At 41.3% G+C, this 72,089-nt stretch overlaps 3 protein-coding genes across 3 annotated transcripts; all 3 read left to right on the forward strand.

Annotated features, from left to right (window-relative positions):
• Positions 1–27,183: 27,183 nt before the first annotated feature.
• Positions 27,184–41,679, forward strand: LOC133815353 (late embryogenesis abundant protein D-34-like). Its single transcript, XM_062248205.1, has 3 exons — positions 27,184–27,462; positions 40,239–40,508; positions 40,635–41,679. The coding sequence occupies exons 1-3, from the start codon at positions 27,184–27,186 to the stop codon at positions 40,797–40,799; spliced, it is 714 nt and encodes a 237-aa protein (XP_062104189.1). The 3' UTR covers positions 40,800–41,679.
• On the forward strand, positions 41,305–41,793 carry LOC133815354 (uncharacterized). Its single transcript, XM_062248206.1, has one exon. It carries the CDS (start codon positions 41,305–41,307, stop codon positions 41,791–41,793), a length of 489 nt encoding a protein of 162 aa, XP_062104190.1.
• Positions 41,794–41,800: 7 nt separating this feature from the next.
• On the forward strand, positions 41,801–43,114 carry LOC133816637 (uncharacterized). Its single transcript, XM_062249017.1, has 2 exons — positions 41,801–42,532; positions 42,847–43,114. Exons 1-2 carry the CDS (start codon positions 41,833–41,835, stop codon positions 42,879–42,881), a joined length of 735 nt encoding a protein of 244 aa, XP_062105001.1. The 5' UTR covers positions 41,801–41,832; the 3' UTR covers positions 42,882–43,114.
• Positions 43,115–72,089: the final 28,975 nt, after the last annotated feature.

Consider the following 72,089-nt stretch of genomic DNA (forward strand, 5'->3'; position numbering starts at 1 on the left):
ACAAAGCATGCTAGAAAGACTTGTGTTGGTTTGTAAGGCCAGTCATCATTCCAGGAAGCAACCATAGTGACGTGGGGCATTAGAAATGGTATCAGAGCCTTGACCCAGCTAGAAGTGTGGCCGACAAAGACGTCGGACCCCTAAGGGATGGTGATTGTGATAGTCAGAATCCCATAATCCGAGGGGGGAAAGAGTGGGTAAAAAGCTGTGCAATCCCACATCGCCCGGGGAAGGTCAAGTGTGTTGATTCTAAGACTGCTTAGGTTTGAGACTACACAGTTGAAGATGGCTTAAATGGATTAGTGGGTACTGTCTATGCCAACAAGATGCATCTTCTTTTTAGTAGCCCATCACTTGAGAACTCCAAAGTTAAGCGTGCTTGACCTGGAGTAATCTCATTATGGGTGACCTCCTGGGAAGTTTTCCCAAGAAGCGTGCGAGTAAGGAAAAAGCACGCTAGAAAGACTCGTGTTGGTTTGTAGGGCCAGTCGTCATTCCAGGAAGCAGCCATAGTGACGTGGGGCATTACAAATGGTATCAGAGCCTTGACCCAACTAAAAGTGTGGTCGACAGGGACGTTGGACCTTTAAGGGGGTGATTATGATAGTCAGAATCTCTTGATCCACAGGGGGAAAAACCAGGTAAAAGCTATGCAATCCCACATCGCCCGAGGAAGGTCAAGTGTGATGATTCTAAGACTATGTAAGTATGGGGCTACACAGTTGAAGATGGCTAAAATGGATTGATTTCTACTGCCTATGCCAACAAGATGCATCTTTATTTCGGTTTCCCATCATTTGAGAACTCCAAAATTAAGCGTGCTTGACCTGGAGTAATTTCATGATGTGTGACCTCTTGTGAAGTTTTCTAGGGAAACGTGTGAGTGAGGACAAAGCATGCTAGAAAGACTCGTGTTGGTTTGTAGGGCCAGTCGTCATTCCAGGAAGCAGCCATAGTGACGTGGGTTGTTACAGTCCACTAGTATTATGTGACCTAGATCCGAGGTACTAGTGTAGTAGGACACTTTAGTGGAGGTACTTTACATGCTGAGAGTATGTAGAACTGGACCAGATGTGATTTAATAATACTTGTTTTAAAAAAAATTATGTAGTATTATATAACACATCAACTTATGATCATATACAAATTGATATTAATCCTGAAGTTACTATGAACTCCTATATATGTCATTTTGTAACGCCCTACTACCCAGAGACCATTACGGTGTGCATTTTAAACAGTGCTAAACTTGCTAGTCGAGTCATTTTTTCATAATTGTGAAACTAAGTATGATTAACGGTTTAGGGTTAATTTTTTTTGTGAAGATACAACATTTCACTAAAACGTTTACTGTATACATTGTGATCCCAAAATATAATTTAAAGGTTAGTTACAATAAAATATTTATAACCAGCCGACCTAAGAGGCAAAATAGGGTTTAACCATAGTTCCTCTTTAAACCCTCGACCATGGCAGTCGAGCTGCCGCATATGTACACATCGTCACCTAAGCTCTCCAACTCAAAGATGGTCTAGCTTTCTTTTTCCTTTACCTGCACCACATAGCACCTGTGAGCCGAAGCTCAGCAAGAAAACTCAATATGCTCATGAATAGTAATAACATATTACTAAATCATAACAGGCATGCCTAGCAATAATAGCCCTATTCGTGCATGCAAGCACATCCAAGTAAATGATTGTGCTAATAAGATGAGTGACTATGGAGTCACAAACTTGGATTTTTGTACCCTGATCAGATGAGTGGATAACACTTTATGATTTTATAATTATACTGGGGCTTGTAGCCCAAATCAGATGAGTTATTAACATTTTGAGATTCTGGTAATCATGCTGGGGCTTGTATCCCTAATCAGATGAGTGAAAAACACTTTATGATTTTGATAATCATACTGGAGCTTGTAGCCCAAATCAGATGAGTAATTAACACTTTGAGATTCTGGTAATCATGCTGGGGCTTGTAGCCCTAATTAGATGAGTGACTGATGAGTGAGTCACGAACTTAGCTCAACATCCATAGCCATGTTACATTGCAGTCACCTCAGCCTTTTGGCCCTAGCTCTAATTAACTAGGGTTTAGACTAGACAAGCGCTTTTAATTTTCATCGAACTTGAGGTCGGTCAAGCAATAATGTTCATGATGATTCGTTCAATGTTTATGTCGATTAGATCTAATCTTTTTGGCTTGCGTTAAACACGCTAATACCATTCTTGACTCATAGGTCAATTCCATACGACCAGTGCTCAGCACTACTATTGAACTTGACTAATAAGTCTCAGCTTCACAGGCAATACTGACACCATTGCCGATTCTGACTATGGAGTCAGTTCCACTCACAAGTAAACAATGCACTCAGGCATACATCATATGTCAAATATCCAAATATAGGGCATTCAGTATGCTTACTTAATAAACACTAGCATAATTATGTTCATGCACATTTACAGAGACTCAAGCTCTGATCAATCTCATATTCAATATTCATGTCATGCCCTAATCACATGTATCTTATGCATCACATGCATCACATACTGGGTGAAGTTTTCTTACCTTTGGTCCAAGCACAGGTTACCAATAAACGAGCCACAAGCACGATCATGATTCCAAGCCCCTAGCGAAAACCTAGTCACAACCATATAAGTTCAAGTTCTAAAACCTAATCCCGAGACCAAACCCCCGCTCTCGAGACCTCCAATCCCATCAAACAAGGTGGTGAAATCATCCCCCGATCCCTCGGGTCAAAACCCCAAAAAGTACCAAAAAAACCCCATTCTGAAGACTGTGTAGTGCTACAACTCTACCTTTGGGCGCTAGAACGCTACAGGCAGAATCAAAACCCCCAAAATAGACTGCCTAGTGTTGTAGCTCTACCACCCTAGCACTACAGCGCCCAACCAAGAAATTTGGGTTCTCAGTTTCGTGTTCTTCGAGCTTCAAAGCTCCAAATCCGACCCCAGCCTATCCAAATCTCAAAATTAAAGTTCCCAAACATCCTACTCTCCCAAAACCAATAAAACCAAGCTTCATTTCATCCAAAAACTCATCAAAACACAAAATCCAAACCAAGCTTAAAAACTTTAAAAATTAATAACTTAAAACTTGAATTACCCCTGATTAAGTTGTTTCCCCACTAAATCCTTTGGTTAATAAGCTTTTAATCTTCCCTAGAATCGATATGCCTTGATCCTCGCTTGAATCCGAGTCCTAGAACTCAAGTTTCCTTCGAAAATGTGACCGGGTGTTGAAAAGGGAACGAGAGGAAGAGAGAATGTTCTGAACGTTCTTTTATAATTCTAACATGTTACTTCAAGCTTAAGTAGCCTCAAGCAAATCCTAATGCTCGGGGTCCCGAAAATGCCCCCGGGGGTAAAATAGTCAAAAGTTCCAGAATTTCCCCATGATCTTACTAACTCCCAATTTATCATCAAATATTTATTCCCATTACCCAATGACCCGGTAATGTGTTAAATACCCCTTAACTCATTCTGAGTCAAGTATAAATCATGTTGTGACTTTCCCACTAGCTTGCTTCCTAGGATCGTCTCATGCTGAGTAACCCTAGCATAACCAAATAATAATGAATCACCACACACATGCCACATATATGCCAAATATACCCGAAATGGCCAAAATATGAAAATCACCCAATTAATAAGAAATGGGTTCACATGCATATTTCATACACCTAACACATGCATATAATCATTTAATTGCATAATAAATCAATTATGGCCCTCCCGGCCTCCTAATCAAGGCCCTAAGCCTTATTAGGAAATTTGGGTCATTACACATTTGATCATTTGATTCATGCGTTACAGTCTATCAGAATGACCAAGTTAAGAACTATTGTTTTGGGGACTCAGTAATGTATATGGCTAAGGACATAGCTTAACAAACATGGAATCTATACCTTCTTATAGATTGAATGATGATTCCCTATTAGGTGATATTGACGTCAAATTCATGATCAGAATTTGAATTAACCTTCACTAGTAAAGTCGATGGTAAACTAGGAATCAAGATATAATTAAAAGGGTAAAACTGTAATTTTATTCCCACTTAATTATGAATCATCATTAGAGGATTAATTTGTATGTATTGCTTATATCAACGGACACTTATTGTTACAATAAAGTACTCAGTAAATATATGTCTTTAATTCTTAAAATTTCAGTCTCATACTTACAATGGAGTAAACATGAGATTCATAAATATGATTATTGAATCAAAGAGTTTTGGTTAATAATCTTTTATTTATTGGAGCTTGGAATTATTGGTCCATAGGTCCCCAGGGCAGCTCTATCAACACTAATCAAGGTAAGAGTTGATACAAGGGTTAAACTGTGAATGAGCTATTTGAGAGAATATTTATTCTTCGGGATAAATGTGCAATTATGTGATAATTGAAGTTGCACAATTTATTATTGCATTTGTGCAATTTTCGAAATTGTGTAGAAATAGAATAAATTGATTTTAATCAATTATTTTATTTAAGTGTGAATAGATAAATATGGATAGTCAAAATTGGTTTTGATTATTATATTTATTTAATTAATAATGAGATGATAATGGAAATTCAAATTTTAAATTTTGAATTTTGAAATTTAAGTTGTTATCTTTTCCTTGAAAAGATGATACCTTATTTGGATTTCTTATTATTAATTAATTAAAATAAAAAACACATGAAAAATCAAATCTCATTTTTAGGGATATGCCACACACATAGGGCTTGGACTGCTCTATGCGTGTGGCACTTTTGATGTAGTAGTAGTAGTAGCAGCAGCAGCAGCAGTAGTAGCTAGTAGTAGTTATAGTATAATGGTTACTGTGGATTTTGGTTCAAGCCGGGACTTAGTTGAACACTCGTAGCAACACTTATAGATTTTACAGATTTAACCTATAGTTTATGAATATTAATTTTAACATAAGGTTTGATTAATATAGCTTATTATAAAGATGTCATTTATTATACTATAAGGTTTAGATAGAATTAATAAGATAATGACACTTGTCGTGTGCATGTTTATTTAAGGATTTAATTATAGTTTAAATAAAAGAAAGTTCAAGAAAGCTCTAGAATCTTCCAAGACCATTAAGAGCATGACATTTGTCACAATCTTATTTATTTGAGGATTTAAGCATTTTAAGTGGATAATTCAAAAATAGAAGTTTCTAGAAGCTCTAGACTCTTCCAGAACTTGTTGGAATCTCGTATTACTCAGTCAAACTTGATTAATCAATTCAAATTATGCATAAAAAGTGAAATTATGTGTTTAATATATTCACGTATGCCGATATATCGCAGCATAGGAGCTGATGTATCGCCACACGGGGAATATGAAAAACACGTCAAATTCGCACAAACGAAACGAGGAGCACTCGGGACATAGGGCCAGGCAATATATTGCCTATGAAGGGCGATATATCGGCCCTAGGGCCATATTTTCAATCGATGTTGAAACCGAGCTTGATTCATTCCCTAACCTCTTGACTAGCCTCTGAACATTTTGACCGAGTCTTCAGCACCTGTTGAACAATATTCAAATATTTTTCAATTAATACGCATTATTTTTATTCAAGCTAAAAGGAGATAGTTCACTCCTTGAACTCTATAAATAGGACCTAGTACCCAGCCATTTCTCTCATTCTTCAAGCTGTGTTCAGATCCTTCAAGCTACTAGGGTTACTATAGAGTGATAAACACTTGGGTTGGGATAAAAGCTTTATCATCTTAAGCTTTATAAACACTTGGGAAGTGAGATTCATAGTGTGTTTTCAATATCAAGGTGTAGTTTGGTGCTAGTATATTCAAAGGTATTCCTAATCTTAAGTTCATTTCTGTATGGTTCCTTAGTTTCCTTCAGTTTTCTTTACTCAAATCCTAACTCGTTGTTTCCATTATTGGTTAGGTATTTAAGTTCCTTGAACTTAAGGTTTCTTTTCGGTAAGTTTCTTCTTGGTGGTTTAGTTCACTTCTTTATCATCTCTTTCTTTAAAAATACTCACGTTCTTATTGTTGGTTTTAGGAGTGTTCCAAATCCCATCCTTGTTCTCATAAATCCCGGTATTGGTAAGGAAAATAGGATAGACTTTGTATGCTTTTATGTTTTGATATATGTTTATGTTATGTGTATGATAAGTTTTTAGTTGTTTTAGTATATGAATTGTTTAGATAACAATCACATAATGTAACGCCCTGGATAGCCAAGACCGCTAGACTGTGTACTTATAAAGGTGCAAGACTTGCTAATCAAGTCATTAATTTAAAAACGTGTCTCTAAACATGTACGAGCTAGGGTTAAAAAGGTTTTGGTCTCAAAAGTTTCATTTTATATAATTAAGCAGTATATACATGGGATCCCAAAAGGAACAAAGTTTAAAAGTTGGATTACAGACTTCCAAAATAATACAAACAATTGTTAGCCATACTAAGGCAAAATGGACAATTTCTGGGTGTCGCGTCCCTGCCTAACCCTCAACCGTGGCAGCTGAGCAACTGGCCATGTACATTCCACTCGCCGAGCTCTACAAATCAAGGCTGATCAAGCTTGCCCATGCCTTTACCTTCACCACGTAGCACCCGTGAACCTAGGCCCAACAAGAAAACATGATATGTAACATAAACAATAATAACAGATAGTAAATTCACTAAGCATGAACTTTCACCAAATAATCCAGACTAATCATTTAGCATATATTCAGAATCATGGATGCAATCAATCACTTATAACATTCATATCACATAATAATCAGGGCCGACAACTTAGGCCGCACCCTCTGTTTATCCCACTGACTCCGGCCCGCTTAAACCAAGCTTAGTGCATATTAAGCTGTCCTCGGCTACCAGTGGCCAAGCCGCGCCCTGTGCGCTAGTGTAACCCTTGGCACCCTTAGGTCGTTGGTTCACTAATTAGCTTGCATGACATAATACCATCTTTTCAAGCATACACAATAGGGAACCCTTAGTCCCGTTACAGATATTCAACCAGGTGCAGTTTTCTTACCTTCGGCTTCTAAGTGAACTAGTTATGAGCGATGCTCCTTGAGCGCGATCCGATCCCCGAACCCTAGCTTAGCACCTAATCACAACCAAGATAAAGGATACCATCAACAATCTTGAATGAGCTTCTAGACAAAGTTCTAGTCTCTTGAACATTGAACTTCATCGACCATGGTAAAAGATTCAATCCCGGGCACCCTAGGTTAAATTCCCAAGCCTAGAATCTCAAAATCCCAAAATCTCTTAAGGGCCGCGGCATTAGCCATCCGTGCCACGGCATGGACCTAACCAGAGGCCTCCCAAAGCACAAAAACAGGTAAGGGCCACGGCCCTACTTAGACCATGCCGCGGCCCGCCTTCCTTCCTCAGCACCCATCAGCTTCGAAGGGCCGCGGCTCACCAGGAACTATGCCGCGGCCCGGCCCCTTCAAACCTAGAAAAACCTCCATGTTTAACTCTCAAACCTCATGCAAACTCACTTACCCCAGATCCACAACTCAATTATCCAAAAACTTCCCACAAGATTCCAACAACACAACCTAGCTGAAACCTAGGCTAGAAACCCATCAAAAAACCCATTTCAATTACTGAAACTTTCTAACTTAAAAACATAAAACCCAGCCATGAAAACACTATAACTCAGCCATCAAACCTTATATTAGAGCTTACTTCAGCTGCAGAACCACTTCTCCAAGATTTCTCTGACCTAACTTCCAAGGTTCCAGCCTCAAATTCAACCTTTAATGCCAAAACCCATAAACACTTAGAACTCAGCTATATACACAGAGTTTAACCACCAAAAATAATACTCAGAACTTACCTTAACTCTTGATTAGATCCTTTAGCTAACCCTGAGCTAATCCCCAAAGCCTCAGCTCAATTTCTTTGAATTTCTCAGCCAATTTCCTCTTGCTTCTGTGGTTCCTTTGAGAGAGAAGGAAGAAGGCCGGTTCTAACTTTTGTTCCACCGAGTTCTATATTTTACTTAGTCTATCACTAATTAGTTAAGTCTATCCCAAGGCTCGGGGTGTTGGAAACATCCCCAAGGGCAAAACGGTAAAATTCCCCAATATTCCCGCCTAGACTTCCTAACCTCAAATATATCTCCATATATTTATTTTCATAACCCGATACCAAAAGTACCCTTGACTTATCCAAAGTCAACTGTTAAGCCCTATTGTGACTTTCCCTCGCTATCTAGCCTTAGGATCGCCTCGAGTCGTGCTCTGCAGACCTACCCACATAATAATGTGGTTCTCACAATACCATATATATTTCACATTAATACCAATATAATCATATAAGCATTTTAATCACACAATTATGTATTTAAGTCAATAAAGTCATTCAAATCACATTTAACTCAATAATGCCCTCCCGGCACACTAATCAAGGCCCTTAAGCCTCATTAGCGAATTTGTGGTCATTACAACTATCCCCTCCTAATGAGAATTTCGTCCTCAAAATTTACCTGAATAGCTCGGGATACTGATCCCGCATCGCTGTCTCTAACTCCCAGGTCGCTTCCTCGACCTTGTTGTTTCTCCACAATACTTTCACTAACAGAATTGTCTTATTCCGTAAGACTTTATCTTTTTGATCCAAAATCTGAACTGGTCGCTCTTCATAGGACAAGTCTGTCTGAACTCTAAGTTCTCGTACTTCAGCACATGTGTCGTATCTAAAACATACTTCCGCCATATGGAGACATGGAACACATCATGAACTCCTGACAACGACAGTGGCAAGGCCAACCTATAAGCCACCTTTCCAATCCTTTCTAGAATCTCGAAAGGTCCAACAAACCGAGGGCTTAGCTTGCCCTTCACTCCAAACCTCCTCACTCCTCTCAGTGGTGAAACTCGCAGAAACACGTGGTCCCTAACTTGAAACTCCACGTTTCTACGCTTAGGATCAGCGTAGCATTTCTGTCTACTATGCGAAGCAAGTATTCTAGCTCGAATATTCTTGATAGCCTCATTAGTCCTCTGAACCATATCTGGTTCTAAGTACCTCCTCTCACCCATTTCATCCCAGTGTATGGGTGACCTACACTTTCTCCCATATAACATCTCATAAGGGGCCACCCCAATCGTGGACTGATAATTGTTGTTATACGAGAATTCAATCAACGGCAAGTACTTACTCCAAGACCCCTCAAAATCAATCACACACGCCCTAAGCATGTCCTCTAACACCTTAATCGTCCTCTCAGACTGTCCATCAGTCTGAGGATGAAAAGTTGTGCCAAACTTCAACTGAATCCCCATAGCTCTCTACAGAGCTCCCCAAAACTTAGAGGTAAAGATAGGGTCTCGATCAGATACAATAGACTTTGGAACCCCATGGAGATGAACTATCTCCCTCACATACAACTCTGCATACTGTTCCACTATATACGTCGACCTCACTGGCAGAAAATGGGCTGACTTGGTGTATCTGTCTACTATTACGCACACCGAGTCACAAAGTCCCACTGTTCTGGGTAATCCTCCCACAAAATCAATGGTGATGTCCTCCCACTTCCATTCTGGGATACCCAAAGGCTGAAGAAATCTCGCTGGTCGCTGATGCTCAGCCTTTACCTGCTGACATGTCAAACATCTAGCCACATACTCTACCACATCATTCTTCATCCCGGGCCACCAATATAATGTCCGTAGATCCTGATACATCTTTGTGGTACCCGGATGAAGTGAGTATGGCATAGTGTGAGACTCATCCAGCATCTCTCGTCTGACCCCCTCATCTGCCGAAACACAAATCTGTCCCCGATATCGAAGTAAACCTGTCTCAGAAACAGTATAATCCTTAGTTGTCCCCACTAAGACATGCTGTCTAATCTCCTGCACTTGCGCATCCACTAACTGTCCCTCCTTGACCCGCTCTAACAGGGTTGACTACAAGGTAATATTAGCTAACTGGCCTACCACCAGTTCTATCTTCGCCCTGGCCATCTCATCAGCTAATGCTCTCGAGATCTGGGTGGAACTATACAACTATCCTGAGCCCCTCCTACTCAACGCATCTGCCACCACATTGGCCTTCCCAGGGTGATAAAGGATATCACAATCATAATCCTTAACCAGCTCCAACCAACGCCTCTGCCTCATGTTCAGATCCTTCTGAGTAAAGAAATACTTCAAACTCTTATGGTCAGTGTATATCTCGCACTTCTCCCCATACAAGTAATGACGCCACACCTTTAGTGCGAATACCACTGCTGCTAGTTCCAAATCATGAGTCAGATACCGCTGTTCATACTCCTTTAGCTGCCGAGATGCATAGGTTATAACTTTCTCATTCTACATCAGCACGCAGCCTAAACCCATCCTCGATGCATCACAATAGACCACAAACTTTCCTTCCTCCGAAGGGAGACTCAACACAGGTGCAGAAATAAGTCGTCGCTTCAACTCTTGAAAACTGTTCTCACACTTCTCTGACCAAACAAACTTCTGATTCTTTCTTGTCAACTCTGTCATCAATGAAGAAATCTTTGAGAACCCCTCTATGAACTATCTGTAATAGCTGGCCAATCCAAGGAAACTTCACACCTTCGAGGCATTCCTTGGCCTCGGCCAATCCCTTACTGCTTCTACCTTGGACGGATCCACCTTAATCCCTTCTGCACCAACTATATGCCCAAGAAAGGTCACCTCTGGCAACCAGAACTCACACTTCTTAAACTTAGCGTACAACTGATGCTCCCTTAACCTCTGTAAAACCTGTCGGAGATGCTGCTCATGCTCTGCCTCTGAACTGGAGTAAACCAAGATGTCATCGATGAAAAGAATGATGAACTAATCCAAGAAGTCCTTGAACACCCTATTCATCAGATCCATAAAAGTTGTCGGGGCATTGGTCAAACCAAAAGACATGACCAAGAACTCATAATGCCCATACCGTGTCCGAAAGGCCGTCTTCGGTATATCCTCATCTTTGATCCTCAGCTGGTGATAACCAGATCGAAGATCAATCTTTGAGAACACCGTATTTCCCTGTAGCTGATCGAACAAGTCATCAATCCTTGGTGGAGGGTACTTATTCTTAATAGTCAACTTGTTCAATTCTCTATAATCTATACACATCCTCAAAGTCCCATCCTTCTTCTTAACAAACAACACTGGAGCCCCCCATGGAGAATAACTAGGCCTGATGAATCCCAAATCCAGAAGTTCTTGCAACTATATCTTCAATTCCTTCAACTCTGCTTGTGCCATCCTATATGGTGTCCTTGATACTGGTTCTGTCCTCGGTGCTAACTCAATCTCAAAATGAATCTCCTTGCGCGGCGGCAACCCTGGTAAATCCTCAGGAAATACGTTTAAGAATTCACACACCAATCTGGTCTCTCCCGGACCTGCCGGCATAACCCTGGTAGTATCCACCACACTGGCCAGAAAACCTATGCATCCCCCCTGCAGCAAGTCTCTGGCTCTCAATGCTGAAATCATGGGTACGTGGGGTCCAGACACTGCACCCACAAAGACAAAAGGATCCTCGCCCTCAGGCTCAAAAGTCACCATCTTCTTCCTGCAGTCAATAGTAGCTCCATACCTGACTAACCAATCCATCCCTAAGATCATATCAAAATCCTCCATATCTAACTTAATCAGATCCATCGAAAGTTCCGTACTATCAACCATCACTGGCAATGCCCTAATCCATCTCCTAGAAACTACCAGTTCCCCGGTAGGCAATAAAGTCCCAAACCCTGCAGTCCGATACTCACTAGGTCTACACAATCTATCAATCACTCTACTAGAAACAATGGAATGTGTAGCACCAGAATCAATCAATATAGTAAAAGGAGTGCCAGCACTAGAAAGTTGACTTGTCACTACCGAGGGACTAGCCTCGGCCTCTGCCTGAGTCAAGGTGAATACTCGAGCTGGAGTCAAGCTGTCCATCTTCCCTGCTTCACCTTTCTTCACTGTTGAGCAGTCTTTCCTGAGATGCCCTACTGCTCCGCACACAAAGCACGCCTTGGCCCGACACTCGCCCAGGTGGCGTCTTCTACACCTCGGGCACTCCGAATAGGTCCGGCATGCCTCGCCGCTACCCTGACAGCCACCCCGACCTCTCCTATCAGGACCAGCAGCGGTCGAGGTGTCAGGAGACTTTCTCTTGAAGTCACTGGGGCCTCCACCCCTACCTGCCCCTAAATAAGGAGGCACCGCTCTGCGGCCCTCACGCCTCACCGCACTTTCCCTCCATATCTTATTCTCCGCTTCCTCAGCGGTAAGAGCCTTCTCAACGGCCTGTGCATAAGTTGTTCCTCTAGGTACCATTGTGATCCTGACATCCCGGGCTATCATAGCATTAAGCCCCTTGATAAATCGATCTTGCCTAGCAGCATCAGTAGGCACAAGATCTGGTGCAAACTTCATAAGCCTATCAAATTTTAGGGCATATTCAGTAATAGTCATATTGCCCTACACCAGACTCACGAACTCATTGACCTTTGCTGCCCTAACAACAATATTGTAGTACTTCTGACTGAACAAGTCTCTAAAACCTTCCCAACTCAAAGTAGTAACATCCCTGGTCTACGATGCCACTTCCCACCAGATGCAGGCATCTTCCCTCAACATATAAGTGGCACAGGCTACTCTATCATGCCCCTCTATCCTCTTGAAGTCCAGAATTGTAGTAATCATAGTTAGACATTGCTCGGCTTTCAATGGATCTGGTCCACCCTCAAAGATTGGGGGTTGCTGCTTCCTGAACCGCTCATACAACGGCACCCATCTGTTCCCAACCTTCCCTGACTGCACAACTGGTACCACTGCAGGTGGTACAATAGGGGCAGCACTCCCTGATGGAGCCTGCTGTCGCTGAATACAGATCTGCTCATCCTGACTCTATAATTGAGCCTGCATATCTGCCATTAACTGCTGCCAGTTCTCAGGGACTGGCGGGGGAATCTGGTCCTGGTCATCACCCCCGGTCCCGGACCTAGTGTCGGCTAGTCGAGTAGATTTTCTTGGACGCATAGCTATCCAAGTCAATCTGGAAATAACGACTCGACAGTCAGACCATGATGACAGGGTAAAAACTTCTCCAAGATCCACCAATAGAACATAACCAATCACAAGCAATCAACATATAAGCATCCATCCTCATGCACTAGCTGCTAATAAGCACGCCTCCTATCTCATTACACAATAACTATGAAACAGGCATTCATCCATACACAATATACAATTAATCATCCAAATATTAATAAACATGCCTCAATATTCTCACACAACAGTCAAGGGCCAGGCCCTATCAGTATCTCATGCTTCCTATTAATCCAACAAATAGCAACATTCATATTCGTTTCTAGCATATAAGCATATAAACACATATACACATTACCAAACCCTAATTTGAGCTTGTCTCTAGCAGCGAATGTACATGTCCAGCCTGCCTTCAGGAAGCCTTAAACCTAGGACGCTCTGATACCAAGTTGTAACGCCCTGGATAGCCAAGACCCCTACACTGTGTACTTATAAAGGTGCAAGACTTGCTAATCATGTCATTAATTTAAAAACGTGTCTCTAAACATGTACGAGCTAGGGTTAAAAAGGTTTTGGTTTCAAAAGTTTCAGTTTATATAATTAAGCAGTATATACATGGGATCCCAAAAGAAACAGAGTTTAAAAGTTGGATTACAGACTTCCAAAATAATACAAACAACTGTTAGCCATACTAAGGCAAAATGGACAATTTCTGGGTCTCGCATCCCTGCCTAACCCTCAACCATGGGCGCTGAGCAACTGGCCATGTACATTCCACTCGCCGAGCTCTCCAAATCAAGGCTGATCAAGCTTGCCCTTGCCTTTACTTGCACCACGTAGCACCCGTGAGCCTAGGCCCAGCAAGAAAACAGGATATGTAACACAAACAATAATAACAGATAGTAAATTCACTAAGCATGAACTTTCACCAAATAATCCACACTAATCTTTCAGCATATATTCAGAATCATGGATGCAATCAATCACTTTTAACATTCATATCACATAATAATTAGGACTGAAAACTTAGGCATAATACCATCTTTTCAAGCATACACAATTGGGAACCCTTAGTCCCGTTACAGATATTCAACCAGGTGCAGTTTTCTTACCTTCGGCTTCCAAGTGAACTAGTTATGAGCGATGCTCCTTGAGCGCGATCCGATCCCCGAACCCTAGCTTAGCACCTAATCACAACCAAGATAAAGGATACCATAAACAATCTTAAATGAGCTTCTAGACAAAGTTCTAGTCTCCTGAACATTGAACTTCATCAAACATGGTAAAAGATTCAATCCCGGGCACCCTAAGTTAAATTCCTAAGCCTAGAATCTCAATATCCCAAAATCTCTTAAGGGCCGCGGCATTAGCCATCCATGCCACGGCATGGCCCCAACCAGAGGCCTCCCAAAGCACAAAAATAGGTAAGGGCCGCGGCCCTACTTAGACCATGTCGTGGCCCACCCTTCTCCTCAGCACCCATCTGAAAACTTCCCACAAGATTCCAACAACACAACCCAGGTGAAACCTAGGCTAGAAACCCATCAAAAAACCCATTTCAATTATTGAAAATTTCTAACTTAAATACATAAAACCCATCCATGAAAACACTATAACTCAGCCATCAAACCTTAGATTAGAGCTTACCTTAGCTGCAGAACCACTTCTCCAAGAGTTCTCTGACCTAACTTCCAAGGTTCCAGCCTTAAATTCAACCTTTAATGCCAAAACCCATAAACACTTAGAACTCTGCTATATACATAGAATTTAACCACAAAAAATAAAACTTAGAACTTACCTTAACTCTTGATTAGATCCTTTAGCTTACCCTGAGATAATCCCCAAAGCCTCGGCTCAATTTCTCTGAATTTCCCAGCCAATTTCCTCTTGCTTCTGTGGTTCCTTTGAGAGAGAAAGAGAGAAAGAAGGAAGAAGGTCGGTTCTAACTTTTGTTTCACCGAGTTCTATATTTTACTTAGTCTATCACTAATTAGTTAAGTCAAGGCTCGGGGTGCCGGAAACGTCCCCGAGAGCAAAACGGTAAAATTCCCCAATATTCCCGCCTAGACTTCCTAACCTCAAATATATCTCCATATATTTATTTTCATAACGTGATACCTAAAATACCCCTGACTTATCCAAAGTCTAGCCCTAGGATCACCTCGAGTCGTGCTCTGCAGACCTACCCACATAATAATGTGGTTCTCACAATACCATATATATATCACATTAATACCAATATAATCATACAAGCTTTTTAATCACACAATTATGCATTTAAGTCAATAAAGTCATTCAAATCACATTTAACCCAATAATTCCCTCCCGTCACACTAATCAAGGCCCTTAAGCCTCATTAGCAAATTTGGGGTCGTTACATATAATTTGTTTAGATAACAAACATATAACTTGTTTAGATAACAAGTCCCAATAAATTATTCCTTGGGCATATGATTGTTTAGATAACGAGCCCCATAAATTTATATGACTTGTTTAGATAACTAAGCCCCGTAAATTTATGGGCATATGATTGCTTAGTTAGCAAGCCCCAAGAAGTATGATGGCCATTATAATGAATGTGTTTATAGTCATATATATTGTAGTCTCATGTTTATGTTTTATGATATATATGCTAGTAGATTTTCCTTGCTGGGCATTAGGCTCATTCCTTTATTCTTATGTATGCAGGAAAATAGTTTTGGCGGCGGAAGGATTCTTGGCAGCTTGGTTTGTGTATTAAGGATGAAGGGATTCGATGGACTGCGTGAACGATTCGAGGACGACATCATTTTTAGTCTCTTTAAATTATGTTTTTATGTATTTTCCGCATTTAGCTTTGTAAACAATTTTCTTTAGTTTAAAGTTATGTTTTATTTTAAAACAATGGGATCCCATACCCCGCATTTATGTATTTCAATATTTACTTTGGAGTTTTTAATAAAGTTGTGAAAATTTCTTATGTATGTTTTAAAAAAAATAGTAGCTAAGTCTAGTAGTTTTTAATGGTCCAAGCTCTTAGAATTAGTTGGGTCATTACAGTTGGTATTACAGAAGACGGTTCATTCGCATGAAGTTCTCCTTGATACACATGCTCAAGCTCTAAATCTAACCTCCAATGTAAGTATTTATGTTATAGTTATTATGTTTACATGTATAACTAACGTTTTAGCCTTATGTTTTCAGTTAAGAATGAATGGAGCATTAACTTATGAGGATATCCGAGCCATTAAGGCCTTGAAAAGAATTAGAGAGCCAAGAAACACCGTAGGAGTGCTAGGAAGAATTACTCGAAGAATACTCTTATTCCACAGAGAGATAGGTCACCTCCAAGAAACTAGGCAAATCTTGATGAGAGCTACGGAGCAATATGTTTTAGTGATTAGACTTTTTGAAGATTATCCTACTGTAATTGCAACCTTAGAAGATATATGGGAGACGATATATGATGAAGATGAATTGCCGGTAGCTATGAGATATTATTTTCTCATACTTAGGTTCACCTCTAAAATGGAATTCTATTTCACAAACGAGCAAAAACATAGAATCCTTACGAATCTTCCTCGAGGGCATTTTGAGGCTCAAGATAATGATGGCTATGAAGAGACAGACGATAAAGGATTAGATGTAGCAGATCCCGATTTTTAGAATAGATTAGTTTCTTTATTAATTTTATTTATTATTTTTTTCTTTTATGATTGTACTTAGTGAAAACTGTTTTTCCAAATAAATATCAATGTTATTTTGATGACATGAATGAGTTTGATTTTTTTCTTTTGCAATCATAATAAATTTAATAAATAATGACCAAGTTTGGTGAGGGTGGATACAAATCAATGGACCGGGTTCCATATTGAGAGTCAGGGGGCCATAGTAGTGGGAACAATTTTACTGATCCCAGCCCTCCCTCAATATGGTTAACTTTGGAACAACGATGAGTTTCGAGCCTGAGAATTAAGTCATATAGGATGATTAGAAACAAACTTAGAAAATAATAAAGATGGCTTATTTTTCTAAGTATAGAAACCCACTCTAATAATAAAGAAGGCTTATATAATTTTTCATACGAAATCATAATTAATAGGTCTGAGTTATGTTTGCTTAGATTAAGTTTTTGCCTTAGAACCTATTAGGGTAAGTTCTAACATGTTTTCTAAACTGTTAGAACTCCGCTAAAGATGTCGCTCAGAAGGTCTGCTCACACCAATTCCAATGCCTCCAACGCTGCTCCTGAGAGCAATGAAGCCCCTCCAATTTGCGGAAGGGGAGTGCGTGCTACTGCCAACCGAAATGCACTACCGCCACCACCGGTTGACAACACTGCGAAAATTGCCAGACTACGACAGCAAGTTGAGGAATTATTATAGCAACAGCGACAACAAGCTCAGCCTCAGACTCAGCCTCCGCCTCTGCCGCAACCACAGCCTCAACAAATGGCTCCAGCACCCCAACAAGTTGGTCCATATGGGGGATGGCCAATGGCGAACTATGCGCCATACCCAGCTCAGCACATGGAGCCAATTTATGAGCGGTTTCATAAGCAACACACTTCGAACTATGAAGGGACAACATACCCCTTTGAGGCAGAAGAATGACTCAGAAAAGTGGAGCCGATCCAAGCACACATGAACCTCGGCAATGCGGACCTCATATCTTGCGTTTCGTCTCTGCTCAAGAAAGATGCTAGAATATGGTGGGACTTAGTTCAGCAGACTCACGATGTTGCCATAATGACTTGGACTAGATTTGTGGAGCTGTTCCACAAAAAGTACTACAATTCGACAGTCATCGCTTCAAGGGTCGAGGAGTTCGCTGGTCTGAAGTAAGGGAGTTTATCAGTAGCAGAGTATGCTCGACAGTTTGACCGATTAGCCAAGTTTGCACCCGAAATGGTTCCAACTGACTTTCTGAGGGTGACCAAGTTCTTTAGAGGTCTTCGACCAAAGATTGAGCTAGGGTTAAGTTAGCAAACCCGGGAAATACTACCTATGCCAATGTTCTAGAAACAGTAATAGAAGTAGAAAGGCTTCAGGCGAATGTTAGTAAAGAGGAGGCCAGTAAGCCTGAACCTAAACAGCCAAGTCAACTTGAGAATGGTTGGAACAACCACAACAACAACAACAATCAGTCCAGCAACAATAATAGTCGGAAAAGAAAGCACCCTGACAACAAGCAGCCCGACAACGATAAAAGGGCACAGACGAACAATGGAGGTAATAGGCCGAGTTATGTAGAATACCCGCAATGTGCTAAGTGCCAAAAGAAACATCCTGGTGAGTGATGTGCAAACACCAAGGGATGCTTCAGCTGTGGCCAGAAAGGTCACCAAAAGAAGTAGTGTCCCCAGCTCAAGCCAAAGGGATAAAGGGAAGACAAGATGGTTCCTGCCAGGGTTTTTGACTTAACCCAAGGAGAAGCTAATGCTAGCAATAAAGTAGTTACAGGTCAGGTTTCTATCCTCAATAATGTATGTTCTGTATTATTTGATTCGAGAGCCACTCACTCGTATATCTCGTTAGGAATGATAGAGAAATTAGACAAACCTTGTGAAAGATTTAGAACTAGGTTTGTAACAGAGTTGCCTTCGAGCAAAGTAGTCCTATCATCACGGATAGTACTAGGCGTACCGATCAAGATTGAGGAAGTAGAAGTAGAAGGAGACCTGATAGAACTGGATACTGAATATATTTTATCGAGGATAGGAATCTGACCTGTGACTACTTTATTACTAGGTTCAACTTCTCCCTGGGTCAAGGTAAAGACTCTGGCTGGAACCATCTTTTTGTCCCTTTTCTCTTCTTGCTTGAGTTGTGGACATTCCCTCTTCCGATGACCTTCCTGGCCACAATTGTAACATCCTTTGGTGTTTGCACGACACTCACCATGATGCTTCTTTTGGCATTTGGAGCACTGCGGGTATTCTGCATAACCCGACCTATTGCTTCCATTGCTAGTCCATGCTCTTTTGTCATTTTTTGGATTGCTTACTATCAGGATGCTTTCTCTTCTGGCCATTATTGTTGCTATGCTGATGGTTGTTGTTGTGGTTCCGACCATTCTGAGGTTGATTCTACTATTTAGGTTCAGGCTTGTTGGCTTCCTCCTTACTAACATTTGCCTGAAGCCTTTCCACCTCTATAATCGTTTCCAGAGCATCGGCGTAAGAAGCGGTTCCAGGATTTGCTACTTGACTCGTAGCTCAATTTTGGGTCTGAGTTCCCTAATGAACTTGGTAACCCTCAGGAAATTGGTTGGGACCAACTCTGGTGCGAACTTGGCTAGTCGGTCGAACTGTCGAGCATACTCTACTACTGTTAAGTTTCCCTGCTTCAGACTGATGAACTCTTCTACCCTCGAAGTGATGACTGCTGAGTTGTAGTACTTCTTGTGAAAGAGCTCCACAAATCTAGTCCATGTCATGGTGGCGACGTCATGAGTCTGTTGTACTAAATCCCACCAAATTCTAGCACCCTTTTTTAAAAGAGATGAAATGCAAGATATGAGATTCACGTTGCTGAGGTTCATGTGTGCTAGTATCGACTCTACATTCCTGAGCCATTCTTCCGCCTCGAAGGGGTCGATTGTCCCTTCAAATTTTGGAGCGTGTTGTTTATGAAACCGCTCATAGACTGGCTCTATGTACTAAGCTGGGTAAGGCACATAGTTCTCCATTGGACATTCCCCATATGGACCTACTTGCTGGGGTGCTTAAACTGCTGACTGAGGCTGCATTTGTAGCTGACGCTGGGGCTGAGTCTGAGGCTGCGACTGAGTTTGTTGTCGTTGTAGCTGTAGAAAGTCTTCCACTTGTTGTCGTAGCCAAACAATCTCAGCGGTGTTGTCAACCAGAGGTGGTGCACTTATGTTAGAAGCAGCATTGGTAGCACGCGTTTCCCTTCTTCGGACTGAAGGGGCTTCATTAGTCTCGTTGGCGACGCTGAAGGCATTTCTGGCTGTGCGTGCAAACCTTCTGAGCGACATCTTCAGCAAAGTTCTAACAGTCGAGAAAAAACGTGTTAGAACTTACCCTAATAGGTTCTAAGGAAAAACTTCGTCTAAGCAAACATAACTCAGACCTATTAGTTATGATTTATTATGAAGAATTATGTAAGCCTTCTTTATAATTAGGGTGTGTTTCTATACTTAGAAAATTAGCCATCGTTATTATTTTCAATTCTGTTTCTAATGATCCTATATGACTTAATTCCTAGGCTTGAAACTCGTCGTTTTTCATAAGTTAACCATATTGAGGGAGGGCTAGGATCAGTAAAATCATTGCCACTATTATGGCCCCCTAAACTCTCAATACAGAACCCGGTCCATTGATTTGTATCCACCCTCACCGAACTTGGTCATCATTTATTGAATTTATTATTTATTATGATTGTAAAAAAAAAATCAAACTCATACATGTCAAAAAAATAACAATAATATTCATTTGGAAAAATATTTTCACTAAGTACAATAATAAATGCAAAAATAAATAAATAAATAAATTAACATAACTAGGGTAAATCTAAAAATCAGGATCTTCTACGCCTGACCCTTCATCTGGCATATCATCATCTATTTCTTCATAATCATCATTATCTTGAGCGTCAAAACTACATCGGGGAAGATTCATGAAGATGCTATGCTTTTGCTCATTAGTGAATTGAAATTCCAACTTGGAGGTGAACCTAAGTAAGAGAAAATAATATCACATGGCTACCGGTAAATCATCATCATCATCATCTATAGTCTCCCATGTTTCTTCTAATGTTGAAATTACAGAAGGAAAATCTTTTAAAAGCCTAATTACTAGGACATATTGTTTCGTAGCTCTCATCATAATTTGCTTAGTAGTCTGAAGGTGGACTATCTCCTTGTGGAATAAGATCAATCTTTAAGAGATTATTTCTAACACTCCTACTGTATTCCTTGGCTCTCTAATCCTTTTTAATGCCTTAATGGCTCGGATATTCTGATAGGTCAAGGCTCCATCCATTTTAACTGAAAACATAATGGCTAAAACGTTAGCTATAAACATAAACATAACATAATCATAACATAACCACTTACGTTGGTGGTTAGATCCAAAGCATGTTGTGTGTGTCAAGGAGAACTTCATGCATATGAACTGTTGCACTGATACCAACTGTAATGCCCTGACTATTTCTAAGACCTCGGACCATTAAACTACTATGATATAGCTACTAATTTGAAATACATACGTATGAAATAACATAACTTTATTTAAAACCCAAAATATTGTACCAAATACAAAACATGGTATGGGATCTGATCGTTATAAAACATAAACATTAAATCAATTGTTTAAAATACTAAGTGCGGAAATACATAAAAACATAAATCAAAAGACTTAAAAACAACGTCATCCTCGATCTTCCAGCAGTCCATTCAATCCATTCATCCTCAACACACATGCCAAGCTGCCATGAATCCTTCTCGCCTTCCATGCTCATTTTCCTGCACCATCTAAAAAGAAAGGAATGAGCCTAATGCCCAGCAAGGAAAATCTATTAAAATAATATATGTCATAAGTCATAAAACATAAAACTATATCATAAAGTATATACTATAAAACACATGACTATAAAAACATATATCATATAGGACTACACTATTAATGGCCATTAACTCATTAACGTGGTATGTGATAAAACTATCTAGGTCATCAGTCTACTAATCGAGGTAGGTTAGATCACAACTATAGTATATGATAACCCATCTAGGTCCTCTGTCTACTAATCGAGATAGGGTAAATCATAACTCTAAACCACGAAAATGATAAAAATTCTTGGGGCTTGCTATCTAAGCAAGTCATATGCCCAAGCGACTACAACATAAATTCTTGGGGCTTGCTATCTAAGCAAGGCATATGCCCAAGGACTACAACATATATCATAGCACATATCATATCATAACATAAAACATATCATAACACAAACATATAAACACATATAATCTAACCTATTTTCCTTACCAAAAACCGGCATATGGAGAGAAGAACGGGATTTGGAATACTCCTAAAATCAACAGTAAACCATGAGTTTCTAAAGAAAAGGAGATGAAAAAGAGAACTAAACCATCACGAGTTAGGATATGAATGAAATCAAAAGAAAACTAAAGAACTATGAAGAACTAAACTTAAGGATAAGAATACCTTGAATGAACTATGACTTTGATCTACACCTTGATACCAAAATAACACTCTATCTTACTTCCCAAGTGTTTACAAAATATTAGTTTGGAAAAGCTTTTAACCCAAAATCCAAGTGTTTCTCTCTATAGTAACCTTAGCAGCTTGGAGGCTCTGAACAAAGCTTGAATGATGAGTGAAATGGCTGAGTACTAGGTCCTATTTATAGAGTTCAAGGAGTGAAACTAACCCCTTTTAGAATGAATAAATAAATGAATATAAAATGAAAAAGATTTGAATTTTCTTTCAACAGATGCCCATAACTCAGTCAAAATCGTTCAAGAGCTTGTCCAAGTGGTTAAGGCTGTTTTTAAATTTAAATCCTCAAGATTCAAAAATTGACTCCCAGGGGCAATATATCGCCTAGACCTATATCCCAAGCCCTCGTGCTTTCGTTCGTGCGAAGTCAACGTGTTTTCCGTATCTCCCGTAGACGATATATCAGCCCCTATAGCTGCGATATATCGGCATACGTTGATATATCAAATAAGTATTTGCACTTTTTCAGCATATTTTGAATTGATTAAACAGCTTTGACTGAGTAAAAACGCGATCCTAACAGCTGTTGGAAGGTTCTAGAGCTTCTAGATATTTCTTTTAATTGAACTATTCATCAAAAATACTTAATTCCTTAATAAAAATGCTTGTGACAATTGTCATGCTGTTATTAATTCTATCTAAACCTTATGTTATAATAATATTTCTAAACTATAGGTTAAACTTATAAAATATATAACTGTTGCTATGAGTTTCCAACTAAGTTCGGCTTGAACCAAAATCCACGGAAACTAACATACTACAAGCTACTACTACTACTATCTAGCTAAGTAAAATTTCGAGACACTACAATCCGAGCAACCATCTTGTTAGAAATCTGGCTCTTTATGACCAAGGGAACATGGTGGGGGAAGTGGACTCTCCGAGCATCGTCCTTTGAGAAGGAGATGACTTGGTTTGTCATACGCAACATCTATTCATGCAATTGAGACAGTGCTAACACTTTGTTATCATGGTTCAGTGCTGCGTAACGATTTTGTAACCCTCTAGACGTGCCCTTAAGTAAGATCCTTCGGAGATGGTCCCCACCCGTCCATTAACAGGGAGCTTTCTTTGGGCAACTTGCTGTTGTTAGACACTTGGTACCGAGACTACAATCTGAGGGGTTACCGCCTGTTGTGGAGGTACTACTGCGGGAGCTTGTGCTGTACAAGCTCCATCTCTTGCTTAGTGGTGGAGGTGTTCTAACTTAATGATATTTTCTATCTCATCCTTATGTTGTTGACACTAGTTAGTGTGGTGCCCCACATCATTATGGTAACGACAGAATTTTGCCAAGTCTCTTCTTTCTCGATCTCTTCGAATCAGTTGGGGCCTTCAAAAATGAACCTCCTTCTCCGTGGCCAGAAATATATTCTCCCAAGTATTAACGAAGTCTCTATACTCGGAATACTGACGAGTATACTTCTCCTCGGAAAGCGTCACCGTTCTCTTGGGATTCTTTTCGTTTAGCTTTCCTCCATGCCTACTACCACTCGAGACTACACTCGGCGCGGTGGACTAGGTTGGAGTAGCCGTCCCAGTACCGAATGCAGGCTGGAATGCACTGTATTTGGTTGGAGCTGCTCCATATCCTGTCGGTACAGCGCTAAAGCCAACGGTGGACATGGCACTAATGCCAGCGAGTAGCGCAAATTGTTGGGGGCCTGTAAGGATCTCTGGTGGAGGAACATAAGGCGAATAGGAGTTTCCTAGGACCATAGAGTTAGAGTCCATCATAGCTGGGAAAAGGACCGATCCTCCAAATGCCCCGACCTAGAAGTCCTCCCAGTTGATATACTCATGGGCCCGACGAATAAAATCGTCGAGCCTATGGCATCCCCACCATTGGAGGTCATCCCACAGGGGAGAACCAGCTCAGATACTGACTTGTAGGGCCATTAGTTGTCAGCCATCGTCAACCCATTTGGTTCTCATCACTTCTTCTTTGAAATGTTTGATGTACGCCTAAAGGGTTTTGAGCGGGCCTTGCTTTATATTGGCCTGCGCATTGACCTCGAAGTATACCTTCCGAGCAGGTATGAACTGCCTTTGGAAAGATGAGGAATGTTGGTGCCAGGAATGGATGGACCCGGGCTTATGCTTCTTGAACCACTCGTCAGCTGGTCCCATAAAAGTTAATGGGAAAATGTGGCACTTGGCATCCTCAAAGACGCGATGGAATGACATCAAGCGGTTGAACTTTTAGAGATGGTCAGTGGGATCTATGATGCCATCATAAGACGTGATGGCAGGCATTTTAAATCCCCGTGGTAATGGGGCTTCCATGATGTGGGGGGCGCATGGATTCCATCTTCGTCCGACAAATCCGAGTCTTGGCCTTGTCTTCGAACCATCCTAAGCATAATTCGTTTTAGGCTTCCCACCTCGGATCGTAAGGGATTTGGGCTTTGGTTGGCACTTTGCATCGCTCGCTCCTTCCTACTAACATTAAGGAAATTACCCGTGTGAGCGGCCTTACCTCTGCGAGCATTAAAATTTTCTCGCAAATCGTTTGCGTCTGGTAGCGATTACGATCCTCGGGATATCCCACTTCAGTTTCTCCCTCTAAATCGTCATAGTCATTACTTATCGAGACATTTATCCCACGTCCTTGGTTGGTAGAAACGTTTCTATACGCTCCCAAGTAGGATTTCTCAGAGGGTATTATGGTGCGGATGGATTCGCACATCTTCGTTGGCTGTTATCAGTGGCGGTGCGCCTAGGCAGCCCTCCTCTGGCACTGGCAGCAAGGCGGGACCTCGACACAAAGCGTCCTCGATTCACTGGTGGCACGCCTACTGGCGGGTCTTCTGCCCTACCCGTGGGGTGCTCAGAAAGAACACCTTCGAGATTCACAGGCGGCACCAGCTGGATGCACGGGAGGCGCGCCAGCTGGCTACCTTGGGCTGCCAAAGTGGCCCTCATGGTGTTAACCATCTCCTGTAAGGAAATTATCTTCCCCTCTTGGGTATCAAGCTTCTGCTGTTGAGAGGCAATCTGACCTTTAAGAGCCACCACCTCTGGTGTCTTCTCTGTGTACATGGACTGGATGTAGTCATTGTCATCGTAATATCCATCTTCCTCGCCATCGTATTTGGCACCGTGCTCGCTGCCGTACTCAACATTGTACTTGACATTTTTAGGGTAATCTTCTTAGGCTACCTCTAGGTTTGCAGGCGGAGGTTGTCGACTATTTTCTCCTCTTTCAGCCACGTTGCGAGGAGCAGTGTCATCGATGGCGTTTCTTCTTGTTGGAACCATTGTTGAACTTTTCAACAGTTCCTTCTAGTTCTTAATGAAACCACCAAAATGTTGATTGATTTTTTCACTATCAACTTTAAATAAAGGGAACTTGAAAGAAAATGAAAATGACACAGAATTTTATGTGGTTCAGGTTATAATACAACCCTAGTCCATGAGTCTATTATATTGAGATGCTTGAAACTTGAGAGGTCAAGCTTCAATGGAGGTTTTTGGCAGTGTATATGTTGCTCAAATTACACAATAGTCGAACCCCTTACAATAGGGTATCCCTGCCCTATTTATAGTGGTTAGGGACAATTAAGTGAGAGTTTAATAATTATTATCCCTCATAATGACGGGACCTCCATCCCAATTATTACAATTCTTGTGATAATAAAGTGGAAGGCCTGTACAAATCACACGGGGCCCATTTACGAGGTATCAGCCCATCACTTTTTGGGAGGACATGTTGCAGACAGTGTCAGAGAGTCGCTGTACATCTTCCCGTGTCAGGTGGCACATTGGTACATGTTATTTGTCTCGATTACGGAAACGACACCATTACATGTGGGGCATGTCACATGTCAGGAAGCTATTGGTGGTCCCAAGATGTTGTGTTTGATAACCATCATGCTACAACTCTTCGGCTAAGAGGCTAAAGAATACCTGGTAGGATCTAAGGAAGCCTTCTTCGGAGCTGGAGCATGCTAAATAACCTCCCAAGAACCATGAATACTCGACGAGTGCCACGTGTCGTCTTGACGAAAACACGGACAACACAAACCAAATAAATCATTTAAAAGCACAATCTAAATAACCCAACGAAAATTGAAACTACCACATCTAATAATTGGGTGGGTTGGAAAATATTCAACCCACCCAAATAAGCCTAATAAACCAAATAAGAGTATTTTTTATACATATATAGTATATAATATTACATAAAATATCTTTTTAAAAAAATAAAAAGAACAATGACTTTAGAATATAATATTTTTAAGTTTGAAAGATGTATAATATATATTTAGTTTATTGAATTTGATTATTTAAAAACTAAAAAAACAAAAAACAAATATTGAAAATTGGTTTAAATAGGCTAACCTAATCAAGCCGTTAAAATCATAAGGTGGGTTAAACTTTTTTTTTTCTTATTTAGGTATAATTGGATATTTACAACCCAATATTTATATTGAGTTACTTAAAATATGCTATAACCAGTTCAAACATATCCACCCGACGTATACTTTTTTTTTTTTTTCTTCTAAAGTGCATATAAACTCAAATTTCCCATTCAATTCTATCCATTCTGATTATCGGAAACGTGTATGCATACTTATTTGCTCAAACAACATACAAACATATACTTTGGCAAATTACTAACGTGGGAAGATGTAGAAAATTGGCTAATTTGCCGCCATCTGTATCGCACGTCAATCTTATAAGCAGTGGATTTTTCTACTACATTACTCACTCACTACGTGTAAACCAAAGTTGTTCCCGTCTTCATTTGCCACGTATACGCCTCATCCCACGTATCAACACCTCACAATCAAATCTATATGTACCAATACACTCTTCATTTCAGAACAAGATATGCATGCATGCCTTTGCCTTATAATATTTTGTCCAATAGAATCCATATATACACTGAAAAACCAAATTAAGAGAAGAAGAAAATGAGTCAAGAACAGCCACAGAGGCCTCAAAGCGAGCAAGAACCAATCAAATACGGCGACGTTTTCAACGTCCCCGGTAAACTCGTAGAGAAACCTATTGTTTCCCTGGACATTTCAATGATAAAAGCTGCTGTATCGGCCATGTTGGGCCAGACCCAGAAGAGCGGTCCAGCTGGCGTTGTTGGCCACGTGGACGTCTCCGACTTGGCTGGAGCCGAAGGTGTCGCCGTAACGGAGGTGAAGACTGACGTGCCTGGATACCGCATAGCAACCAAATCAGTCGGTAGAAGAAGTACATAATGATCTTTTGTTGACGCCGTTTTTCGTCAAACAGTGAAAGAAGAGCACGTAAACAATGAATGACAATGGCTAAACGAAATAAAACAAATCAAACACGCTATTTTTACGTGGTTCAGCAATTAAATCTGCCTAGTCCACGAGTCTCTGTTATTAATCTCAAGATTATCTCTGAAAATTCTTAAGCATGAATTCTTCAGAGATTTCTCTCAAGGATCAGAATTTCGGTCCATTACAATGGTGCATGGCTTCTCTATTTATAGAGAAGGATGCAGAATACTATCCCACATATTTTGGGTAGTTACTCTTTTGTGAATAAAATAAATGGCTTTAAATACCTATAATCAGATATAAAAGGAAAGGTCCCTGAAGACCAGGAAACGCATAACTGACCAAATAATATCCCACGATTCTTGGGGATTTACATTAATAAATGAGGATTACATCTCATATTTATAATACTTGTAGGTATTCAAGGTGGTTATCGCGTATCTCTAAGGCTTTAGCATCACAGGTCCCACGTCATTGTGCGAGCTAATGACATCTCCTGAGATCACGTGTCTTTCGAGATCGTACGCACATCGAGCTCGAGACCCCCGATCCGAAGTCGTCCTCGAGGATGAGTGTGTTCTCGGAGCTACCCTTCGAGATCGAGATCGTTTCGAGGTCACCATATTCGAGATCATATATCGTACTTTGCAGGCTCGATATATAATCCTGGAACATACTCTAATCCTTACGAGACCATTCATTGCAAATCCAACTTTCGAGGTCACATTTACCATAGCTCGAAATCTGGGTATAACATCTTGCCCCCTCAAAAGTATTTGTTCGAATCCTAAGAGAAGGAAACTTTTGAACTACTTTCTTTGAGAACTGTACCGTCATACACTCTTGAAAATGGACACGAGTCAGCCGGGTATTGCTCACTTTAGGTACTTGAGTACCTTGGAAACACGCCCACGATTGTCCGTCTGACAACTTTTCGGCGCCTTCTTGTCATTGATCCCCATCCGTTCGATCTAGTGAGGACTTCATTCGACGCTCCTGATTAATTCCTTTTCCCCGCCTATATATATACAAAACCCCACTCTTCATCTTCTTCACTTTTATCTTCATTCGCCATAAGCAAGAAAAGAAAAACAAGCCCAGAAACCTCTTTGCAAAGTTCCTATTCCGTGCATGTTTTCTCGACCAAAGAAGCAAAGGAATCCTGGTCTGTTCGAGTCAGTGAGTTCTTTCCTGCAACCTCTTCTTCAATCGACAATCTCTCTGCAATCGCCATTACTGTGTAAGTATGCCATTTTTGTTTTCCATTTAAAATATTCTTGCTGTGTGTGCTAGTTTACATTCTTAGCATGATACGATAGGAGGTTTTGAACCGATAGGCTTTTATGCTTCCTAGATTTTCATTCTGGATATTCGTCTCTGGTTTATACCCAGTTTTGATGTTTGAGTGTGATTCCCATTTTCTGGGTTTTGAAACCCTTAGGCAGCGTTTCTTGTACATTAAGTTTTCGGATAAAAACATGGGCTTTGACAAATGCACGAAACCCAAAAACGCTTTTCCTGGCTAACCGCCACTCTTCTTTCCCTTGAATTTCGGGATTTTCAAAAAATTATCCACACTCCTTTTCTTTTTCGTGGAATACACGCCCCTGACTCTTCAATAAGGGTCTTAGTATTTAGTCTCGTTCCTAAACCTCCGAGCTCATTCCATCGAGCTCGTGACTCTTGCATGCATGGCCCTCACCATTTTTTCTTTCTCGCTAGATGTCACAGAATCTGGAAAGACGGTAGGGGTCATTGCTGGCAGTCCCTTACGAGCCGAAATCTCCGAGCCCGGAATCGCCTTTTGCCCGGAACCAACGTCGGATAAGAGAATACGAGCTTGCACGCGAGCAAGAAGACATTCGAGCTCACTATCGCCGCCAGATAGACGAAGTCATCAAAAGGAAGAGAAGAGTTCTTCGGGAGGCCATCTATCCGAAGCCCAATTCAGGACCTAGGCCTATTCCCCTCGACCCGGCGCTAAAATTCACTGTTGCGTATCACCCAGGGGAACTCCAGTTTTCATTAATGGGGGAAACTTCATCTTCGCAGCCGAGGAAGGAGATGTTCGAGGCCGAGCTCTACTGGAGCACGGTTACCACAACCAGCCAAATATCTGAAATATTGGCCTTCCATGGCCTTAGCTCGTCCGACGCCTTTAAGTGTCAAGTTCCGACCAGCCATGAATGGAGTTGTTTCGCTCCTGGCGGCCGCGACGCCACAGTGAGATACGCGGCATGGAGACAGGAGCACATGAGGGTAGGAGCTTTGCTGCCCTTGAAGTCTTTTTTCAAAGACTTTACTGATTTCGTTGGGTTGGCACCGTTCCAGCTCAACACCAATTCGTACAGGGTGCTGTCTGCCCTGAGGTCCTTGTATCACGAGCTGTAGTGGAAAGGACCCTCACCTCAAGAGATTTTATATCTCTTTTTTTTGAAAAGTAACCCCTCCCGAGCTCGGGGAGGGGATGGTTTTTACTACCTCTCGAGCTACCCCAAGGAGACGAAGGTTTTTGGGGATCTTCCCAACCACCCGCCTGATTTCAAAAAGGCCTTCTTCTGGACAGATGGTCTGTCCCCGTCTCGGCATTATTCGTTCAGGCGGATTCGTAAGTATTCTCGTTACTTTTATTCCTGAGCTCGAGACTTTAGTTCTTAAATCCATATTTAGTTGAAATATGTCTCGCCTTTCAGCTAATTTCCAGCGTCCCACCCCCGATGAGGCAATGAAAAGTCACAGAGAAGCCTTGCTCCGACTCCCTTATGGCAGGAGATCTCTTTCATATCTATTGCGTGAGGACAAGCTCCGAGCCTGCGGGTTGTTGGGAGAGGGCCAGTCAACCTCTGACTGGTCCAGTAAAAAATATGAACGCTGGGAGGAAGTGCCACTGCCCACAGGCGCCCTTCCTCCGAGGAGAGAAAGGAGACCATCACTCCCAGTTCGCCTGAGGAGTCCGCGATCGGGGAATGAGGCCAATGACGAAGCCTCAAGCTCGGATTCGGATGGAGGTAAAACCCTTCCTACTTCGCGAATGTGGTCCCCCACTTTACTAAAACACAGGCCCAATAGGTTAGTTTCGTGCCCACAGGATAGATACCACTTCTACATATGGAGTTGGGTAAATGACTGTGTCCATAGGTTTGATAGTGGGCTCGGGAAATACGATACCATGTACACCACGGACGAGGTGTGGAATGGGATAGCTGTGCAGTACGGGACCAATGATTATAGGAACCTCTCGAGGTTATCACCTACTTATAGGGAAGGCACTCCCCCCACCTCCTCTGAAGACGGGAGAATTTCATGGTCCCCAAGCTCGAGCTCGGGGGAGAGTTCCAGTTAGGTTTCTTCTATCATCACTCTATATGTCTGTGATACTGAAATAACTTGATGTACACTTTTCCTTTGCTGACTCACTGTGTTGTGACTTGTGCAGGCGAGATGGACTCCGACCTTGACACCCTTATCGACAATGCAGGCGCCAAGAGGAGCAAACGCCCTAGGGCGGGGTCACTAAAGACCGGCCAGCCGGGCATAGGCTCCAAGAGATCCAAGAAGACACCTCCCCTTGCCCCGCCGGCTTCGAGCTCTGTTGCTGCGTCGACTGTCCAGGCCAGCGCCTCCACGACAATGCCATCCTCGCAGGCCGTCGTCTCCGTGGTTGCACCAACTTCGCTGGTAGGTGCCCCTGCCATTGCTGAGTCCCAACCTCCTGTGGTGGGTGAAACGTCTTCTGCTCAACTTTCCAGAAGACCTTCTGCTTCTCGAGTTCAGAAGCTAACAATCTCCACCCATATGGACTCATATGTGGTGGACAATGCTGCTGGACCTCACGGATCTACTCTGATCTCAGATGTCATGTCCCGGATCGGCCAGAGCTTAGGCAGTTTTGAAGCTCCCCAGTGGCAGTGCTTAACCGGAACCCGAGACCACACTGTTCTTTACGAGAAGAGTATCGAGCACACTGCTGCGGTAAGTATTCTTCTATGTTCCTTTTGCTTACATTCATACTGACCCGAGGCTAATGGTGGTTTCTTCCTTTTTTCAGGCTCTTGCCTTCACTGCCCAGCTCAATTATGAGCTGAACAACGAGATCCATTCGAGCAGGACTCATGCTCAAGAGGCGAAGGACCTCCACCTTAGAGCGAACGACGATCTGAAGGCGGCGAATGCTAAGCTCGAGGCAGTGGTTAAGGAGCGTGAGGACATGGTCAAGGAGCTTGGAAACTGAGAGCTAAACTCGAGGAGCAAAAGAAAGATAACACCCAGCTTTGGGAGACCAATAAGAAGCTTGAAGAGGACAAGGCCGCCACCTTCGACGTCGTAGAGGATGCCAAAACTCGCCTGCTTGCCGAGTACAAAGAAAAGAAGGAAAAGGCGGTCGACTCAGCTATGTACCGGATGTGGGCTTATAACAAAGAGCTGGACACCAGCTTCTTAGGTCCCCACGAGGCGCCGCTTCTTGAACGATGGAATGCTCGGCTCGAGAAGGAAGAGGCTAAACGGCTTGAGAAGGAGAAGGCTGAGCAGCTCGAGAAGGAAAAGGCTGTTTCAGGCACCGTTTCGGAGGAAGCTCAGGAGGATAGTCATGTTATTCGTCCTGAGGGGTCCGGTGCCATTGATGCTGAGAAGGCCAAGGAGACTCCTCTTCCTTGAATCTGACCTCGGGGAGATCAGTTATCGGGGCTGCGTCCCCTTATTTCTGTAACTATTTTAATATATGCCCACGGGGCTGATACAATTTTTTTACCATTCTTTTATATGCTTTACATTTCTTGGCTCGAAATATTTTGCATATTTTTATATTGATGTACCGGTTATGTTTATTTATTCATACAAACATAGTTTGGATTTAGGCTCGAAATTCGATGCATTCATGCATAGTTTATTCGAATTATCCGCTTCCGACCTCGTTACTTATCAAGGTTGGATATTACTTTAACCATGAACTCAAAAGTACTTATATGGTATGTAATGTGAATGATCTGGTTATATCTTTTTTGTTTAGTCACTTTTCCTCATCCTCAGTTTTTGTTCCGAGGTTAAGAGTTTGAAACTATTTCTCTTAAGATATTCCAGCCTCGATCTCAACTTGTCTCGTTATAGGTTTAGGCTCCTACTTATCATCGATCAATTTTTTGGCTGGTTTGTTCCAGACCTGTTAAGTTTGCACATCTGGTTAACTCCAAACGTTTTAGGTTTTTGGTAGTTCGGTTTTCTCCGAACCATCTAGGCTCGCGTATTTGGTTATATCCAAATACTTCATATGTTTTTGATAACTCGGTTATCTAGGCTCGCGTATTTGGTTATCTCCAAATACTTTTATCTTTTTGATAAGTCGGTTATGTCCGAACTATCCAAGCTCGCGTACTTGGTTATATCCAAATACTTTATCTATGTATATATTTTTTTATTTTTTAATCTGATGGTATATATACCAATGATTCCCCCTTAATATCCTATGAGTGTGACCATAGGTTATTAAATTAAGAGAGGTTGCAAAAATAAAAAGAAATTACATATGGAACAAAATAGACCTTCATATTTGATGAAATTCAAAAACAAACAAACAAACTAGTACAGATAGAAATTCATGGTTACAGGCAACACTTCCTACACTGTTGATAGTAAGGTCTAAGGTGTTCGCCATTCCATGCTCGCGGTATTAGGCTCCCATCCAATCTCGCGAGTTTGTACACACCAGGTCGGATGACTGACTCTATCTGGTATGGTCCTTCCCAGTTCGGCCCGAGCACTCCGGCTGCTGGATCTCGGGTTGCCAAGAATACGCGTCTTAATACCAGATCTCCCATTCCAAACTTTCGATCTCGAACCCTCTTATTGAAATATCGTGTAGTTCGTTGCTGGTAAGCAGCATTTCTTAGCTGAGCCTCTTCTCTTTTTTCTTCGATCAAGTCTAGGGTTTCTTCGAGCTGAGTATGATTTGAATCCTGATCGTAAATTTGAGTTCAAATCGTCGGGATTTCGACCTCAATGGGCAACATTGCCTCGCAGCCGTACGCTAGAGAGAACGGAGTATGTCTTGTTGATGTCCGAGCTGTGGTCCTGTATCCCCAAAGGACTTGAGGCAATTCCTCGGGCCATCTTCCCTTTGCCTCCTCCAACTTTTTCTTTAGAGAGCTCTTGAGAGTTTTGTTAACGGCTTCGACCTGACCATTCGCTTGAGGGTGAGCCACTGATGAAAAACTCTTTATTATGCCGTTCTTTTCACAAAAGTTGGTGAATAAGTCGCAATCGAACTGGGTTCCGTTATCGGATACAATCTTTCTCGGTACTCCGTATCGGCATACGATGTTCTTTACCACGAAATCAAGGATCTTTTTCGAAGTTATAGTTGCCAATGGTTCAGCCTCCGTCCATTTCGTGAAGTAATCAACGGCGACTACAACGTATTTCACTCCGCCTTTTCCAGTTGGGAGAGAGCCTATGAGGTCGATGCCCCATACTACGAAAGGCCATGGGGATGTCAACATGGTCAGTTCGGATGGTGGAGCTCGGGGTATCGTGGCGAATCTCTGGCATTTGTCGCATTTCTTCACATACTCAAAAGAGTCTGTTCTAATGGTTGGCCAGAAATATCCTTGACATATGATCTTCTTGGACAGGCTATGCCCCCCGGTGTGGTCTCCGCAGAACCCTTCATGAATCTCTTCAATGATCTTCTTTGCTTCGGGAGGGGTTACACACCTAAGCAGTGGCATGGAATATCCTCTTCTATATAGCTTTCCGTCCAAAATGGTGTAACGAGGAAGTTGATACATCAACTTTTGAGCTTGATTTCGATCTTTTGGAAGAATTCCATTTTCGAGATAATCAACTATTGGACTCATCCAGGTTGGTTCTGTTTCAATCATACACACATCTTCCTCGTCTGGCTCAGTAATGCTGGGTGCTGATAGGTGTTCTACGGGTACAACATTCAGCTCTTCATTTTCGGTGGAAGTGGCGAGTCGAGCTAAGGCATCTGCATTTGAGTTTTGTTCTCGGGGAACCTGTTCGATTGCATAAAACTCGAAATACTCCAATGCGGATTTTGCCTTCTCCAGATAAGCTGCCATTCTTGTGCCACGAGCCTGGTACTCTCCCAAGATTTGATTAACCACGAGCTGGGAGTCGCTGTAGCAATGTATAGCTTTGGCCTTGAGCTCTTTTTCTATTCGTAGTCCCGCGAGTAGAGCCTCGTACTCAGCTTCATTATTATATGCTTTAAAGCCAAATCTTAAAGCAGAGTGAAATTTTCTCCCTGCAGGAGTGATCAGAATAACTCCTGCCCCCGCTCCATTTTCATTTGACGAGCCGTCGACGTAAAGTTTCCACAGCTCGTGGGCTGTGGTTATTACCTCGTCGTCGGCTATACCAGTGCACTCCACTATGAAGTCTGCCAAGGCTTGTGCCTTAATGGTCGTTCTTGGATGGTAAGTGATCTCGAACTGTCTGATCTCAACAGCCCATTTAAGAAGTCGACCTAACGCCTCTGGTTTAGACAGGACTTGCCTAAGTGGTTGATCTGTCAGTACATGGATGGGATGTGCCTGAAAGTAGGGGCGGAGCTTGCGAGATGAGTGGATTAAGCTGAGGGCGAGTTTCTCCATCAATGGATATCTTGACTTTGCCCCTAGTAATCTCTTACTGATGTAATAGACGGGTTTCTGCACCCTCTCTTCCTCTCGAACGAGCACCGCGCTTATCGCGTGTTCGGTGGTTGAGAGGTATAGGTACAATACTTCTCCCGTTTCGGGTATTGACAGGATGGGTGGTTCAGCGAGGTGTCTTTTGAGCTCCTGAAAGGCTAGCTCGCACTCTTCTGTCCATTCAAATTTCTTACTTCCTTTTAATAAGTTGAAGAATGGAAGGCCACGATCCGTTGACTTCGAGATGAATCTGCTCAGGGCGGCCATCCTGCCAGTCAAGCTTTGGACATCTTTATGCTTCCGAGGTGAAGGTATATCAATTAGGGCCTTTATTTTGTCGGGATTAGCCTCGATTCCATGAGAGTTGACAATGAAACCCAGAAATTTTCCCGAAGATACCCCAAAAGTGCACTTCTGAGGATTTAACTTCATGTTGTACTTTCTGAGCACGCCAAAGCACTCTTCGAGGTCATCAACATGGTTCTTGTTAAGTTGAGACTTTACAAGCATGTCATCAACATAAACTTCCATGTTGTTCCCTATTTGTTCTAAAAACATCATGTTTACGAGCCGCTGATATGTAGCTCCAGCGTTCTTGAGTCCAAACGGCATAACATTATAACAGTATAGCCCTTTATCTGTAATGAAGCTCGTATGTTCTTGGTCGGGGGCATGCATGGGAATCTGGTTATATCCAGAATATGCATCCATGAATGACATCAAGCCATGCCCCGCCGTGGCATCCACGAGCTGATCAATTCTCGGCAGCGGAAAACAGTCTTTTGGGCAAGCCTTGTTGAGGTCCGAGTAGTCAATACAGGTTCTCCACGTCCCATTGGGCTTTGGTACCAACACTGGATTGGCTACCCAGTCAGGGTAAAAGGCATCCCTAATGAAATGGTTTGCTTTTAATCTGTCAACTTCCTCCTTTAATGCTTTCTTTCTGTCCTCGTCCAGTTATCTTCGCTTTTGTTGCTTCGGGGGAAAGCTTTTGTCTATGTTTAATGCGTGGCTCACAACATTTGGGCTTATCCCCACCATGTCTGAGTGTGACCATGCGAAGACATCCTGGTTTTTCTTTAGAAAGCAAATTAATTGCTATTTTGCTTCGTCTTGGAGGTGTTTTCCGACCTTCACCTTCTTCGAGGGATCAGCTTCGTCGAACTGAACTTCTTCGAGCTCTTCCAATGGTTCGAGGTCAACTTTCTCCTCAATCCTTGGATCGATTTCCTCGTCAATTTCTAAAACTGTTCCATCTTTATTTTGTACGATAACGAGTGCTTGAGCGCTCGTTTGTTTCTTTCCCCTCAAAGAAATGCTATAGCACTCTCTTCCTGCCAATTGATCTCCTTTTAATGTCCCGATCCCGCTTGGGGTTGGGAACTTAAGGGCCATGTGCCTCACAGATGACACTGCCCCCAGCCCGACCAGGGCGGGTCTCCCGAGCAGTACATTGTAGGCAGACGGTAAATCTACCACCACGAACTCCATTATCTTGGTCACCGAGACTGGATAGTCTCCCAAGGTCACAGGGAGTTCAATGGATCCCATACAGGCAGTCCCTTCTCCTGAAAAGCCGTACAAAGTAGTTGCACATGCCTCAGGTCGCGAAGGGAGAGTCCCATTTTCTCGAGAGTCACTTTATAAAGAATGTTGACTGAGCTCCCATTGTCTATGAGAACTCGGCGGACTCTCTTGTTGGCAAGCTGAAGAGTAATAACCAATGGATCATGATGAGGGAACTGAACATGGGAAGCGTCCTCCTCAGTGAAGGTTATCGGTTGCGTTTCAACCTTTTGGCTTTTTGGTGCCCTAGGTTTGGGTTCATAAGGAGACCCGTCCCCTGTCTTCAGCTCGTTAACGTATTGCTTTTGAGCATTTATGCCCCCTCCTGCAAGATGAGGCCCTCCCGAGATGGTTATTACGTCCTCTCCATCTATCAGTGGGGGCCTGTCTTCTTCCCGAGATCAGGAGTTATTATTTTGTGCCGTCGAAGGCGCGGCTACTCTCTGGCTCGCAGTAGTCTGTCCAGTACTCTGGTTTTTGACATACTGCCGGAAATAACCTCTCGAGATCAACCCTTCGATCTCATCCTTCAGCTGTCGACATTCATCAGTTGTGTGTCCGGTGTCTCTATGGAACCGGCAATACTTACTGGAATCCCTCTTGGATTTTTGATTCCTCATTGGGTCCGGACGCCTGAAGGGGACCTGGTTTTCATTAGCCATGTATATGTTTTCCCGAGACTCGTTGAGCTCGGTGTGCACTTTATATACGGAGAAATACCTTTTTCCTTTCTTTTTCTTTCCTCCTTCAGCCTCGGGGTTATTTCCCTCGCTCTTTTTCCTCTTGGAGGGATTCTCTGAGGTTGGCTGTGGAGCTGCTGGGTCAGCCGAGGTTGATGCGGAGTTAATGTTTATCGTTGTAATCTCGGTTTGCGAGGTCGCCTTGAGCGTTGACCTCTCCTCCTCTACATTGACAAATCTCTGTGCCCGTCTGTTAAACTCGGTTATTGAACTCACCGGTTTCCCTTGCATGTCATCCCAAAGGGCACTTCCGGGTAAAACACCAGCTCGGATAGCCATCAGGTGCCCACTGTCATCCACATCTCGAGCTCGGGCGACCTCTAGATTAAATCTTGTCAGGTAGCTTTTCAGTGTTTCGCCCGGCTGTTGTCGGACGTTAGTCAAAGTGGATGCCTCTGGTCTGACTCCCATCATAGCTCGAAACTGCTTCTTGAAGTCTCTAGACAACTGATCCCATGAAGTTATCGAGTGTCTCTTGTACTTTTTGAACCAACTCTTGGCAGGTCCGGCCAATGATGTTGGAAACAACATGCATCTAAGCTCGTAACCTACGTTACTAGCTCTCATAATAGTGTTGAATGTACTTAGCTGACTGCATGGGTCGGTTTTTCCTTCAAACGCTGGGACGTGAGGAATCCGGAACCCTTGAGGAAACTGAGTGTTAGAAATATGTGGAGCAAACGGCTCGAGCTCCTCGTCAGAGTCCTCATATCGACCATTCCCTCGTTCATTCTTTAAAAGCCTAAAGGCTTTTTCGAGCTGGTCGATCCTTTCTTGGACTGGGTCCTTAGGTGGTGTCTGGAATTGACAGTCATTAATCATGATTCCAGGCTCGCGTCTCCGTGAGGGATCTCTACGCCCATTCAGGTGATTCCTTAGGTCCGGATTTATCTGATCTCCCTTCCCCCTGCTCTGATTCAGATGGTTTCGCAGGTCAGGACGATTCTTGCGGCTTCCAGTATTTTTACGACCTCGGTTGTGTTTACTGACGGACCTGGTCTCTCCGGACTCGTCACTGGTGAAACTCATCGATCGGTCATTTCACGATGGGTTCTTCCCATGTCGCCTTGTCTCCGCAGTGCGAGACCGGGACGTCTGACTTTTCTCAGATTGTGCGCCTCTCTGCTCCTGGAAAGTCTCCCTGTGTCCTTGTCTATCCCCCGTACGCCCTTGATCCTGATCTCGAACAGGTTGAGCATTTCTGCGGGGAGGTGAAGGATATCTTATGGGAGACGGAGGGAACCGTATAGGCGACGGTGGCTGCCGCCCTTGCCTCGACCTAGAGGGTCCAGAATTTGCCTGAGATGGGTCAGTCGCGTTCGGTGCACTACCAGGCACCTGAGTCCGAGCCTCGGTAGGAGCTCGGTTATTCTCAGTTCCTGTAGGCACTTCCACAGGTGGATTAGGTGGGACCCGAGCTCGGGTACTCCTCTGGGGCCTAGGAGGAGCAGATGGCTCTGCTGGTGCCGGAGGTTGAGTCGGCCTCCTTGTGGCAGCATCTTTTCGTGGACGTCCACGGGGCCTCCAGGGAGGAACATGCACGTCCCTAGGAGGAGGGGCTTGGTTTTCGCGCGGAGGCAGGGGCTGAGCCACCTGCGCCTCTGCGGCCATCCTAGTTAACTCCTCATTCCGTTTGTTGGCTTCTGCCAACAGCTGTTTCAATTGCCGGTTTTCCAATTCTACAATAGGAACGTAACGCTCAGGATTGTAGTACATATCCTCATCCCTTGGTGGAGGCGGTGGTCCCCGGGAATCGGAGGACCCACTTCTCTCCTTAGCATCCGAGTTCTCCATCGGTTGTTTTCCAGGACGCCTTGTGTAGCTTTCATCAGGGGTGTTCTGATTGTTTGTAGCCATGAATCTCTCAGGGATGAATGCTTAAGGCTCTCAATGAAAGCACCAAACTGTTGACGCCGTTTTTCGTCAAACAGTGAAAGAAGAGCACGTAAACAATGAATGGCAATGGCTAAATGAAATAAATCAAATCAAACACGCTATTTTTACGTGGTTCAGCAGTTAAATCTGCCTAGTCCACGAGTCTCTGTTATTAATCTCAAGATTATCTCTGAAAATTCTTAAGCATGAATTCTTCAGAGATTTCTCTCAAGGATCAGAATTTCGGTCCATTACAATGGTGCATGGCTTCTCTATTTATAGAGAAGGATGCAGAATACTATCCCACATATTTTGGGTAGTTACTCTTTTGTGAATAAAATAAATGGCTTTAAATACCTATAATCAGATATAAAAGGAAAGGTCCCTGAAGACCAGGAAACGCATAACTGACCAAATAATATCCCACGATTCTTGGGGATTTACATTAATAAATGAGGATTACATCTCATATTTATAATACTTGTAGGTATTCAAGGTGGTTATCGCGTATCTCTAAGGCTTTAGCATCACAGGTCCCACGTCATTGTGCGAGCTAATGACATCTCCTGAGATCACGTGTCTTTCGAGATCGTACGCACATCGAGCTCGAGACCCCCGATCCGAAGTCGTCCTCGAGGATGAGTGTGTTCTCGGAGCTACCCTTCGAGATCGAGATCGTTTCGAGGTCACCATATTCGAGATCATATATCGTACTTTGCAGGCTCGATATATAATCCTGGAACATACTCTAATCCTTACGAGACCATTCATTGCAAATCCAACTTTCGAGGTCACATTTACCATAGCTCGAAATCTGGGTATAACATCTTTAAAAAGGTTAAATCAATTAACTTTCAATTATTATTTTTATTAGGTGATTTGTCAGTATGATCAGCCGACAGCCACAGCTCATCAGGTGAGCGCCATAACAATAGGAGAAGTTCTAGAAACGACAGGCAAGACCATTGGGGATAAGGCGGTGGACCAGAATGACGCGGCAGCGATTCAAGCTGCAGAGGCTAGAGTGACCGGCAGTAAATTCATAATACCAGGTGGCCTCGCCGACATGGCTCAATCTGCGGCGTCCATTAATCGTTCTATTGATCTTGACAGGTGCAAGATTAAGCTCGGAGAGGTTCTCAAAGTACTCTTACTACATGCCTAATATCTTTACATATGTTTATTTATGTATGATATAAGGCCTAATATCTCACAGTATGATATAACATGCAACTATTTAAATATTTATTCGTGTGGATTCGTACGTTAGGACGCGACTACGAAGCTGCCGGTTGACAAAGCAGCTACACGACAGGACGCGGAAGGAGTAGTGAATGCAGAGTTGTGGAACAACCCGAATCAGATGACACAGCCTGGCGGAGTAGCGGCGTCTGTGAAAGCCGCTGCTAGGCTCAACGAAACTGCTTTTGAATGATGCTTTTTTTTTTTTTTTCATGCACGGAACTTCTTTTCTTTTGACTTCACCTGGTTGACATGGTTTTTTTTTGCTGGAAATTTGTAATAATGAAAACACACACATATATAGATTATTGGGTTTACTCTGTTAGGTTTCCATCATTGTATTTCAGTTGTATTTGTCTGTTATTTTTGTTTCTTTATTAGTTAGGAGAGTTTGTTATTTTTTGGTTGTATTTGCCTATATAAAGGCTTTCTGTAACTTTGTTTTATTTCACAACAGATCAATAATATTTTCATTCTTTTCTTTCTTTCTTCCATCCGCAATATGGTATCACAGCTGGAAGCTTAGAGCTTCCATACGATCCTTCTCCGGCGTCTTCTTCGGCATCCTCTGGTTTATACCTCTGACTGCTGCTCCAATTCCAGCAACCACCGACGTTTCTTCCACATCACCCGGTGTTCTTCTTTCCCAGTGATTGATGTGTTCTTCCACTCTTCTTCTGCAAATTTTTTTTTTCACCATGTCTACTGGTGGCACTCCTCCTTCCTCTGATTGTCCGATTGATGACTCCCCAAATACTACCCCATCACCCGATTCGTCTGCTGTTCATCCTTCTCCTCATTCCACATCCACCAATACTACTCCATCATCTCAGCTGCCCAATTCCAAACATCCACTTGAAGATCCAGCACATCCTTACTATCTTCATCATGGAGATAACCCCGACAATATCTTGGTCACACAACTTCTCACCGGCCAAGACAATTACCCTTTATGGAGTCGGGCAATGCGGCTTGCTATATCTATCAAAAACAAGATAGGCTTTCTTGATGGTTCTATCACTAAACCTTCTATATCTGATACTTTCTTATACAATGCTTGGTTTAGAAATAATAATATTGTGATTTCTTGGATACTTAACTCGGTTTCAAAAGAAATTTCAACAAGCATTTTATATGATGAATCCGCTTTTGAGATTTGGACAGATCTTTGGATTCGATTTCAGTGACGAAATGGTCCACATATTTTCAATCTTCGCAAGGAACTAATGAATCTTAATCAAGATATGATGTCAATTAGCATGTACTACACTCGGCTCAAAATGATTTGGGAGGAGCTCACCAATTATCGCCCAACATGTACATGTAACAATTGTACATGTGGAGGAGTCAAGAAATTGCAAGAACACTACCATATGGAGTATATCATGTCTTTTCTTATGGGACTCAAAGACTCATACTCTCAAGTTCGAGGTAACATTCTCCTTATGGATCCTTTGCCCGAGCTTAATCGTGTTTTTCATTTGGTCACTCAGGAAGAAAATCAACATGGCACTCCCGATCCTACTGCCCCTTCTATTGCCTTTGCTGTTAACAGTGACAAATCTATCTCTCAAAGATATAATTCTGCTGCACCAAGATCATCCAATCAAAGAAGAACCCGTCCCTTCTGTACTCATTGTAATAGCCTTGGTCATACAATTGAAAAATGTTATAAACTCCATGGGTATCCTCCAGGATTTACCACAACCAAACCACCTACTAGTACCATTCTTCCTCCACGGGTACCTAAGGAAGCTGCTGTGAATCAAGCCCAAACAGATGAGGATCTCTCTAAGTCATCCACTACCAATAGTACCATTCTCCCTCAACTTACTTCAACTCAATATCAGCAATTACTTAATCTTTTAGCCTCTCAAAATTCTGGTATGCACTCTTCAGCCATCTCTTCTTCTCATGGTATTGAAGGTATTGTTCTCTCCACTAATTCTCACTTACCTCTTCTTACTTCTTGGATTCTAGACTCAGGTGCTACTAGACACATATGCTCTAATATTAATTCTTTTCAATTTCTTTGTCCTATTCAGCCCACTAAACTTGTCCTTCCTAATAATCACACTTTATTAGTGCATTCTAGTGGATCTATTAATCTTTGTCAAAATCTTATTCTTAATGATGTTCTTTATGTACCTAGTTTTCATTATAATATCATTTCAGTTAGTGCTCTAACTTTTTCCAATTCTTTTTCGATTACTTTCAAGGCTGACCAATTCTTTATCCAGGACAACCTCAACAAGAGGATGATTGGCACGGGTAAAGCAATCAATGGACTCTACCTATTGGATTCTACTCCTACTGCACAAAGTGTTTTCTCTATTACAGCTGATACTTGGCATTCTCGATTGGGCCATTTATCCAATAAAAGATTATCTTTGCTTCGAAATGTCTTACATTGTAACACTTCTTTACTACATAAAAAGACACCTTGTTATATTTGTCCTCAAGCAAAGCAAAAGAAGTTACCTTTTCCAAATAATAATAAATTTTCATCTCATATTTTTTATCTTGTGCACTGTGATATATGGGGTCCTTATTATATACCATCTTATTCTAATCATAAATTTTTTCTTATACTTGTTGATGATTGTTCTAGATTTACTTGGATTTATTTGCTCAAGCACAAATCTGATGCTTTACTTGTCATTCCTGAGTTTCTTTCTTTTATTCAAACTCAATTTAATTGTTCCCTCAAGAGTTTTCGATCTGACAATGCTTCAGAACTTGCTTTTACTAATTTATTTGCTTCCAAAGGCATTGAGCATCAATTTTCTTGTGCTGAGACTCTTGAGCAGAACTCTATAGCCGAAAGAAAGCATCAACATCTTTTGAATGTTGCACGAGCTTTATTTTTTCAAGCTAAATTACCGATTAAATTTTGGACTGATTGTATTCTTACTGCAGCTTATATAATCAACCGGATTCCTACTCCTATTTTGCAACATAAAACTCCATTTGAGGTCCTTTACAACAAACCACCTGAATATGCCCATATGCGCACTTTTGGATGTTTGGTTTTTGCCTCCACTCTCACAGCTCATCGAACTAAGTTTGCTCCGCATGCAAAGCCATGTGTCTTTATGGGGTACCCCCGTGGTATTAAAGGATATCGTTTGTATGATTTAAACGATCATACATTTTTCATTTCTCAAAATGTTATCTTTCATGAACATATATTTCCATTTCATACACTTAATGAATCTATCACTGCTGACCCTTTTTCTAACATGGTTCTTCCTTCTCTTGAGCTATCTAACACACCTCTTGCAGAATATAATATGGACAACAGTACTGCTTCAGCTGATCCGGCTTCGTTTTCCACTTCTCCTTCCGCGAATCTTGATTCCAGCCGTGACGTCGAACCTCCAGTCATATCACCTACATTACCTCAGTCTGATTCTTCTACTACAATTGCTACTCCAGCCCCTATCTTGAGACGTTCCAGCCGTGTCTCCAAACCTCCAATTTATTTACAAGATTTTGAATGCAACTCCATCATTCAAACCAAATCAACTTCTCTATATCCTATTCAAAATTTTCTTTCTTTTTCAAAACTTTCAGCTCATCATAAATCTTTTATTAATGCAGTTTCTGTTCATTCCGAACCTCAGACATACCAGCAAGCCATTTTACAACCACAATGGATCCAAGCCATGCATAGTGAACTCGATGCCTTGCAACAAAATCACACCTGGACCATTGTTTCTCTTCCTCCTAGGAAGAAAGCTATTGGCTGCCGCTGGATATACAAACTGAAATTTAATAGTAATGGCTCTATTGAACGGTACAAAGCGCGTTTGGTGGCTCAAGGATTCTTGCAACAAGAAGGATTAGATTTTTTCGACACCTTTTCTCCAGTAGCTAAGATGGTCACATTCAGATTATTATTGGCTATCTCTACCATCAAATGATGGCCTATGCTTCAACTTGATATAAATAATGCATTCCTCAATGGCGATTTACATGAGGAAGTGTACATGACTCTTCCTAAAGGTCTTATTGTTCCTTCTTTTACATGTGCAGGACCTCTTGTTTGCAAATTGCACAAGTCCATCTACGGCCTCAAGCAATCCTCGCGCCAATGGTACAAAAAATTGTCAGATGCTCTCATTGCCGAAGGCTTCACCCAATCTCAAGCTGATTATACACTCTTCACTCGTGGCCACGATCAACATTTCATCTCCCTTTTGGTCTATGTTGATGATATTATCATCACTGGCCCAAATATTCAAAATCTCCAACCCCTTCAAGCCTCACTTCACAAACAATTCAGGCTGAAAGCTCTTGGTACATTGAAATACCACAGCTGGTCTGTTTCTATCACAGCGACAGTACACTCTACAACTTCTTGAAGATACTGGATACCTTGGAAGCAAGCCATCTTGCACACCAATGGATCCAAGATTAAAACTCTCTGCTGAAACCGGTGAGCTTCTTACCGATCCTACACAATATCGGAGACTCATTGGTAGGCTTCTCTATTTGACTCTATCAAGGCCGGATATCACATACTCCGTTCATTGTCTAAGTCAATTTATGTCAGCCCCCCCAACTCCTCATCTTCAAGCTGTTCATCACCTCCTTCGGTATCTCAAAGGTACTTCTGGCCAAGGACTTCTTTACTCACCAACTTCTTCTCTCCATCTTCGTGGGTTCTCCGATTCGGACTGGGCTTCCTGTCCCAATACCAAACGTTCTACTACTGGTTTTTGCATCTTCATTGGTGATTCCTTAGTTTCTTGGTGCACTAAAAAACAACCAACTATCTCTCGAAGTTCGGCTGAAGCAGAGTATCGGGCTCTTGCAGCCACTGCCAGTGAAATAACATGGCTTCAATACTTACTTCGTGACCTTCATGTTCTTAATAATACCCCGGCTTTCATCTACTGTGACAACTCCTCTGCTATTCACATCGCTAACAACCCCACATTTCATGAGCGAACCAAACACATCGAGCTCGACTGCCATTTTATTAGAGACAAAATCAGAGATTCTTCGATTCGTCTCATTCCTATTAGTAGTCACTTACAGCTGGTAGATGCATTCACTAAGGCTCTTCCTTCCACAGCTCTAAATTCTCACATAAGCAAGATGACTGTACATAATATATACAATCCATCTTGAAGGGGGTATTGGGTTTACTCTGTTTTGGGTTTCCCATCATTATATTTAGTGTATTTCAGTTGTATTTGTCTGTTATTTTTGTTTCTTTATTAGTTAGGAGAGTTTGTTATTTTTTGGTTCTATTTGCCTATATAAAGGCTTTCTGTAACTTTGTTTTATTTCACAACAGATCAATAATATTCTGATTCTTTTCTTTCTTTCTTTCATCCGCAACATATATATATATATATATATATATATTCAATCAACGTACTAAGCCACTATAAGTACTTTAAGTAAATTTGTATGATCATGCCATGATGACTTAGGCTATTTGTTTTTTAATCATTTTCTTTTAATTATATTATTATTTTATGACAGTTGACTGGTTGACCAAATTTTTTGCAAACACTAAAACATTTATTTTTGAGTATTGTTACGCAGTATGATATATCTTACCATGTTATTTTTTCATATTTAAATTAAAAATAGAATTCGTCTTCATTTTATTTATCCATGTTTTTAACTTTTCTCTTCCTTTATTCCATGGTAATGTACAGAAGACATTATGTGAATTAAATAAAGTCTATCAAGCTAAATATTTTATGAGCACTGAAATTTAAAGTTAATATGCCTAAAACTTAAACTAAAACTACAATCATTGAACTTCCTCGCCAACACAAATCTTTTTTTTTTTTTATTTTGGTTCCGAAAACCCCTCAAACAAAATATATAACTCAAATTTTGTTTAACATATATATCAATTTTGTTACATAATTGACAGGCTTACTTGTAAAGTTATTGTGGAATGCTCTTTTAAAAATAGATACTTTAATTTAAATATATTTTTAATTATTTTTATAATTTTCAAATATATTTGTAATTTAAAATCAGTTTAATTTTTTTTATTAGTTAGAGACCAATAAAAATATGACACGCAGTAGGATATTTGTCTAAATTAATTTTAATCACTTATTACATATAATTAAGTATTTCAAATTAATTTTCAATTTTTTCATATTGATAAATTAAATTTGTTATGAGTTAAGAATGTATTTTATCCATTTTTTTAAATTATAAAGTATCTGATAAATCAATATATATATATTCTTTTAATATCATAATAAACCATAGTTATATTTTTTATTTTATTGTTTAATTAATAATATTTTTAATAAAAATTTATAGATATATTCTAAATATAAGACAAATTTTATTAAATAAATTTAACCAATTTTGTTATAATAAAAATTATTTATACTAAAATTAGTGAAATCTATATGTAAGTTGAATTATTTTTATTTGAAATTAATTTACAGATGATCTTATTTATTTAAAATTGTTGTTTCAAATTTGAAAAAAATAAATGCCTTGGATGTGATGTGTCATTAGCTTATATATATATATATATATGGGAATTCTCTTACAGGGGCTTCACTTTAAGCCCTACCGGTAGGACTCTCAGTGTTTACAACCCGTGAACAGTTTTCAACGCGATTTTTTTTATGACCGTGTATATTGTAGCTATTTAGAGTATCCTGCAAATTTTCAGAAAATTCCGAATAGTTTACAGTACCGAAAACTAGGTTCAAACATGTTGTTGCACGCGTGACTAATTTTTTCTATGTGCGTGGAAAACATGTTTGAACCTCGATTTCGGTACTGTAAACTATTCGGAATTTTTTGAAAATTTGCAGGATGCTCTAAATATCTACAATATATACGGTCATAAAAAAAAGTCGCGCTGAAAACTGTTCACGGGTCGAGAAACACTGAAAGCCCTACCGGTCGGGCTTAAAGTGAAGCCCCTATAAAAGAATTATCCATATATATACATATATATATATAGTACTTTGCCATTAGCATATATATATATATAATTTGCTAATATACTCGTGTATTCAAGAATTGACCTTTATTATTTATACCCCTTTTTAAAAAAAATATTATGTGATACAAATATTAAAATACAATATATAATAAATACCATAGGGCACAATATTTATATTAGAAATTCTAAAGAGTACTATAGGAGGGTGCCGAACACCCTATACCACTATTAATGCAAATTAATATTGAGTCTCACATATTTAAATTTAAACTAATTTTAAATTAAAATATGTGGGACCCACTACCTAAGTTGCCCTAATTAATGACAATATGTCACATTCTAGAGTGTTGGACACCCTAGGGTGCCTTATCGCAATGCTTTATTTATATATACATATATATATATGTAGAATCAAGATCCATTGTCAAATTAGATTAGTTTGACATAGTATAAGACACGTTAATTTTTACAGGGATCTTAATTCATATAAATATATATATCTTCTTTTATGTAAATACTGTACATACATGTTAATAGCCAACCTTCTATAAGATAATACATGTTAATACATGTTGTCTTTCTTAAATTTATTATGTGCATGGAAACAAAAATACAAAGAAATTAGTCTAACTAATGATAAATAACTAATGAGACATAATTTTGCCTATACAAAGTTTGAAAAGGTTTACAAAGAGTATAAAGAGATATAACCACTACAACAAAATATTCATTTCATGCCTGTTGAACGCATCAGTAAACGTCGTTGACTAATGCAATTGACCGAAATTTATCATTTGCATCTGTTGGTAGGTGACTCAAATAACAAAGTATTTGAGTTAGTTATAATACAGACAATGTTTGTTCGAACAATTTGCGTCAGTTGCAAACTGTCACAAATGCTAAGGTTTGCATCAGTTATAAACTGTCATAAACCTTAACATTTATGACAGTTGGACACTGTCACGAATCTATATATTAAAAAAAGAAAATAACCCAATTCTTTTCAATTAGGGTCAAAGCCCATTTATCTTCTAACCCAAAAACCCTATCTTATCATTCTATCTCACTCTCTTTCCTCTTTATCTTCTCGATCGCCCCTTTCAACTCTCTCCACCTCACTCTCTTCTCTTCTCTTCGCCTCTCTCTCTCTCTCTCTCTCTCTCTCTCTCTCCAATTTGTATTTTCTCTCATCTTCTCCCTGCCTCTCTCATCTTCTATTCTCCTCTCTCTCTTTCTCTCTTGCTCTTGCGTGAAGGCTGGGGAAAATGGCGAGGGCTCGGGGCTGGGGAAAAATGGTGCGTGCTTGTGGGCTTGGGAAAAATGGCGCGAGCTTTTAGAGGCATGCAACGAAGGGCTTCGAGACGCAGGTAAGGATTTTTTTTTTCTTTCTATTTCCCCCCTTTCTATTATGATTTTTGTTTTTGGTTGTAAGGTCATGGGGTGGGGTCTAGGCTACATGGTCAGGGATGGGATTTGGGTCACGAGGTTGGGTTCGGGACTGGTGAAGACGGGGCCATGGTGGTTTGTTAAATTTTTTTTCCTCTACTTGGTTTCTTTTTGTAGAAGGTTCTTGGTGGTGGTGGTGGTTTTAACAGCATCGATGATGGCTCTTAGTGGTGGTGGTGGTTTGGGCAGCAAATGAATTGGGTGTAAGAATTGGGTCTTGACATTATTCTGAGGTCTATTGTAATTTTTTTATGCATTTTTGTTGCTAAGTTTGTAAAAATTTGTTGGAGAAGTTTTGTTGATTGTATAAGGGGTATTTGCGGCATAAATACCACATGTTTTCAGGATTTATAGACTTATATACCACATCTTTTTTTCGACGGATTAAATACCGAATGTTACAATTTGGGCAATTTCGTCACTACCTTTCCGTTAAATACTATTACGGCTGGTTAGGATGCCAGGTGCCATGATCTTATTGGTCCATTTCACATTAATTTTTTTTAAATAATTTCAACATTATTAAAATAAAAAAATAATTACAACATTAAAAATATATATATATTAAAAAAATAACTAATTTATTTTTAAATATTAAAAAACTGATTTTCTCTCTCTCTCTCTCCTTCCTTTCTTCCCTCTCTCTCTTTCTTCTCCCTTCTTCTTCATTTTCTTCCAGATCTGCCATCGCCCTTCTCCACTCGATCTCTGCCCAAGCGTCGAGAGAACCCCAAGTGAACCCTGAACCCATCAGCTACCCTGTGTGCTTGATTTTAACACACCCATACCTCGCTCACAGCGGTATGAGCTAAGATTCGCACTCCCGAGCCACTCTCAATGCCAGTGCCTCCTCTTTGTCTCAGTGCCGAGCACCTCTATGAAAGTTGAGGCACACACGAACCTATTGTGAACATCATAACTACCAGCCACGTACCCAAGCCTGAGAGCACTAAGGCGTGCTTCCAGTTGCACAAAGCTGAAGCACCCATATTTCGACTGCTATTGCTTGGTGATTATCATTTTTTATTGTTGTTGGATGCAACATAGATTTGTATATAATTTCTGGGGTATTTTATGATACACATCACCTTTATCTTTTCCGTTTGCACATCTCTAGCCATCTCATTGCCAAGCAGCATTGATTTTGGTTTTTCTGTTCTTTGGCTTGTTGCTTTGTACTTGGGCAATTCTCAACAGCTAGATTTGGATTTTTGGGAAGCCTTTAGAGATGGGAAAAAGGTGGAAATTATTGCTTGTTCTTTGCTCAGTGCTATAGATTTGTGTTGTTCGATAATTTTGTTCTATGATAAGCATATGGACATTATTGGTGGTATTCTTAGATAGTGCTCTTTGTTGTGCTCTGTGCATTCAGGATACCCATAGCCGCAATTGCCTCAATTTTGAGCCCCAAATGGAAGCCACTAAGACAAAAGGTCCCAAACGAAAAGAACCCACTAAATCACTACTACAAAAAAGGCTTTTTAGGACTCACATTGTGAGTTCTAAGAAAGTTTTTAGGACTCACGGGGCGCGAGCCTTCTATTTGAGAGCCCTAAAAAACTGGGTTTTTTAAGGACTCGCAAAAACAATGCGAGTCCTAATAGAATGTTTTTTTTTATTTTAAAAAAAAAAATTAATTGGTGGGTTTTGAATTTGACGGCAGGGCTCCGGCGACGGTGGCGGCGCCACCTTAGAAGGTGGTGGTTCGGAAAACAAACTATTGGGTTTTAAAGCCCAAGAAGTAAGGAGTATGGTGGTGGTAGTGATTCAGGTTGTGGTGGCTCGAGGTGGTCGGAATATGCTCAGAAAGTTTAGGAGAAACCCATGAACGATCGAACTTAAAGTGCCCCGTTGAGGACCTTAGGCCGCGCGTGAGGTCGCCAACTTCAGGGGTGTCGGGGGACGACACTTCCACTGGTTTGGCGCGTGGCGGTGGCCGGAGATGGGACGACGGCGTTGGCACTTTGGGAGAGAGGGAGAGAGAGAAGGAACTTTGGGAGAGAGAGAGAGAGGGAACCGAGGAGAGAGTGAAAATGGGCTGTGTGATTTTTTTTTAATATATAATAATAAAACTTTTGTTAAAAAAAATTGGAGGGAATTCGAAATTTTTTAAAATTCAAAATTTTATGATACACATAAGTTTTTAGGACTCGAACATTCTTCGCGAGTCCTAAAAAGTCCAGGAGGTGTTTGTTTAAAAAAAAAAATTTAATTCAAAATTTTATGATACACATAAGTTTTTAGGACTCCCAATGCGAGTCCTATGTTCAGGAGGTGTTTGTTTAAAAAAAAATCTTAAACTTTTAGGACGCACAAAGTTTTTAGGACTCGCATTTATGTGAGTGTCCTAAAAATGTATCCTAAAAAGGTATTTTTGTAGTAGTGAATCCACACCGCACCACTGAATTGGTTTCCACTGAGTAACATAATTTGTAAGCTTGATAAGAAGTTGCTAATAAGAGAAGTGGGAATTTGGGCGAACAAGCGGTTGTTTAAGAGATTAAGGAGTGAGAATCGGGGAAGAAAAGTAGGTGAATAAGAGAGAGAGAGAGAGAGAGACAGAGACAGAGAGAGAGAGAGAGAGAGAATGTAGAGAGGTAGTTTTGAGATAGATCTGGAAGAAAATGAAGAAGAAGGGAGAAGAAAGAAAGAGACGAAGAGAGACAGAGAGAGAGAGAGAGAGAGAAAATCAGTTTTTTAATATTTAAAAATCAATTAGTTCTTTTTTTTATATATATTTTTTTAATTTTTTAATTATTTTTTTATTTTAAATAATGTTGAAATTATTTTAAAAAAATTAATGTGAAATGGACCAATAAGATCATGACATCTGACATCCTAACCAGTCGTAATAGTATTTAACGGAATGGCAGTGATGGAATTTCCCAAATCGTAACATTCGGTATTTAATCCGTCGAAAAAAAAAGATGTGGTATATAATTCTATAAAACTGAAAACATGTGGTATTTATGCCGCAAATACCCCATTGTATAACATTTATAAATTTTTGTATAGAAAGTTTTGTTGATTGTATAAAGTTTATAGGTTTTTTGTGTTTCTAACTTGAAAATTGATGTTGTTGTTGTGTAATGTATATGTTTTGGCTTGTTTTTGAAGCTTGTATTTGATTTTAAATTTGGGTAATGATTTTAATTTTGTGCCATATATATTTTAGCAAATCTGATTTTTTTTACGTTTTTTATATACTGTTTGCCTCAGTTAGGTATTGTCGCAAACAAAGCATTTGTGACAGTACAAAACTTTCACAAAAGATAACATTTACATCAATTATGCATTGTCATAATTGCTCAACTTGTGTCAGTACAACTATGACATAAAAAATTGTACTAGTTTGTGTCACCCGTTTTCGCATCACTTTTAAAACTGACGCGAATATATTTTTTCATCAGTGGGGCACTAACTCAAATTTTTCTGAAATAAACTAATAAATTCTTCAATATGTTGGAAAATTTATAATTTACAAAGAAAAAGAAAAAAATATTATTCAAACTTTACATATCACCGCAAGGATAAAATAATATTATAAAATATATATATTTATTTATATATAAATAGAGAACAAATAGAACATGTAACATGAATATTTTATATGTAAGAAGAAGATTCTCTGGCTACATGGTAATGACGATAAGGAAATTGATTTGAGGTTGGAAAGATTAGACCATCTCATGAAGAAAGACAGGAATTGATTAATAATATAGTTCTTTTAAGGCAAAATCCGCATAATAATGTAGAGCAGATGGTTCTGGATTGCCTATTATGCTAAGCTATATGTAGAAGGCCTCAAAGAAGTTGCAAAATGTGAGAGTATTTCTTGACCAATCTAGCTAGTGTTTGGTGTGATGAGTGAGTGGTGGCAAAAATATGGAATCCGGCCAAACTTAACAATCCTGAAGGAAGCTTTTAAATGATAGTTTTCTCACTATGGAAGATTGGTGTGTTCCTTCTCATTTTCACTCTTGTTTACGTGAAATAAGTACTTCTTTCTGTTACTCTCGTAGAACAAGATCAACAAAAGGGGATTAGAAGAGATGTTAGAAGTTATTCTATTATAAATTATAAATCTTGCCTTGCATATTTGCATGCATGGTCCTACTCCTACGATCTGGTACACTTACATTACATTATTATGTGTGAGTATATTTGTCATGCTATTGAATTCGGGGCGGAGCACTGACCCGGCCCGCCCCGCCTCGATATTAATTCAGGCGGGTCAGGGCAAACCAGCCCCTATTACTCACTTTTTTTTAATTCTCAAGTCATATGCGATAGTGAACCCTTCTTCTCCAAAGCCCAAACCCAGTTTTATGAAAAAGTTGACTGAACCCTTCTCCAAAGTCCAATCGCAGCTACTGTGCTCTTCAGAAGTTAAATCTAACCATCTCATGTAAATTTTCTCCATCATCTTTGCTCCTTTGGTGGTGGGTATGTGTATATATTATATTATATTATATATATATGTGTGTGTGTGCATGACTCCGTGTGGTTTATATATATTGTGGAGGTTTAGTCAATTAACTAGATTTGTTTGTATTAAAACCAATGCCATGTCAGCTTAAGACCGTTATTATGGTTATTCTTACTCAAGTCTAGTTTGTTCAGTCTATAAAAGGAAGGTGCCTCACTTCATGAACTAAGTTTAAAAGCCGAGAGTTTTTGAGAGAAAGAGATTGAGAGTTGTTTCTATCTATTCAAAATTTGTAACTTGAGTGTGCTTTGAGCTGGTGCAAGACACCTTAGTTGTAATTTTTGTACTGAGTTTCATCAATAAAGATTCTAAGCCACTATGACCATTTCCTCCCATGGACGTAGGCACTTAATTGCGCTGAACCACGTAATTGTGTTGTGAGTTTCCATTGTTCATTTGTGTTATATTTGTTCTAATTTCTTGTTGAGTTTGGTTTTCTTGTTCAGTGTTTTTCGGGCACCACAATTGGTATAAAGAGCCCAGATTGCATTAAGTTGATTCAAGAAACTGGTTTGGAGTTAAAGAACTGATCAAGAAATGGGGACTGCCAAGTTTGAGGTGGACAAATTCACTAGAGATAATGACTTCAGTTTGTGGCGAATTAAGATGAAGGCACTCTTGGTGCATCAAGGTATATCCAAAGTTATAGATGCAGAGCTCTTGAAAGATGAAAGAGATGAGACAGTTAAGAAAGATACCGAATCAAAGGAACACAATGCTATTCTTCTTAAGTCTTGGAGATAATATTTTGGGAGAAGTGTCAAGTGAAGATACTGTTATTGGGTTATGGAACAAACTGGGTTCGATTTAGATGAAGAAATCACTAGCAAATAAGTTGTATCTTAAAAAGAAGTTGTAGACTCTTCGAATGGATGAGTCCAAAGAACTAAGGAAACACTTGGATGACTTTAATAGGAATATACTTGATCTAAACAATTTTGGAGTTAAGTTTGATGAGGAAGATCAAACCATAATTTTGTTAAGTTCATTACTGAAAATGTATGAGCATTTTGTGGATACAATTTTGTATGGCAAAGACACATTGACTATGTCGAAGGTGAAGTATGCACTGAGTTCCAAAGAAATTCAGAAGAGAAGGGATGACAGAAATGAAATTAGTGGTGAAGGCTTGTTTGTTGGAGGCAGATATCCGAAGAAAGAATACAAAGGATATAAAGGTTCTCATGGTCACAATGGGCAACAATCAAGATGAAAATATAGGAATCCAAATGCTACTGGAAAACAATGCTACTACTGCAAGAAATAAGGTTACTTTAGAGATGACTGTCTGGCTCTAAAGGAAAAGTTAAACAGAGACAAGAATCACAAGAATAAAAACCAAGGTGAGGCTAGTATTGTTGCTGATGGATATGAATCTACTGATGTCCTTGTTGTGTCTAATATTGATTTAGGGGGAGAATGGATTTTAGACTCAAGGTGTTCATTTCACATGAGTCCAAAAAAAGAACTATTCTCTAAACTAAGAGAAGGACATGGATGGACTGTACTACCCGGCAACAATAAAGCTTGTGATATTCAAGGCATTGGTTCAGGTTCAATCAAGATCCATGATGGCATACTTAGAACCTTGGAGCAAGTAAGGTATGTTCCTGACCTTAAAAGAAATTTATTTTCTATTGGTATGTTTGCTAAAAATGGTTATATTGTCAAGATAGATGATGGGGTTCTTAAGGTTTCAAAGGGGTCTCTAGTGGTAATGAAAGGAAGACTCAACAATGGACTCTATTTTCTTGATGGGAAAACAACTTCTGGAAGTGCAGCACCTACAATCAGCAGTGGTAAAAAGGCTTCTACCGAGCTATGGCACTTAAGATTAGGACATGTAAGTGAACTTGGGCTAGATAAACTCAACAAGCAAGGTGTATTCGAAAACGTTCTAAAAGATAAATTAGAATTTTGTGAAGAATGTGTTTATGGTAAATGTTGCAGAGTTAAGTTTAGCAAAGGTCAACACATCACAACTGAGAAATTGGGCTATATACACTCGGATCTTTGGGGTCCTTTGAAGGCTCAAACCTTGGGAGGTGCCAACTACTTTATGAGCATTATAAATGATGATTTTACTAGAAAATTATGGGTGTTTGTGTTAAAGAGTAAGGACTAGGCATTTACGAACTTTGTGAATTGGAGGACATTAATTGAAAATCAGACAGGAAATAAGATCAAGGTGCTTAGGATGGATAATGGTCTGGAATTCTTTAGAGATTACTGTAACAAGGTTGGAATCAGGAGGCATGACTCAGTGGCTAGAACTCCACAATAAAATGGATTGGCAGAATGTATGACAGAACTCTACTTGAATGTATGAGGTGTATGCTCCAAGGGGTTGGTCTTGAAAGAAACTTCTCGGGAGAGGCAGTCAAAACAGCATAATATCTCATTAACAGGTGTCCATCAGCTGCAATAAATTTTAAGACACCATAAGAGTTATGGACAGGACAAGTTCCAAAATATGAGAATCTTAGGATCTTTGGTTGTACAACCTATGTACATATCGAACAAGAAAACTGCAGCCTATAACACTTAAATGTTTATTTCTAGGGTATCCTAATGGGATTAAATTGTACAAACATTGGTGTTTAGAACAAGGGTTCAAGAAATGCCTCATTAGTCGAGATGTGGTGTTTAGAGAAGAAGAAATAGCTATGAAACAAAAGTCTGCAGCAATCACAGATAAACCAGACCAGAAAACTAGTGTTCAGATTGAGGTGGTTAGTCAAGCTAATCGAACTAAAGATGTAAAATGAATGAGATAGATGAAGCTACTGAAATGCAATCAGAAGTGAGTTCATATCAGTTAGCTAGAGATAGGGAAAGAAGAGATATTAGACCTCCTGACCTATTGGGATATGCACAATTTATAGCCTTTGTACTTTCAGTTGCTGAAGACATAGACAGCCAAGAACCTACCAGTTATCAAGAAGCTATCAATGGTAAGGATGGTGCAAATTGGCTTCAAGCCATACAAGAGGAGATGATGTCACTACAAAAGAACAAAACATGGGTACTTGTGACAAACCAGATAAGAAGAGATTAGTTTGATGTAAATGGATGTTTAAAAGGAAAGAAGGCATACAAAGTGTTGAGGGAACTAGATTTAAGGCACGTTTGGTTGCTAAAGGATTCACACAACAAGATGGAGTAGACTTTAGTGAGATTTTCTCTCCGGTTGTCAAGAAAACTTCAATCAGAATAATGATGTCGAAGGTTGCAAGATTGAATTTGGAGGTGGACCAAATGGATGTAAGAAAAACTTTCTTACATGGTAATCTAGAAAAGGAAATATATATGCACCAACCTGAAGGCTTTGAGAGTAAGGAGTCTAACAAGGTATCTCTCTTAAGGAAATCTTTATACGGTCTAAGGCAAGCTCTAAGACAGTGGAACATTAGAATCGATGAGTACATGTTAAGATTGGTTATTCCAAAAGTCAATATGATCCTTGTGTTTATTTTAATAATCAAATCTACCTTCTCTTATATGTTGATGACATCCTAATAATTGGGAGTAACAAATGATAAATGAATGTGTTAAAGATGAAGCTCATGGAAGAATTTGAGATGAAGGACCTAGGGAGAGCTAAGAGAATTTTGGGTATTGATAACCATAGAGTTGATAGACACACAAGTACTTTGTCACACAAGGCCTACTTAAAAAAGGTATTGGACAAGTTCGGCATGAGTAACTCTAAGACAATATCTACACCTCTAGCTCAACACTTTAAGCTTTCTATGTCACAAGCTCCCAGTACAAATGCTGAAAGACAAATTATGAGTTAGACTCCCTATGCTAGTTGTGTTGGTAGATTGATGTATTCAATGGTGTGTACAAGACAAGATTTGGCTCATGCAATGAGTGTAGTAAGCAGGTTTATTACAAATCCTGGAACACAACATTGGACCACATTAAAATGGATACTCAGGTATTTGAAGGGAACTCTTGACACATGTCTAGTATTCAGATGCAATGGCTCTTTTCAGGAAGAAGTAACAGGTTATGTTGATTAAGATTTTGTTGGTAATCTTGATACTCGAAGGCCTCTAACATGCTATGTGTTCATAATACTTAGAAGCTGTGTTAGTTGGAAATCAAACCTGCAAAAAGTTATTGCTCTGTCATCCACTGAGGCAGAATATATAGCTGCAACTGAAGCCATTAAAGAAACAATCTGGCTGAAGGGATTCACTACAAAGCTGAGATTCAATTCAGAAGACATCATAGTACACTGTGATAATTATAGTGCTCTACATCTTATGAAGAATCCAATGTTCTATGAAAGGTCAAAACATATCGTTATCAAGATGCATTTTATTCGAGACATTATTTTGTCCAAACAAGTCTCTGTCAAGAAGAAAAGTACTCATGATAACCCAGCAGATGTTTTTACCAAGAGTGTTACCAGTGAAAAGTTTAGACATTGTCTTAACTTACTGAACATTGAAAAATGTTAAGTCTCTCATCGAGACACATACATTGGAATTAGGAACACAGTCTCAACAAGTTTTTTTTTTTTACTTCAAACAGATTTGTTAATTAACTAAACCAGGAGGATTTTGTGGAGGTTTAGTCAATTAACTAGATTGGTTGCTATTAAAACCAATGACATGTCAGCTCAAGACCTTTATTATGGTTATGCTTACACAAGTCTAGTTGGTTCAATCTATAAAAGGAAGGTGACTCACTTCATGAACTAAGTTTAAAAGCCGAGAGTTTTTGAGACAAAGAGATTGAGAGTTATTTCTATCTTTTCAAATTTTGTAACATGAATGTGCTTTGAACTGGTACAAGACACCATAGTTGTAATTTCTGTACTGAAATTCATTAGTAAAGATTCTAAGCCACTGTGGTCGTTTCCTACCGTGGATGTAGGCACTTAATTGTGCTGAGCCACGTAATTGTGTTGTGAGCTTCCATTGTTCATTTGTGTTATATTTGTTCTAAGTTCTTGTTGAGTTTGGTTTTCTTGATTGGTGTTTTTCCGGCACCACACACACACACATATATATATATAAATCCCTTGTACCGATCTGCATCTTAATTGAATTGGTATCAATATAAACATATCATTCTTATCTTATATGTTCACTATTTATATAAGATATGTATTGTTTTTCTTAAAAAAATTGTTAGAATTAGTCTGATTTAACACCTTATCATCTTAAAATTATTGCCTTTGCATTTTATATTATCATTTTTCTAGAAGAGATTTTAAAATGACACTTTCTCATAATGGTGTAATAACCTAGTTTTCCTTTTAAGATCACTTATTATAATTTTTTTTCTTACTAGTCCAAAAAAGAAAAAAAAAATTGACAATTGTATTGGAGAATTAGTTGACAATTGTATTGGAGAATTAGTTGATAATTGCATTGGAGGTATGTTTTTTGTAGTTTTAATTTTTTATTGTTGATATTGTACAAAATTTAGAAGAGTTTGAATATCTTATATATTCATCCATAGTGAAGTAGGTTCTGAGACTTTTGTGTGCTGCGACGATAATAGAAGGTTGAGAACTTGTGTGTCTTAGTGAAGTAGGTTCTGAAACTTTTGTGTGCTGCGACAATAACAGAAGGTTGAGAACTTGTGTGTCTTAGTGAAATAGGTTTTGAGACTTTTGTGTGCTGCGGCGATAACAGAAGGTTGAGAACTTGTGTGTCTTAGTAAAGTACGTTTTGAGATTTTTGTGTGCTGCGATGGCATGTTACTCATTTATTACAACAATTTCCAAAATAAACAATTTTGCCAAAAAAATCCTAACTAACCAACAATAATCAGGAATTTGTCAATTTTAAAAAAATTAATTAAATACAAGAATTTATCATAAAAAATTCAATTAATTAATTAAATTTAAACATGATTGTTAAGTTTAGAAAATATTCCACAAAATAAAGAAACTAAACAAATAATACTTAATTTATTAACCATAAATAATTTGGATTTTTTAAAAATATCATTTTCCAAAAAAAATATCAATTTTCGAAATTTATGGTTTCCAAAAAAAAAATTAATTTTTTTTCAGCACCACATGTGCACCATTGCACGTGCCTCGTGTGGCGTGCTGCCCCTTCACACCCACATGGGGCCATTTTGTAAGTGATCATGCCTTGGTGCTTGATCATTAGTCAAGTCTTGCACCAAGCAACGTCATGGGGTAGGGCAGTGGAAATTTTGTAATTATGCACATGTCTTCCAGACAAAAATCATATATGTTACTACGGAGACTGTAACACCCTGGATACCCCAAGACCATTACAGTGAACGATAAACCGTGAATTTAACTCGCTACCAGAGTTCTTTGGTTAAAAACGTGCTTCTAGGTGTTATTAATAGGTTAAGGAGGAAAACCAATTAAAAGGAAATGATATATTTTATTTAAAACATAAAACTGTTCATGGGCACATAGAAATGAATACAAGTTATTTACAACTCAAAATGGTCATTATTGTTTAAATTTACAACCTGCCGACCTAAGCGGCAAAAATAGGGAACCCCTTAGTTCCTCTGAGAACTCCTTGGTTGTGGTGGTCAAGCGGCGGCATATGTACACAGCACCACCTAAGCTTTCCACTCAAGGCAGGGTGAGCTTTTCTTTCCCTTTACCTGCACCACATAACACCCATGAGCCAAAGCCCAGCAAGAAAATACAATAATGCAAGCATATAATATCAAATGATGATCATGATAATCATACATAGCTTATAGCTCTGAACAGATGAGTGAATATCACTTGAGGTTCTGGCAAACCATAATGAGTGACTGACAAGCAAGTCACTAGCTTAAACAAATGAGTGACTGATGGGTAAGTCACTAGCTTAAACAGATGAGTGACTGATGAGTAAGTCACACGGGCTCAGCACCCACAGCCATGTGACTAAATAGTCACTGTGGCTCTAAGTAACTAGCCTTTGGCTGGACAAGTGCTTATAGTATTCATCGAACTTGAGGTCGGTCTGGCATTAACGCTCTTCTGAGTCATTTAATGCAGATGTTGATTAGATCTAATCTTTATTAGCTTGCGTTGAACACACTAAGGTCGTTCCTGACTTATGAGTCAGCACTATGTGACCAGTGCCCAGAACCACTGCCGAACTTGACTAATGAGTCACAGCTTCATAGTTGATACTGACACTATCGTTGAATCTGATTATTCAGTCAGTGCCATACACGAGTGAACAAGATTTGCTAAGCATTCAATATTCAATCCATGTCCACATTTAAACATTCAACATGCCTCATGAACAACCATGCATGTCACATATGGGGTGCAGTTTTCTTACCTCTGGTGCGAGCGAGAAATAGAACAAGAACGACTTCTGAGAATGATAAACCTTTTGATTCCTTAGCAGTTACCTAATCACAACCAATTATAACCTCCATTAATGAAAATCAACAATGAAAGGGTCTTGACCTAAACCCCACTCTCGGGACCTCGAAATGTACCCACACGGTGAGTAGATTCGATCCCGGGCCTTAAGGATTGAAACCCCGAGCCAAAAACCCTTAAAAACACTCAAAACAGGATTCTGAAGGAACAAAGTAGTGCTACAGCGCTACTCACTAGCGCCCCAGCGCTAATCTCAGAACCCAAAACTGCCCAAGCCTCCCATGGGTAGCGTTGTAGCGCCCCCTTGTGGGCGCTGTAGCGCATACACCCAGCCTGATCTTCCCCTGATTCTTCCTCCTTCGACTCCTTCATTCCCAACCTGATTCCAATGCTTCCAAACATCATTTTAGGTGCCAAATGAACCCAAAAACCATCCCCACAAGCCCTAAGCATCACAACCACAAGAACCCTTGCCAAAAACTCCCAACAAAACCAATCATCCAACCTAGAAATCCCAATTGAATTCCAAAGAAAAAACAGAGCAAAGCAGAGATTCAATGGCTAGAAAATTACATCAAGTTCAGATTATGATGCTCTTCAAAGGTGGAACACACTCCCAAGCTCTTAAGACTTATTCCCCAAGCTTGATTCCTCAACTTAAGCTCAAAAATCCAAAAAGAAAAAGAGAGAAAACAGGTACGGGAGAAGGTTTGTTCTATGCTTTGTTTTCTTCAGGTTTCTACAGCCTTCATGGCTTAATACTATCCTAGGGGTGAAAAGACCAAAATACCCCTAGGTCAAATAAACATTTCTAAAGGCTCCCAAGAGCAAAATTGACTTTTTCCACCTATTTCGTTCATCATAATTAACGCTCCCCAATTCCCGCTATTTTTGATATTCTCAAACACCAATAATTCATATCCCGTTACCCTTTAATTCCCGACAATGTTTTAATCATTAAAATCACCTCGAGACTCGCCCCGAGCCCCGAACTCAATCCAGTTATGACTAAACCGTTAATTTGCACTCAAGATCGTCTCATGTCGAATAGCTCGAACAAATCCACATTATAATGTGGTCTCAACAATATGTCATCGACATGCATACAAATATACAATTACGCCCTCAACGGGCCAAATTACCAAAACACCCCTATAATGAAATGTGGATCCACATGCATGCATTTAAGTTCATATTATAATATAATTCACATAAACATGCATATAATCATCTAATGGCATAATTAAACAATTATAGCCCTCCCGGCCTACTAATCCAGCCATTAAATCGCATTAGGGATTTCGGGGCATTACAACTATCCCCTCCTTACAGAAATTTCGTCCACAAAATTTACCTGAACAGCTCAGGATACTGACTCTGCATATCTGACTCATGCTCCCAGGTCGATTCCTCGACCTTGTTGTTCCTCCACAACACCTTAACCAAAGGTATCGTCTTATTCCTGAGGACCTTATCCTTTCTGTCAAGTATTTGGACTGGCTGCTCCTCAAAGGAGAGATCTGCCTCAAGCTCCAGATCTTCATAGCTCAAGATATGATTCACATTAAACACATACCTCTGAAGAGTTGAAACATGAAATACGTTATGCATGACTGACAATGCCGGTGGCAAGGCCAACCTGTAAGCCACTTGACCAATCCTCTCCGAGATCTAAAATGGACCTACAAATCTAGGGCTCAGCTTGCCCTTCTTCCCAAACCTTCTCACCCCTTTCCATGGCGAGACTCTAAGGAAGACATAGTCTCCTACTTGGAACTCTACATTCCTGTGCTCGGGATCTGCATAACTTTTCTGCCTACTATGAGAAGCGAGCATCCGAGCTCTAATCTTCTCAATGGTCTCATTGGTCCTCTAAACTGCCTCAGGACCCAAGTATCTCCTTTCACCTGTCTCATCCCAATGGATGGGAGATCTGCACTTCCTACCATACAACATCTCATAAGGTGCAACACCAATGGTAGACTGATAACTATTGTTGTAGGAAAACTTTATCAAAGGTAGATACTTACTCAAAGATCCACCAAAGTCCAGCACACATGCTCGCAGCATGTCTTCCAATATCTGGATCATCCTCTCAGATTGCCCATCTGTCTGAGGATGATAAGCAGTACTGAACTTCAATTGTGTTCCCATGGCCTTCTGTAAACTCCCTCAGAACTTGGAAGTAAAAGTGGGGTCCCAATCTGACACGATTGACCTCAGCACTCCATGGAGCTGCACGATCTCTCTCATATAGAGATCTGCATACTGGTCAACTGTATAAGTAGTCCTCACTGGCAAGAAGTGAGCTAGCTTGGTGTAGTGATCCACTATCGCCCAAATAGAATCATGCTGACCAACAATCCTGGGTAAGCCCACCACAAAATCCATCGTGATGTCTTCCCATTTCCACTCTGGGATATCCAGAGGCTGTAATAACCCTGCCGACCTCTGATGCTTAGCCTTGACCTATTGACATGTCAAGCACTTAGCCATATATTCCACTACATCCTTCTTCATCCCCGGCCACCAATACAATGATTCCACATCCTGGTACATATTCGTGGTGCCTGGATGCAAAGAGTAAGGTGTAGTACAAGATTCATCAAGAATCTCTCGCCTCAATGCAGTGTCTAACAGAACACATATCCGCCCCTTATACCGCAGCAAGCCTAAATCAGACACTGTATAATCTCTGGATGCTCTAGCCAAAACATCCTCTCTGATCTTGATCAGCTGTGGATCACTCAACTGACCCTCCTTGATTCTCTCCAATAGTGTAGACTGTAGCGTGATATTGGCCAATTGGCCAACCAGCAATGTAACGCCCCAACTCCAAGGACCGTTACAGTGTGTCTTGTAACCAGTACTAAACTCGCTAATCAAGTCATTTGGCCAAAATCATGTAACTAAGTATGATTAGTGGTTTAGGGATTAAAAGTTTTGGTTAAGATGTAACGTTTCATTAGAACGTTTGCTGTATACATTGGGATCTCGAAAATATAATTTCAGAGTCTACTACAAGAAAATATTTACAACAGGCCGATCTAAGCGGCAAAACAGGGTTTAACCCTAGTTCCTCTTTCAACCCTCTGCCGTGGCGGTCGAGCAGCCGCATATGTACACGTTGCCACCAAAGTTTTCCAGCTTAGGGATGGTCCAGCTTTCTTTTGCCTTTACCTGCACCACATAGCACCAGTGAGTCGAAGCCTAGCAAGAAAACTTAATATGCTCATGAACAGTAATAACATGTCATCAAATCATAAGGCACACGCCTAGCAGATATAGCCCTATTCCAGCATGCAAACAAATCCACGTAATGTTGAGTATAACACATCAACCAATGACCATAATAGTCATCCAGGGCTTTTAGCCCCAAATAGAAGAGTGACAATTGTACTAGTCACTAAGGTGGGTTCCGTTCCCAATAGCCATGTGACGATAGGGTCACCGGGGCTTATGGATAAGTGATCCTTTCACTAGCTTAAGCAAGATAGGTATCTGGTGAAATAGTCACCAGCATAAACCCATCGAATGGATAAGTGATCCTTTCACTAGCTTAAGTAGGATAGGTGCATGATGACTAGTCACCAACATAACCTTCCTCATGACCATAGAGTCATAACCCTGGAACATCGTTCCCTAGCCATGTGACAAGCAGTCTCCTAGGCCTTAGGCCTTGGCTCTGAGTAACTAGTCCTAGACTAGCCAAGCGCTTATAAGTTTCATCGACCTTAGGGTCGGTCCAGCATTAACACCCTATATGAGTCATTCAATGCTGATATCGATTAGATCTAATCTTCATTCGGCCCCGCGTTCAGGACGCTTATGCCGTTTCTGACTCTTAGGTCAGTGTCCCTGACTAGTCAGCGCCATATACAAGTAAGCAATGCCACCAAACATATATCAAATACCCAATATCCGAATACAGGGCACTCAGCATGCTTACTTAACAAATACTAGCACAATTAGGATCATGCATAAACACAGAGGCTCAAGCTCTAAAGAAATATCATACTTAGTATACAAAGCATGTCCTAATCACATGTTTCTCATGCATCTCGTGCATCTCATTTAAAAATCCAACATGCATCAAGAATAACCATGCATGCCACATATACACAGGGTGCAGTTTTCTTACCTCCGGTTTGAGCGGGAATTAGAACAAGAACGATCGATCCTTAATCCTTTAGCGGTCACCTAATCATAACCAAACATAACCTCCGAGTAATGAAAATCATCAAAGATAGGGTCTTGACCTAAACCCCACTCTCGGGACCTCGAAACATGCCCACACGGTGAGTAGATTCGATCCCGGGCCTTAAGGATTGTAACCCCGAGCCAAAAGCCCTTAAAAAATACCCAAAACAAGGTTCTGAAGAAACAGGGTAGCGCTACAGCGCCACCCTCCTAGCGCCCCAACACTCTACTCAGAACCAAACCACCCTAGCCTCCTCTGTAGGTAGCGCTGTAGCGCCCTATACTGGGTGCTGTAGCGCTACCTTCAGCCAGCAAATTCCCAGAAATCTCCTCCTTTGATTCTACCATTTCCAACCCAAATAAAAAGCTTCCAAACATCAAATTCAGTCCCAAATGAACCCAAATACCATCCTCACATGTCCCAAGCATCACAACCCCAAGAACTCTAGCCAAAACTCCAATCAATTCCCCACTTTCCAACCCAAAAACCAGCTGAAACTCAACTAAGAAACAGAGCCAAAGCTAGAGTTCTAATGGCTAAAAACTCACCTCAATCTCATAAACACACCCTCTTCAATGGTGGAGAATAACCCTAGCTTATCCCAGCTTGGTTCCATGGCTTGATTCCTCAAAAAGAAGCTTGAAAATTCAAAGAGAAATGAGGGAGAAAACCTATCGGGAGAGAAGGGAGAATAGGACTATGTTTTTGTTACTCTTCTATAGACTTAATGGCTTATATCAATCTCTAAGGGTGAAAAGACCTAAATGCCCTTAAGTCTAAAATAAAACCTTAACAGCCACCAAGGGCAAAACCATCCATTCGCACCTATTTCGTTAATCATAATTAACACTCTCCAATTCTCGCTATTCTCAATATTCTCACATACCAATAATCCATATCCCATTACCCTTTAATTCCCAGTAATGCTCTAATCATTAAACTCACCCCAAGACTCACCCCGAGACTCACCCCGAGCCTCGAACTTAAACCCGTTATGACCAGACCGAACACTTGCATTTCATGATCGTCTCATGCCGAAAGGCTCGAAAAAATCCACATATAATGTGGTACCAATCACAACTCACACACATGCATAAAAATACACAATTACGCCCTCAACGGGCCAAATCACCAAAATGCCCTTATAATTATAAATACACCTGTACGCCCTAAATATCCACAGGCTATTAGCGAGTTGAGGAAGTGCATAATTATATCAGTCACGTGGACGCCATGTACCCGGAGCTGTTGTTACAAGGTCCTACCTCTTTAGTTCGAGGTAACCAAAGGCTTAATGAGATTACTAAGGAGTCGGGTCAGAAGTATGGACACCACGAGCTGAGACTACATCAAGCTCGAGATACGGGCTTGAGTTGGCACCTCTGACCTTTTATAAAGTCAACCACGCAATGTAAACGTGCATATATCAGACATCACGTGTCTGATCCATCCCTGAATTCTCGGACACGCAGCATAAACGTGCGTGTTCAGGCACCCACGGCTGGGTTGGGCTGTGCGGCCCATTATCCCCCTTACCTATTGATTAAACCACACTTCATTGTTAGGTTTTAGGAATTAATCATGAATGTCATAGAAGTGACATGACGGGTAAGAAGGTCATGGGATGACCTCCCTTGCCAACCCCCAGGTGCCCTCTCCCTATAAATATGGAGACCCTGGGAGTTGCAAAGGGTTGGATTCTAATTTGTAAAGAAATACCCTGTAAGGAATATCAGAGAGATATCAATAATATTGGCTGGTGGACTAGAAGGATTTTAACCTTTGAACCACCTAAAAAAGTATTCGAGTTATAATTTTACTAAGAGATCATTCATCTATTACGGTTCATTATTTAGCACTAATCCCGCTCCTTATTCTATTAATTATCTGTTGCCGAAGAACCGCGTCAACAGTTTGGTGCTTTCATTGAGAGGCTGTTAGATTGGTGCTATCGCAAATACCCAACCATGGTAGTCACTCGCTCAAGACATGGTAACGAGACGGACCAATGTGATGGGCAGGAGGCCCATCATTCTGCCATGTCCGATGATCAAAACCCTGAGGTTCAGCAGCGGCCGGGCAAGCAGCAAAAAGGCCAAGAAGACACTGGAAGTTCGACTCCCCGGCCGCCCAATCTGAACCCAGATTTTTACACGGCGGTGGAAATGGAAAATGCACAGTTGAGGAGTCAGCTGGCGAAAGCTAACCAACAGATTCAAGAGGTTTTGGCCCGACTGCCCCCTCTTACAACCGACGCTAATGTCGAAAAGGGGCAAGGCGAGACTCATAAGTCCCGCCGGGGTAATCGGTCCAGGCCCAGTCGGTCAGTCAGACCCCTAACCTCAAATTCTACTCCCACATCGCACCACCGGGAAACCACTTTTGAGGAACTACCTAGGGCCGAGCAGCAGTACAATCGATCGGTCTGGACCTCAACTCCCAGCTCACTTCCGCCCTCGAGCGCACCCAGGAGGGCTCGAGGAAGCTTGCGAAGGAGATCCAGGGAGGGCTCACAACGATAGCCTGCCCCAGCCAGTCGTCCTGCGCCCTGCTCAAACTGCCGAGCACAGGACGCATAGGATGGTAGAGCGGAGCGGCCGCGACCTAACTTGATCTGCCCTGACGGAACTAGGATCGCATCCTTGGTCAGGCATCCTCCTTCACCAATAAGATACCCTTCTCCTCCCCGGCCAGTTCGAGACATTCCGGCTCATGGGAGCAGTAGGAGAAATCCTCCTTCCATCGGACCTTCCCATCGTAGCCGGGCGCCCAAAGAAGTCCCGGATCCTCATCCCCAGAGGCGGGCTCCAAGTTTCTCAAATGGGAGCTATTGGACCGGAAGCCGTCGAAGTGACCTCTCCGGCGGAGACCTGCCCCAATGCTTGAGCTCGGCGCAAATTCCTCAGGCCGCCTCGAGGGGCGACCTCTGAGATCCTCTAAACTCTCAAAGGGGAGACCCATTAGGAAACGGCAGCCGTGCTCGCCAAAGGGAAGACCTGTCCGAAGTACGCGACAGCGGGAACGTCCCATATAACCTATCTCAAGATAGGAGGGACAATAACCTGCCAAATGCGTACAATGGATCTGATGCTGTTGAACAGCCCCGGAACAACCAAGGAAGTCAGGACAAAACCCTTGAGTGTCTGGCTCAGATGGAGGAGCTGATGAGGAAGCTCTTATCAGAAAAAGAAAAAGACGAGTACGATTCAGGGGACGAACTTGAGCTCTTCGCCCCCAGCATAGCAGCTACGACATATCCACATGGTTTCCGTATGCCGCACTTGTCCAAGTTCAACGGAGATGGGGACCCGTCAGATCATCTGGGTATGTTCAACACCCTAATGATGGCCCACAACATTGGTCCCGAGCTGAGATGTCTAATATTTCCTTCCACCTTGACTGGGTCGGCCAGACAATGGTTCAAACAGAGTAAGAAGCAGTCAATCAGCTTGTGGAAAACTTTCTCTGTTGACTTCAAGAGAGCATTCCGAGCTTCCCAGGCTGCTCGCGTCAAGGCCGATACCCTGGCAAACGTAAGGCAGCAACCCGATGAACCTCTGAAGGCTTACTTGAGCAGATTCGCGAACGTCGCTGCTCGGGCCAGAGACGCGGATGACAGCTCCAAGCTCATGGCTTTGAGGACTGGGATCCTCGTCGGATGAGGACTCTGGGAAGAGATACAGAGGAAGGGATTCAGCACCACAAATGAATTCCTAAATAGGGCCCAAGGATGGATAAACCTAGAGGATGCGCGAGCATCAGCCGCAGGAACCAGCTAGACCCCTGAGCAGCCCGCAGGAGTGGGAACGGACATCGTGGCAGCGACCCAAACCGTTACACAGAATAACCAGTTTGGTGGAGGCAAGAGAAATGGGAGCAGCGAGGGCAACCAGCACGGCCCAAAGAAGAACAAGTTCGTAGAAAAATTTAAGCCGGTCTACGCGACTTATACCGAGCTCACCCACTCTAGGGAGAACATCTTCCTAGCAAATTCTGCTCGCCTCCCCTGGAAGAAGCCAGAACCGTTGAAGCACCAGAAGGGTAAGCGAGACCCTTCCAAGTTTTTTCGGTTCCACAACGACATTGGACACAATACCGATGATTGTAGGCACCTGAAGGATGAGATCGAGACTCTCATCAGAGCCGGACCCTTGGCTCAATATGCGCGGAATAGAGTTCCCGCCGATCATCCAGCTCCGGAAGTCCCGATAAGTCAGCCCGAGTCTCGGGTAGATCAGGACGTCCCTCCTCCCGTGATAGGAGGAGAGATCTCCATGATCTCTGGAGGTCCCCATCTGGTTGGCACGAGCAAAGGTGCCCAAAAGAGATACGTCAACAAACTTAAGGCTCATAATGGAGTGGAGTTCTTCCCTGAGCAACATCTACCAAAGCAGCAACGATTGGAGAGGCAACCAATCATATTTACATAAGAAGATGCCAGCCATGTCCAGTTCCCTCATAATGACCCTCTGGTCGTAGTCGTTCAACTCGCTAATTGGAGGGTTAGGAGAGTACTGGTCGATAATGGGAGCTCGGTAAACCTACTGTTTCGGTCTACGCTGGAGAAGATGGTTTTGTCTGTCACCGAGCTGAAAGCCACCTCCATGATGCTATACGGATTCTCTGGAGAAGGATCGGCGACAATAGGAACGATCGAGCTGGTGATCACCTCGAAACTCCTCGAGTTTGTGGTCATCGATTGTCCCGCCGCATACAATGCCATTTTGGGTTGACCTACACTAATAACATTTGAAGCCATTACCTCCATCCGCCACCTCGCGTTAAAATTCCCCTCTTCCTCGGGGATATGCACGATTCGTGGCAATCAACTTGCTGCCAGGGAATGCTACAACATTTCTATGAAGGGAAAATTAAAACCCGGGCAGTTAACGATGACCGTCCAGGGCGGAAATGAGGAATCTCAGGAACTTGTGCCTAATCCTGAGATTGAAAAACCTCAGAATGTTGAAGGGGAAAATACCATCTTAAGTGATGATATCGACCCCAGAATAGGCGAGGATAAATCCGAGCTCCAAGGTATCGAAGAGCTCGAGGAGGTAAATATTGATCCACAAAATCCCTCGTGGATGATAAAGCTCGGGAAGAATCTATGTGACGAAAGGAAAGTGGAGCTGATTAAGTTCCTGCAGGAGAACCTGGACCTGTTCGCATGGTCTCATGAAGACATGGGGGGGATCAGTCCGAGCGTCATCATGCACACCCTCCACTTGGATAAAAGCGTGCCTGCGAAATCCCAGAAACAGAGGCGCCTAGAAACAACCCGAGCTGAAGCCCTAGAAAAGGAAGTAGCCCGGCTCTTATAGTGCAGCTTTATCTACGAAGCTAAGTTCCCGGTCTGGGTCGCCAATCCTGTGTTGGTCCTGAAGCCCAATGGGAAATGGCGGACCTGCATCGACTTCTCCGATCTGAACAAAGCCTACCCCAAAGATTGCTTCCCCTTGCCGAGGATCGACCAATTGGTAGACGCCATGGCGGGGCACGAGCTCATGTCCTTTATGGATGCGTATTCGGGCTATAATCAGATCGCCATGAACCCAGCAGACCAGGAACACCCTAGCTTCATGACCCCAACTAACGTTTATTGTTACAAGGTCATGCCCTTCGGGCTGAAGAACGCCGGAGCTACATACCAGAGGTTGGTAAACAGGATGTTTGCCAACCAGATCGGGAAGAACATGGAAGTGTACGTTGACGACATCCTAGTCAAGTCAAAAACTGCCGATAACCATGTTTCCGACCTGGAGGAATGCTTTAAGATACATAGAGAATACGACATGAGGCTTAACCCACAGAAGTGCACTTTCGGGGTCGCATCAGGGAAATTCCTAGGTTTCATTGTCAATACCAGAGGGATCGAGGCAAACCCCGATAAGATCAAGTCGTTGCTCGAGATTCCCTCACCTCGGTCGCGAAAGGACGTTCAAGGTCTGACAAGAAGGGTGGCGGCCCTTAATCGGTTTATTTCTAAATCTACCGACAAATGTCTGCCATTCTACAACCTGCTCCGGGGGAATAAGAAGTTCGAATGGACCAAGGAGTGCGAACGTGCCTTCCTCGACCTGAAAGCACATTTAGCCGAGCCGCCCGTATTATCCAAACCAACGGCAGAAGAGCCTATTTGCCTTTACCTAGCTGTCATGGAAGATGCAAGTAGTGTCGTATTAGTCCGAGAAGAATACCGGTCTCAGAAGCCAGTCTATTACATCAGCAAGAGGCTTCTCGGAGCTGAGTCCTGGTATCCGTTGATGGAAAAGATGGATTTTTGTCTCATTACGGCCTCCCGAAAGCTCAGGTCGTATTTCCAGTCCCACTCAATACATGTCATAACCGATCAACCTTTAAGGCAGTTTTTGCAAAAACCTAAAGCATCGAGACGTCTGTTGAAGTGGGCTATTGAGCTCAGCCAGTTCGAGATTTTGTACACACTGCGAATTGCAATAAAAAGCCAGGCTCTGGCTGATTTTGTAGCAGAATGCATAGGATTCTGAGAAGATCCTGAGGAAGATTCAACCCAGACCGCCATAGCCTAGGCCTCCTTAGTCCAGGCCTCATGGAAGGTCTTCGTAGATGGCTCGTCTAATGAGAACGGCTCTGCAGCTGGAATCATTTTGATATCCCCAGAAGGACATCGATTCCACTCGGCGTAGAGATTCGAATTCAAAGCGTCCAACAACGAGGCTGAATACGAAGCTTTACTAGCTGGGCTAAGGGTGGCCCAGGAGCTGAAGGCCAGCTCCGTTCAGTGTTACAGCGATTCCCAGCTCATGGTAAACCAAGTGCTAGGTGAATACCAAGCACGGGGAACCAAGATGGATGCTTACCTGGCCAAGGTAAAGAGCGAGCTGTCTGTATTTGAGCGTGGCTCAATCGAGCAAATACCTCAGGAGCAGAATGCCAACGTGGACGCCCTGGCAAAGCTCACTACCTCTGGAGAGACGGAGACTTTAGGGTTAGTGTCGGTAGAGTTCTTGGAGAAACCGAGCATAGAGGAAGTCGGGGCAGAGGTCGAGATGATCGACGACAGAACAACTT

This window comes from Humulus lupulus, chromosome 2 (genome assembly GCF_963169125.1).
Source record: "Humulus lupulus chromosome 2, drHumLupu1.1, whole genome shotgun sequence".
Taxonomy (NCBI): Eukaryota; Viridiplantae; Streptophyta; class Magnoliopsida; order Rosales; family Cannabaceae; genus Humulus; species Humulus lupulus.

Excerpts from the sequence above, each read along its gene's own strand:
- LOC133815353 (XM_062248205.1), top strand. The coding sequence starts at position 27,184 with ATGAGTCAAGAACAGCCACAGAGGCCTCAAAGCGAGCAAGAACCAATC. Across the intron at positions 27,463-40,238 it reads ACCGCATAGCAACCAAATCA|GTGATTTGTCAGTATGATCA; the intron begins GTCGGTAGAAGA and ends TATTTTTATTAG. Across the intron at positions 40,509-40,634 it reads AGCTCGGAGAGGTTCTCAAA|GACGCGACTACGAAGCTGCC; the intron begins GTACTCTTACTA and ends TTCGTACGTTAG.
- LOC133815354 (XM_062248206.1), top strand. The coding sequence starts at position 41,305 with ATGTCTACTGGTGGCACTCCTCCTTCCTCTGATTGTCCGATTGATGAC.
- LOC133816637 (XM_062249017.1), top strand. The coding sequence starts at position 41,833 with ATGAATCTTAATCAAGATATGATGTCAATTAGCATGTACTACACTCGG. Across the intron at positions 42,533-42,846 it reads TTCTTCTCATGGTATTGAAG|GACAACCTCAACAAGAGGAT; the intron begins GTATTGTTCTCT and ends TTCTTTATCCAG.